This window comes from Strongylocentrotus purpuratus, unplaced genomic scaffold (genome assembly GCF_000002235.5).
Source record: "Strongylocentrotus purpuratus isolate Spur 01 unplaced genomic scaffold, Spur_5.0 spur5_scaffold_14, whole genome shotgun sequence".
NCBI classification, from domain to species: Eukaryota; Metazoa; Echinodermata; class Echinoidea; order Camarodonta; family Strongylocentrotidae; genus Strongylocentrotus; species Strongylocentrotus purpuratus.
In genome coordinates, this window is record NW_022145599.1 from 22,035,902 (window position 1) to 22,107,990 (window position 72,089).

At 36.3% G+C, this 72,089-nt stretch overlaps 5 protein-coding genes across 5 annotated transcripts; 4 read left to right on the plus strand and 1 right to left on the minus strand.

The window, feature by feature from the left end:
• The first annotated feature begins 15,131 nt into the window (after nucleotides 1-15,131).
• LOC115923807 (melatonin receptor type 1A-like) lies at nucleotides 15,132-17,087 on the plus strand. The gene is made up of 2 exons (XM_030985147.1): nucleotides 15,132-16,175; nucleotides 17,052-17,087. The coding sequence occupies exons 1-2, from the start codon at nucleotides 15,132-15,134 to the stop codon at nucleotides 17,085-17,087; spliced, it is 1,080 nt and encodes a 359-aa protein (XP_030841007.1).
• A 7,447-nt stretch (nucleotides 17,088-24,534) lies between these two features.
• LOC115923808 (muscarinic acetylcholine receptor M1-like) lies at nucleotides 24,535-25,818 on the plus strand. The gene has a single exon (XM_030985148.1). It carries the CDS (start codon nucleotides 24,535-24,537, stop codon nucleotides 25,816-25,818), a length of 1,284 nt encoding a protein of 427 aa, XP_030841008.1.
• A 3,889-nt stretch (nucleotides 25,819-29,707) lies between these two features.
• Nucleotides 29,708-33,393, plus strand: LOC115923548 (5-hydroxytryptamine receptor 1A-alpha-like). The gene is made up of 2 exons (XM_030984476.1): nucleotides 29,708-29,924; nucleotides 31,556-33,393. Exon 2 carries the CDS (start codon nucleotides 31,592-31,594, stop codon nucleotides 32,870-32,872), a length of 1,281 nt encoding a protein of 426 aa, XP_030840336.1. The 5' UTR covers nucleotides 29,708-29,924; nucleotides 31,556-31,591; the 3' UTR covers nucleotides 32,873-33,393.
• Nucleotides 33,394-37,846: 4,453 nt separating this feature from the next.
• LOC575521 (alpha-2 adrenergic receptor) lies at nucleotides 37,847-40,116 on the plus strand. Its single transcript, XM_003730933.3, has 2 exons — nucleotides 37,847-38,141; nucleotides 38,918-40,116. Exon 2 carries the CDS (start codon nucleotides 38,956-38,958, stop codon nucleotides 40,114-40,116), a length of 1,161 nt encoding a protein of 386 aa, XP_003730981.1. The 5' UTR covers nucleotides 37,847-38,141; nucleotides 38,918-38,955.
• Nucleotides 40,117-48,756: 8,640 nt separating this feature from the next.
• Nucleotides 48,757-52,940, minus strand: LOC100887873 (transmembrane protein 179B). The gene is made up of 5 exons (XM_030984477.1): nucleotides 52,841-52,940; nucleotides 51,788-51,864; nucleotides 51,399-51,524; nucleotides 50,441-50,534; nucleotides 48,757-49,685 (listed from the first exon to the last, which is right to left on the minus strand). The coding sequence occupies exons 1-5, from the start codon at nucleotides 52,886-52,888 to the stop codon at nucleotides 49,569-49,571; spliced, it is 462 nt and encodes a 153-aa protein (XP_030840337.1). The 5' UTR covers nucleotides 52,889-52,940; the 3' UTR covers nucleotides 48,757-49,568.
• Nucleotides 52,941-72,089: the final 19,149 nt, after the last annotated feature.

Genomic DNA, 72,089 nt, shown 5'->3' on the forward strand with positions numbered 1-72,089 from the left:
AACCCGAAATTTATTATACATCCTTAAAAATGGCTCATTTTCATCAACCTAAATTTGATTTACTAAAAAAAAACAATAGAAGCTCATTTGGCTCCGCATTTTTTGTATTTTTTATAACTGTTTTGTTTTGTTCATGTGTTTGGTAATTGAATGAAAATTTATAGATACTTTCATGTCTTTGATTGTTCTTTATGATCCAAGTATTGTGGAACATTTCTTTTATTGTAAGTATGTTTATTAAAACTGATAATCAAACATGCTCTACACAAAGTCATGTCACAATTGTTAAATTGTTTTATTTCATGTTTGGAAATGAAACTAAATAAAATGAAGACAAAAATGATATGATAGATTATTATAAAAATTTAAAAAAATAACATTAGGCTTGACAATGCTACATTGCGTCATTGACCGCTTACAACTCTTTTTCCATTCAGCTTCCGGAAAGTACGATCTGGAACTTACCGCTATGACAAGTAACAACCATATCATGATCGCAAAGACTTTCGAAAAATCAAGTCTAAGGCAATTGTAATATCCTATTGTATATACAGAGATTATTTTCGGATAACGTAATATGTTTGCACATATCACTAGTTGATCATCATCCTCATGATCATCAAGTTTCATGTCTGTTACAGACATCGGCGGTCAAGGACCTCGATTTCTATCTGATATATGCTATTCTCAAAAAGCTTGTGTTGCTAATATCATTTGTGGTTGCCCATTAGTTACGACTTTGCAAATATGTAATGCGTTGCTTTCCAATTCTACGCTTTCCAGCAATCTTACCTGTCAATATTGTTTTTTGTAGATGATCTTTTCTGAATGATTAATGACATTTGCCTCTTTCTTATTGTTTAGAAGAGTGATAGTTTGACTTTTGCTTTTCTGAACACTTCCCCATTTGTTTAATTTTTTCCGTCAATGATGATATATTCACAATATTTCTCAAGAACCACGTCTATGTAGCCTCTAATCCTCTTTCTAGCTCTTTGTTTATGGACCAACACTCACATTCGTAGAGACGAGCTGACCAGATATATGATTTTAAGACAAGAATTATGGTTTCATGGTACTGTTCTTATTTTTCATTATTGATTTCATCTTATCAAATGTATCTTGTGTCATTGCAGTTGATTCCTTTATTTCATGAATAATTTTCCCATATAATCTATTGTGTACCAAGGATATGTAAAGGTGTGGACGTGGTTTATTTTCCCCCTTTATTTTTGAGATTGCATGAGGGTGTGTCAGTCTTTAAAAATATATTACCATACACATTGTCTTTGTGTTGTATAAATCCAAGCCTCTATTAATACTTTCTTTGAATTCTGCTGCTAAAATTGTATCATCTGCATAGCAAATTTGTTTATATTCTGGCCTCCAACCTTAACACCTAGGTGATAGACAAGGCCATTGTCTGCCTTTTTATTATTTATTAAAATAACAAGGGCAAATGGAGTATGAAAATAAAAATAATGGGTTATGTTCTTTTACAGATAATACTGACTTTTTGTTTGGAGAAATATGATAGCAGATTTTGGCTCCCCACTCAGCCATATGACAATACATAAACATCGTGTAGATATTTCGATAAAGTTTCCTTTAAATTTGAAATAAAATAAAATTCTACCATGCAGAACTATGAATATAATCGTGTATACTTAAAACTTTTAACGCACGTAGCCCCCCCCCCCCCAAAAAAAAAAAAAAAAAAAAAAACCATGAAAGATGAGCAGAAACAAGGAAATACTGGGTCTAAGATACTTTTCCTTTCACTTTCAATACTGGAACACAAAATAATCTATGATCTCAGCGGAAATAGTTCTAGGTCAATAACTCTCATGGAAAATAATGAGACCATTTCCTTAAAGGTTACATGAACTATTCGCATTACCCGAAAGAAGTGCTTGAAGACTTTGACATTTTGATTTTATTTTCCATTTAATTTCAGTTATTCTAAAACAATGTGAACATATATAAGTGCAAGGGTAAGATAATAATAGTATTAAACTCATAGTAATCTTTATTATCTTGTTGGATACCTTAACAAGCGTAATGCTTATTGGCAGGGTGCAAGTGTTTACAGAATAAAAGTATTGAAGATTTACACATCATTGACCGCTTACAGCTCTTTTTCCATTCAGCTTCCGGAAAGTACGATCTGGAACTTACCACTATGACAGTAACAACCATATCATGATCGCAAAGACTTTCGAAAAATGAAGTCTAAGGCAACTGTAATACCCTATTGTATATACAGAGATCATTTTCGGATAACGTAATATATTTGCACATATCACTAGTTGATCATCATCCTCATGATCATCAAGTTTCTGTTACAGACATTACCGGTCAAGGACCTCGATTTCTATCTGTTATATGCTATTCTAAAACAGCTTGTATTGCTAATATCATTTGTGGTTGCCCATTAGTTACGACTTTGCAAATATGTAATGCGTTGCTTTCCAATTCTACGCTTTCCAGCAATCTTACCTGTCAATATTGTTTTTTGTAGATGATCTTTTCTGAATGATTAATGACATTTGCCTCTTTCTTATTGTTTAGAAGAGTGATAGTTTGACTTTTGCTTTTCTGAACACTTCCCCATTTGTTTAATTTTTTCCGTCAATGATGATATATTCACAATATTTCTCAAGAACCACGTCTATGTAGCCTCTAATCCTCTTTCTAGCTCTTTGTTTATGGACCAACACTCACATTCGTAGAGACGAGCTGACCAGATATATGATTTTAAGACAAGAATTATGGTTTCATGGTACTGTTCTTATTTTTCATTATTGATTTCATCTTATCAAATGTATCTTGTGTCATTGCAGTTGATTCCTTTATTTCATGAATAATTTTCCCATATAATCTATTGTGTACCAAGGATATGTAAAGGTGTGGACGTGGTTTATTTTCCCCCTTTATTTTTGAGATTGCATGAGGGTGTGTCAGTCTTTAAAAATATATTACCATACACATTGTCTTTGTGTTGTATAAATCCAAGCCTCTATTAATACTTTCTTTGAATTCTGCTGCTAAAATTGTATCATCTGCATAGCAAATTTGTTTATATTCTGGCCTCCAACCTTAACACCTAGGTGATAGACAAGGCCATTGTCTGCCTTTTTATTATTTATTAAAATAACAAGGGCAAATGGAGTATGAAAATAAAAATAATGGGTTATGTTCTTTTACAGATAATACTGACTTTTTGTTTGGAGAAATATGATAGCAGATTTTGGCTCCCCACTCAGCCATATGACAATACATAAACATCGTGTAGATATTTCGATAAAGTTTCCTTTAAATTTGAAATAAAATAAAATTCTACCATGCAAGAACTATGAATATAATCGTGTATACTTAAAACTTTTAACGCACGTAGCCCCCCCCCCCCCAAAAAAAAAAAAAAAAAAAAAAAACCATGAAAGATGAGCAGAAACAAGGAAATACTGGGTCTAAGATACTTTTCCTTTCACTTTCAATACTGGAACACAAAATAATCTATGATCTCAGCGGAAATAGTTCTAGGTCAATAACTCTCATGGAAAATAATGAGACCATTTCCTTAAAGGTTACATGAACTATTCGCATTACCCGAAAGAAGTGCTTGAAGACTTTGACATTTTGATTTTATTTTCCATTTAATTTCAGTTATTCTAAAACAATGTGAACATATATAAGTGCAAGGGTAAGATAATAATAGTATTAAACTCATAGTAATCTTTATTATCTTGTTGGATACCTTAACAAGCGTAATGCTTATTGGCAGGGTGCAAGTGTTTACAGAATAAAAGTATTGAAGATTTACACATCATTGACCGCTTACAGCTCTTTTTCCATTCAGCTTCCGGAAAGTACGATCTGGAACTTACCACTATGACAGTAACAACCATATCATGATCGCAAAGACTTTCGAAAAATGAAGTCTAAGGCAACTGTAATACCCTATTGTATATACAGAGATCATTTTCGGATAACGTAATATATTTGCACATATCACTAGTTGATCATCATCCTCATGATCATCAAGTTTCTGTTACAGACATTACCGGTCAAGGACCTCGATTTCTATCTGTTATATGCTATTCTAAAACAGCTTGTATTGCTAATATCATTTGTGGTTGCCCTTTTGTTAAGACTTTGCAAATATGTTATGCGTTTCCTTCCCATTCTACGCTTTCCAGCAATCTTACCTGTCAATATTGTTTTTTGTAGATGATCTTTTCTGAATGATTATGTGACCAAGAAATTACATTTGCCTCTTTCTTATTGTTTAGAAGAGTGATAGTTTGACTTTTGCTTTTCTGAACACTTCTCCATTTGTTTAATTCTTTCCGTCAATGATGATATATTCACAATATTTCTCAAGAACCACATCTATGTAGCCTCTAATCCTCTTTCTAGCTCTTTGTTTATGGACCAACACTCACATTCGTAGAGACGAGCTGACCAGATATATGATTTTAAGACAAGAATTATGGTTTCATGGTACTGTTCTTATTTTTCATTACTGATTTCATCTTATCAAATGTATCTTGTGTCATTGCAGTTGATTCCTTTATTTCATGAATAATTTTCCCATGTAATCTATTGTGTACCAAGGATATGTAAAGGTGTGGACGTGGTTTATTTTCCCCCTTTATTTTTGAGATTGCATGAGGGTGTGTCAGTCTTTAAAAATATATTACCATACACATTGTCTTTGTGTTGTATAAATCCAAGCCTCTATTAATACTTTCTTTGAATTCTGCTGCTAAAATTGTATCATCTGCATAGCAAATTTGGTTATATTCTGGCCTCCAACCTTAACACCTAGGTGATAGACAAGGCCATTGTCTGCCTTTTTATTATTTATTAAAATAACAAGGGCAAATGGAGTATGAAAATAAAAATAATGGGTTATGTTCTTTTACAGATAATACTGACTTTTTGTTTGGAGAAATATGATAGCAGATTTTGGCTCCCCACTCAGCCATATGACAATACATAAACATCGTGTAGATATTTCGATAAAGTTTCCTTTAAATTTGAAATAAAATAAAATTCTACCATGCAGAACTATGAATATAATCGTGTATACTTAAAACTTTTAACGCACGTAGCCCCCCCCCCCCCCAAAAAAAAAAAAAAAAAAAAAAAAACCATGAAAGATGAGCAGAAACAAGGAAATACTGGGTCTAAGATACTTTTCCTTTCACTTTCAATACTGGAACACAAAATAATCTATGATCTCAGCGGAAATAGTTCTAGGTCAATAACTCTCATGGAAAATAATGAGACCATTTCCTTAAAGGTTACATGAACTATTTGCATTACCCGAAAGAAGTGCTTGAAGACTTTGACATTTTGATTTTATTTTCCATTTAATTTCAGTTATTCTAAAACAATGTGAACATATATAAGTGCAAGGGTAAGATAATAATAGTATTAAACTCATAGTAATCTTTATTATCTTGTTGGATACCTTAACAAGCGTAATGCTTATTGGCAGGGTGCAAGTGTTTACAGAATAAAAGTATTGAAGATTTACACATCATTGACCGCTTACAGCTCTTTTTCCATTCAGCTTCCGGAAAGTACGATCTGGAACTTACCACTATGACAGTAACAACCATATCATGATCGCAAAGACTTTCGAAAAATGAAGTCTAAGGCAACTGTAATACCCTATTGTATATACAGAGATCATTTTCGGATAACGTAATATATTTGCACATATCACTAGTTGATCATCATCCTCATAATCATCAAGTTTCTGTTACAGACATTACCGGTCAAGGACCTCGATTTCTATCTGTTATATGCTATTCTAAAACAGCTTGTATTGCTAATATCATTTGTGGTTGCCCTTTTGTTAAGACTTTGCAAATATGTTATGCGTTTCCTTCCCATTCTACGCTTTCCAGCAATCTTACCTGTCAATATTGTTTTTTGTAGATGATCTTTTCTGAATGATTATGTGACCAAGAAATTACATTTGCCTCTTTCTTATTGTTTAGAAGAGTGATAGTTTGACTTTTGCTTTTCTGAACACTTCTCCATTTGTTTAATTCTTTCCGTCAATGATGATATATTCACAATATTTCTCAAGAACCACGTCTATGTAGCCTCTAATCCTCTTTCTAGCTCTTTGTTTATGGACCAACACTCACATTCGTAGAGACGAGCTGACCAGATATATGATTTTAAGACAAGAATTATGGTTTCATGGTACTGTTCTTATTTTTCATTACTGATTTCATCTTATCAAATGTATCTTGTGTCATTGCAGTTGATTCCTTTATTTCATGAATAATTTTCCCATGTAATCTATTGTGTACCAAGGATATGTAAAGGTGTGGACGTGGTTTATTTTCCCCCTTTATTTTTGAGATTGCATGAGGGTGTGTCAGTCTTTAAAAATATATTACCATACACATTGTCTTTGTGTTGTATAAATCCAAGCCTCTATTAATACTTTCTTTGAATTCTGCTGCTAAAATTGTATCATCTGCATAGCAAATTTGTTTATATTCTGGCCTCCAACCTTAACACCTAGGTGATAGACAAGGCCATTGTCTGCCTTTTTATTATTTATTAAAATAACAAGGGCAAATGGAGTATGAAAATAAAAATAATGGGTTATGTTCTTTTACAGATAATACTGACTTTTTGTTTGGAGAAATATGATAGCAGATTTTGGCTCCACACTCAGCCATATGACAATACATAAACATCGTGTAGATATTTCGATAAAGTTTCCTTTAAATTTGAAATAAAATAAAATTCTACCATGCAGAACTATGAATATAATCGTGTATACTTAAAACTTTTAACGCACGTAGCCCCCCCCCCCCCCCCAAAAAAAAAAAAAACAAAAAACAAAACATGAAAGATGAGCAGAAACAAGGAAATACTGGGTCTAAGATACTTTTCCTTTCACTTTCAATACTGGAACACAAAATAATCTATGATCTCAGCGGAAATAGTTCTAGGTCAATAACTCTCATGGAAAATAATGAGACCATTTCCTTAAAGGTTACATGAACTATTTGCATTACCCGAAAGAAGTGCTTGAAGACTTTGACATTTTGATTTTATTTTCCATTTAATTTCAGTTATTCTAAAACAATGTGAACATATATAAGTGCAAGAGTAAGATAATAATAGTATTAAACTCATAGTAATCTTTATTATCTTGTTGGATACCTTAACAAGCGTAATGCTTATTGGCAGGGTGCAAGTGTTTACAGAATAAAAGTATTGAAGATTTACACATCATTGACCGCTTACAACTCTTTTTTCATTCAGCTTCCGGAAAGTACGATCTGGAACTTACCACTATGACAAGTAACAACCATATCATGATCGCAAAGACTTTCGAAAAATGAAGTCTAAGGCAACTGTAATACCCTATTGTATATACAGAGATCATTTTCGGATAACGTAATATATTTGCACATATCACTAGTTGATCATCATCCTCATGATCATCAAGTTTCTGTTACAGACATTACCGGTCAAGGACCTCGATTTCTATCTGTTATATGCTATTCTAAAACAGCTTGTATTGCTAATATCATTTGTGGTTGCCCTTTTGTTAAGACTTTGCAAATATGTTATGCGTTTCCTTCCCATTCTACGCTTTCCAGCAATCTTACCTGTCAATATTGTTTTTTGTAGATGATCTTTTCTGAATGATTATGTGACCAAGAAATTACATTTGCCTCTTTCTTATTGTTTAGAAGAGTGATAGTTTGACTTTTGCTTTTCTGAACACTTCTCCATTTGTTTAATTCTTTCCGTCAATGATGATATATTCACAATATTTCTCAAGAACCACGTCTATGTAGCCTCTAATCCTCCTTTTAGCTCTTTGTTTATGGACCAACACTCACATTCGTAGAGACGACCTGACCAGATATATGACTTTAAGACAAGAATTATGGTTTCATGGTACTGTTCTTATTTTTCATCTTATCAAATGTATCTTGTGTCATTGCAGTTGATTCCTTTATTTCATGAATAATTTTCCCATGTAATCTATTGTGTACCAAGGATATGTAAAGGTGTGGACGTGGTTTATTTTCCCCCTTTATTTTTGAGATTGCATGAGGGTGTGTCAGTCTTTAAAAATATATTACCATACACATTGTCTTTGTGTTGTATAAATCCAAGCCTCTATTAATACTTTCTTTGAATTCTGCTGCTAAAATTGTATCATCTGCATAGCAAGTGCAAGTATTAGCTAATAACAGCATTAAAATCATAATAATCTTTATTAGATGGTGGAATACATTACACAGCGTAATGCTTATTGGCAGGGTGCAAGTGTTTACAGAATAAAAGCAATGTACCGTATTACATAAATTCAAATATTGAAGATTTACACATCACTCACCAAAACACGTTGAGGTATATCGCGCGCACACACGCACACACATACACACACACACACACACACACACACACGCGCACACATCCACACACACAAACATACGAATACACACCTACACATACACGCACACACACGCACAACAAAAACATACACAGAGCTGGTACAGAGAAAAATATAAACAAAGAATAGATACCCAATAAACAAAATCACGTGAAAATCACGTCAATATCAAGGTATCGACTTGAGTAGAGTTACGTTCTTCAAACACCGGACATTTACGTAAATGTGTTAATACGTTTATTGCATTAGGTAACTTAAAACACACGTAGACTAAATCACGCAATTGTCACTACAATATCCTATTATAATAACGTGATTATCCCTACCTTGGAGACCATGGTTTGTAAACCTAATACTCCCGTGTTTGTTTGGTTATGAAATTACATCTTCATACACGAAATTATCGCGTCACAGAAACACGTGAAGCGTTAGTGATAGTTTTTGTCAAAATATCTGCGTGAAATTCACGTGAATATTACGAGGCTGACTTGAAATGAATCATGTTCTTCATTCACGTGAAATTTACGTCGAAGAGGAAGTATGTTACTGTAACCCGCGTTCAACCCAATAATTACGCAAATGTAACACAATAAATGAACCAAAATAATGACGTTCTCATCCCGTTTCTGAGCATCGTGTCTTGGATCCAAGCGCGCCGGAAGCAGTTTGGGATAGGAGGGGGTTGGGTGGGGGGGGGGGGTGCAAACATCCCAGAAGAGAAAGCTAGTTGCAACTGGTCCAGTTGATGAACCATTTAATGCCATCTGGTAACCCTGGAAATTGAAATGGGCTAAATGATCCAGTTGATCCAGGCCAGTTATAATTCAACTGGTCTAGCTGAGCCATTAGAACCATTTGGTAAAACTTCCAACCAGTTGAACAGCAACAATACTTCAATACTGGTACGTCTGTATTTCCAATGTAAGGGCATTGGTAATAAGTAGACTTACATAATTGAATTAATCGAAAAAATTTCGTATACTTGTACTTTAATGAAATTATTTTAGTTCACAGTTAATGTTTCCCTTATTCATGTTTAACTAAATGTAATTTATACGAAGTAGCGAAATGTCCTAATAACTGGTAATTTATATTTGTAGTATTTTCGAAATGAATTGCATATAACTAAATCATCAGTAATTAAGAAATATGCTGTAAATTCAGATAAATTGTTTAAAAAACATAGATCTGCACGCACCCCATATTCAATATGCAAATGAATTGGTGTCAGCTGGGTCAACTCGAAATATGCCAACGCTCAGTCGTCAACTGGTGCAACTGGAAATATGCACACTCCAGTAATCAACTGGTGCAATGAAAATATGCCAACAGTCAGTTATCAACTGGTGAACATAGAAATATGCCAACAGTCACGGGATTATCACCACGGAACTTAAACGGTAACTGTGAAACCATCAAGACACCCAAGAATAACTCATTTTCACACATGGAAAACATGGAATACCCAGCTTATATTAATAATCCGTTTGAGTCACGCGATCATCACCGCGGAACTGCTGGCAACTTTGACTACGATTTAAATAGGTGTTTTTAGACACCGATTTATGACTAATTTTTACACCTAAAAGTCACGTATGCCCAGCTTAGATTAATTATCCGTTTGAGTCACGAGATCATCACCGCGGAATTTATGGCAACTTTGACTTCCATTTAAATAGGTGTTTTAAGACACCTAATAATGACTAATTTTTCACACCTAAAAGTCACGTATGCCCTGCTTAGATTAATATTCCGTTTGAGTCAAGAGATCATCACCGCGGAATTTATGGCAACTTTGACTTCCATTTAAATAGGTGTTTTAAGACACCTAATAATGACTAATTTTTCACACCTAAAAGTCACGTATGCCCTGCTTAGATTAATATTCCGTTTGAGTCACGGGATCATCACCGCGGAACTGCTGGCAACTTTGACTACCATTCAAATAGGTGTTTTAAGACACCTAATAACTACTACTTTTTCACACCTAAATATCACGGATTCACAGCTTAGATTAGTAATCAGTTTTAACTACTTGATCATCACCAAGACAGTTATGGTACCTTTGAAACTATTTAAATAGGTGTTTTAAGACACCTAATAATGACTAATTTTTCACACCTAAAAGTCACGTATGACCAGCTTAGATCAATAATCCGTTTGAGTCACGAGATCATCACCGCGGAACTTATGGCAACTTTGACTACCATTTAAAAAGGTGTTTTAAAACACTTAATAATTACTAATTTTCACACCTACATATCACGTTTTTACAGCTTAGATTAGTATTCAGCTTGAGCCACGTGATCATAACCAAGAAATTTATGGTAACTTTGAAACCTTTTAAAGAGGTGTGTAAGACACCTCAGAATTACTAGTTGAATATAACCAGAGATTCACGGACAGAACAATAAGACGATTAGCCGGTGTAAGTAACGTGATTATAACTATCAACCTTTGGATAACCTGTGAAACCAATCGATAAAGGTGCTTACAAGACCAAATAATTACGTATTTATCGCCACCATCGGTTAACTGACAAAAAACTCGTTGCTTGGTCAAGTGGTTATTTGGTCATAAACACTTGATTTACAGAGGTAAGTGGAATCACGTTACTCCAGTCGCGTGATAAACTGGTGGTTTTTAGGTTAGATGAAAACGTGAACAGGAGTACCTTTTTTGTTTAAATGAAGGCACGTGTCGATAACGTTTAAATCTAGTTCAAAAGGCACTATACTTTAAAATCACTTAAAATACACTCCCAAAAGAGGTTACTTTTTAGTGTTCTGTTTATTGGGATGATTGGTATCAAAAATAAGGAACTCAGCAATGAGAACTACTGTAGATATTTAATGCTATCGTTTTACAAATTTTAAGACCAATAATATATTGCTTTAATAAGACATCTTGGTTTGACAACGTCAACCATTGTATATAGGTAAATGTAAAGACAGAAGCAGATCATGGGCAATTGTAGAACGTATAATGGCATCGAATAACTTTGCTTTTATACAAAACTAGCATTCTGGTAATGTAAGAAGGTGTATATTGATTTTTTTTGGTTTTTGTTTAAAAGCAAAGTTATCGCCTAGTATCCGGGCTAGTTTACATGTTTCATTTGAAATTATCAAATACATTTAAATTAACATGGGCACAGAAATACTAAAGCAAAGAAAATACATGCTAACATATTTTGCAAAGGCAAGTCGTGATGTAACGTGAATTTCAGTAGAAATAAATGGACTTAAACAGAATTTGAAAAAATATGTCTACCTTTGTTTTTGTTATTCGATATGATTACAAAACATCTAACATTTAAGTTAATGCAATGAAAAAAAAAGTAAAACATTACAGGATAGACCTGCATTTCATTTCCTTGTCCTTTATTCTTTATTCAACTAAAATTGTCCCTCTTACAAAGGCGACTACAGAATTTGTATTGGGTCCAATTCCAATATACAATGATGACAAGCAAAAATAAATGAATATACAAACACAATCAAAGGAGTCGTGTCAGTCATAAATAGAAAGCGAGGAGGGGGGGGGGGGGGGAGGTTCATCCAATACAAAACAAACTTTGGTAATCAAAAGAGGGGAATCTGACCCCATCGACCCCCTAATTCGGTCCCTCCTTTACCAGATAGAGGTACCACATGAAGACCATTTTTCGATTACTTTTACTTCCTTCACTTGGTTGTATAATTACTGATTACTGAAATTTTCATAGATTTCCATTCTCTTGGCTGTTGATAAAGGATTAAATCTATTTCATCAAACGGCTGTGTAAACAAGGAATGTGCAACTATCAGTTGTTTTAAGGGTACATGTATGAATAAATATGATTTTGTTTAGATCACATGGAAATTCATGAATTATTTAGTAAAGAACAAATAGATTAGGTCCTTGGGATGTAGAATTTTCGCGGATTTGCCAATTTACGTCTGATTGATCACAACTTTTAAAAATCATAATTGTCTTAGTTGCAAAGATGTTCATAGCTTTCTTCTTTCTAAGGATTTTCCTAAAGCATTCCGTTCCTTTAATTTTCCGCTTTTTGTAAAATTTCAAGTTTCAAGTACCTCGAAATCCGGTTGCATTTTGTGTTACAGGATATTATCATATTTTTCATGGAATACATGTTAAGTTTGGTTTCCAGCTTATGACACATAAGTATTCCTATGGAGCATCTCAACTTTCAGCAATATCACTTTCACTTCGTAATTAGCGTGTTTTCCTGACTGACAACATTGCGAAGTTGGAAATCATTCATGAAAGATCAACCAATCAGATATCGCGAAGAAATGGGTTGATGTTTCATATATTGCTATGTAGTACCACCATTTATTAATTTTCAACAAAGTTGCAATTGGATGAATACAAGACGACTGATCAGAAAGTTGCTGATGAAATCACGTTTTATCTATATTCCCTTGTCCGGCTTCTTGGCTCAGTGATTGTTGGTTTTGTGGATCATTTTCGTCTCAAGTATTATCACCAAATCTAGACTTCTCCTTCACGATCGACTTTCTCGGATTACGTGACTCCTTTAATCAATGGTGAGCTTCATTTTGACATTAAGACCATCAATGCATTTGATATGCACTAATTATCCGTATGTACTCCAGTGTATGGTTGTAATAACTTGTTCCACTTTTAGCTATATCGTTATATAACACAGCACAGATATCAAATTGAATTGAATTTGTCTTCTGCAAAACATACGCACCGAATTTCATTTCAACGGTACCTCAAACACAAAATCTAACATTCTCTTGAACGTATACACAATATCATAAAACTGATAAAAATGTTGACATCAAAACAAAATGTAACCGATAACACACTATTAAAAAATAATCATCAATAAATCACAATAAGCGTTCACTTGATAGCTTCATAGCCCGGGGGGGGGGGGGAGTGGATGATTACAAGAATAAAAAGGAACGATGATGGTGATGATGATGTTGATGATAATGATGATGAGAATAAAATGAACACATGTTGATGTGAGTACGTCTAACACATAAAAACGTATTGTATAAAAGAGTTATACAATAAAGCGATTGGTGTTTATAGAAACCTGGAAAGAACATTTCATTTCATTTTCTTTTCATTTCATTTCATTTTTATTTCATTTCATTTCATTTATTTTCATTTCATTTCATTTATTTTCATATTTCTCATGTGACATATACATCTCAAAACAAAGTACAAATTGTTTTGTGTGTGATAGAATAACAATCAATAATACATGATAAATAACATAAAGATAAGTGGTCGATATAGAGTACTGATTTAACTGAGAGAAATATGATGGGACCTACATGAAAGCAAGCTTGTAAAGCTGTAAGCCCCAGTGAAATAATTTGTGGTTATGAATGGAAGACGGATATAAATTGTGACCAATCCAAATAAATCAAACAATAAAAAGGGAGAAAACATGCGGTGATGCTGTTTATATTTAATCAGCACCGGAAAAAGATCAAACAATGTACCCTGACATAAATGCTTTCTTCGTACTGAATTTGAATGAATTTAAGGTTTTACATGTTTCAATTGAGTCTGGGAGTACATTCCATAGATCTGGACCATGAAGTCTTATTTTTCACCTTTTCACCTCTATGATTAAAACCGACAGCAAGCAAAATGTGTACTCTTTATTCATTATGGGATGAAAATGTAGACTAACATGTTCATTTGAGTGTATTGTATATGTGGTTAGTAAGGATGACAAATTTCAAGTGTGACAATCAACAGTTTGTTCAAATGGTCGATGAAAGGGAGAAAGGGTCTATACCCCCCCCCCCCAAAAAAAAGTGGACACTATTTATAATAGGATTTTTTTTTAATGAGTCTCTGAGAGACGATTTAAACAAAATTGGGGCATCTGGTAATTCAATTGTTTATGACCGTTTCCATCCTGTATAGTCAAATCAAACTATAAGAAAAACAATTATCAAAGAAGACGAAAGACTTGATGCATGGCTGATCGTCAACGAAACGGAGTTAAGTCTTTTGTCAACTCTGTTTGTTGCTACGGTAGGCAGCCAGTGAAAACGAACTCGTCTAATCAAGTTATGGAATTGTACGCATTACTTAAAAAAAACAGAACTTTGTTATTCCTGGCTCATCTTTCCTGATTGAGGTGTCATATGGCGGATTCATCAAGAGGACACCCATGACTTTTTTAAGCTTTCCTACCAACTGCGTATTTCGAATTAAGGAAAGAAGGCTGCTTCTGAATCTTTGGGAAATAGTCCATCATTCGTAATACAGATATGATTTATCGTTTCCAACTCTTTATAATAAAATAAATCGAGCCACGAAGGCGCTAGACTCTAAATTGTTGTTTAAGTTAGGTGAGAAGATAATTATGATACTTTAAAAAAACTTTCTTGAACAATTCTTTAATTTGTCCTAGCTTGAAAATATGCGTTCACCATGTGCATTACATTTGCAATTGATGATTCATAAGTGAAAAAAAATCAGTCACAGGCAACTGTCCACAACGTTAAACGAAGTAATTTTCAAATATTGCATGGAAACATGTGGTTCACCTAAATACCATGACAATTTGACAGAAAGTAAATTGATATCCTTTAAGCTCTGTGTAACTGGTATTCGTTCTTTCCTTTGTAAATTCATTTCAGAAAACCTTTTAGCTGATCACAGGTTAAATATGACAGATGAAAGCACCCTTCCTACGTCGGCATTTGATCCAACAAACGGCAGTCTTACAGGCGGTTATTATGATAATCAGTCTTTAGGCGTCGCCCAAGGTGTTGCTCTCTTCATCATCTTTCTTATGATATGCATCACAGGAATCATCGGAAACTCCATCGTGATCCTCGCCATTGTTCTCTCTCGCAAGCTCAGATCGACCCTCAACTGGTTTATCCTGAACCTTGCATGTGCCGATCTGTTGACGTCGATCTGCATTCCCTTTCAAAACAGTCCGAATGACTGGACCTTTTACTTGTCGTTACATTTCATGTGGGCCTGTGTTGGCGTAAGCCTTACAACCCATGCTTTCCTTGGCTTCACCAGTTGGTATCGCGTCACGAGAAACCAAGAAAAATTCAAGAAACTTTACAAGGCTCGAAACTTATGCCTTATGATTGCTTTCACGTGGTTGATTAACTTCTCCCTTTCCTTCTCAAGTGGCGTATTAGACAATGAAAAAGTTCGCTTTGTCGGAGCCTTTTGGGTCTTCGGGCATTGTGCAATTGTTGTCACTGTGTACCTAAAACTATGGAGGTTCATTGCACACCTAGCAGAGAAGACGAAGCCAACGAAGAAAGTCGACGAAAAGATACAAAATGCAATATGCATGGACACATTATGCCCCGATGAAAACCAAGTTACCCAACAAGGCGGTTTGGTCATTGAGAATACTGTTTTGAGGGCATCTCATTCGTCCGAGCATTTAGGAAGCCAGACCTGCGACAAATCAAAAGGTGAAAGACTCAAATCTGGTCAGCCGGAGAACCACATGCAGGATGCGAAGGCTTTGACGGTATCCCCATCTCTGGAAGAGATAAAAAGCACAGTTGGCGAATATGACAGAGGAGCGAAAGAAGTACCAGTACGTGTCGATGGATTGGAAACCAAATTACCTCTCAAGAAACAGACACAACCTAAAATTGACAAGAAGCTTCTTGCTGTTACCAAGAATCTGTTGGTCATTCTCGTTGCTTTTGTCATCTGCTTCATTCCTTACGCTGTAACCATATGTTTACCGATATCTTCCAGCGCACATTCCTGGCTTTTTTTCCTTCTATTGTCGAATAGCTGTATTAATCCCATCATCTACGCCAGAAGGATTCGTGCCTTTAGGGAGGTGATGGTATGCATCATAAGATGTAGGCTAGGAAGCATTCCCATGCCCATCGACTTGGTACGGAAAATGAGAACCACTGGCTAAAAAAATAACTTGCAATCACCCAGTGAAACTTCTTCTTCTTCTTCTTCTTCTTCTTATCGAGTCACTACACAAGTCCCGTCCAGTGGTCCACACAGGCTTTAGCACGGCAATTAACGGCTTCCAGGTCATTTTGGGTGCATGGCTCTGGCAGGAGTGGGCAGACTAGCAGGTGTTCCATTGTCTGTTCCTGGCCGCATTCACATGCCGTTTGTTCGTCTCCTAGACCCCACCTCTGCATTAGGACTCTGCATCGACCGTAGCCAGTTCTTAGGCGGTTGAGGCTAAGCCAGGTAGGCCAAGTCTCACTGGAGCCGGTTGCGAGGGATTCCTTCGGGCTGAGGGAGAGTTTATGTGGAGTGGTCTGAAGGTGGTTAGACCACAAAGTCATCCTTTGGTTGTGAGGGCTAGTATTAAGAGGCTCTACCGAGTGCAGAAAGCTGTGTCTGGATTTGAGCCGCTTGCCCACTGGCTGTTGTTCGAAGAGTGGGTGGAGTGGATTGTTTTCTTGTTTGTCCTTTCGATTATATTCTTTTTATGTCATACGTCTTTATCCTTTTTTTGTTTTTCTTTAAATATTTTTTATAGTTTACATGTACTCTACCTTGCTGATACCTCCTCAAAATATATACGATAGACTATCATTAATTCTGCTGCATTACCATATAGCTTACTTAGAGGTTACTGCAGATCAATCACCTGTACTGTATCTAGAGTATAGTTAATTAGTGTAGGAGAACAGTAAAAACAGTGGGGCCATTGAAGGAGCGTTCACGTCGCGGTCCGTCAGATGAAAATCTGCGAATCCTTCAACCACACTACTCAAGTTTCTTTTAGTAACTACCACAACCAACCCAGTGAAACTTAAAGCAAGGACAAAAGCACAGTGGAGACAAGTTCCACACAAATTATCGGCAGCCCATTGAGACCAGGAACATTTAACCATAGAAATAATGTAAGGCGGATAAGTTTCCTAGAATTTCCTCGCGGACAATTGAAAACTGGAAGCTTTAACCATGGATAAAAACATCCGGTAAACAAGTTCCCCCAATCACGAGTAACTATTCTAGATTTTGCCTGTCTTGAAGAAATTGCACGGAATAATGCGATAAATTACAATAAAAGTCACTAAGTATTAACCGATTACTTGGAAAATCTCATCAATCCCATGGAAAAACTTATAATTTTAATTCTGTATAATAATATGTTGATAAATATGAGAGTTGTTTTTCTTAAAGTTTTCAGTTTTATTCTGCAAAAAAAAGAAAAAAAATTGTTCTAGTTTTTTTTTATGACTAATAATAATATGTAGTGCCGTAATATTTTCCTAATATGTAATTATGATATATTTTAGTCTTATACATTGTGAAATTATGAACAATGAATTATGTTGTATTTATGTTCGTTTATCAAATGATGAAAAGCTTTGTTATAATTATGTTGCAGTTTGTATAAACTAGGATTATAGAAAATGCTTTGCTTGTATGTTATGTAAGAAAAGGAATTGGAGTTTTTAGAAATAAATTCAATGAATACAAAAAAAAATCCTTCAGTGTGTACCGAAGCGTGTCAATTGGAGGTGCCGTGGTATGGTGATTCATTCACTAGACTCTCAGTCCCAAGGCTCAGGGTTCGAATCTCAGCGCTACATATGACACTCTCCATCCCAGTGTTAAAGGGTACCTGGTAATTGCTGAGAGTAATAATAGCTTTAGGGAAAGAGCGGTATTAATACTGTATTACTAATCAGTATTCATTATTTCCTTAAGATCCTTTGATATATTATATTCAGTGGAGTATCCAGCATTATACATTTAAATGGAGCAAGTGTTTCCCCTCTAAAAGATGAATTAAATTGGAATATACCTTTTTATAACACGGGGTGTCGGTTAGAATTCAGAAAGAAAAAAAAGAAGTTTCAATTTGGGCGATCACACTTCCTATGGTTAGGGTTGCCTAAGGCACATTAGGCTGCCATTGTCAGTGAAGGTACAATAAGTATCAACCAATGTTCTGAATATGCCAATATTTGTATTTGTATGATATCTTAATCTTAGAATTTGATATTAGTGTTTTGTATAGATATAAGTAAATATGTACACGTCAATAATGTCAATGAACACAAATGAGTGCATGTATGAATGTATATTTGATTTATTCACGGTTAAAAACAAAATACAATAATTGTGCCCGCATTTAGCAAATACTGTTTTTCAGCGAGGCCGCGATTACATAAAATTCGAACAATAGAATATAAGACAATGAAAATACAATTTACAAACAAATATTATTAATTACCAATGATTTATGTGTGTATTTACAATTTGAATTTTGTATGTTATCTTAAATGTATAAGGTATCTTATAGTTAGACATAATTTATTTGGTATAGATATAAGTAAATATTTACACGTCAATAATGTCAATTGACAAAAATGATTGTAATCGTGTACTGTATAACAATGTATTTTGCACAACTTCAATCTCATGTTATCATATACAAAAAAGATGACATATCATACCACATAAGTATACTAAGTCTAGTGAATAATTTGCGGGATGAGATTTTGATGAGAAGTGGAAACACCACTGCAGATTGATAATTGTGTATTTGTGTATATATATATATATATACTAAAGTATTATAGTCGGTTGTCATTTTCTTTGTATTACTTCACTGTTAATAAAGAAAGCATGGGCTTGATTGTAAATAAGCTCCACATGACCGATGTTGCGGCTGTAAGTCCCTTTAGAGGGTATTGGTAATGATTGCTGCCCTACCGAAGGGCACTGGGACATCGACTTGGTATTGAACCTGGGACCTTCCGGTTTCGACACCTCTGCTCACCCCTTAATGCTCTTACCAAGTCCCTCATTGATGACTTAAAGGTCATCTGTACTAGTGAACTGGAGGGATAAGACCACCTTGCAAGGTCACTGGACAGGTGATTATCTCATCAAATCAGCTCTCAATTGACATAAGAAAAAGAGGATCATGGGGGACCAATGGTCACCGATTAGGCATTGTTTCTTATACAGAGGGCGCAAGTAGCTGTAAGTAGTGCAGTGGGCCTTTGAAGCCATCGGGCCCCTATTTGCTTACTTAGAAGCCTACAATATTTTCTTAGCAGTCTGGTAAGACAAAACAAACAACATTTTTGGAAGGGTGGAAGGGGAAAAACTTGCATACTATCACATAAGTGTGGAAACTTTAGGGAATCAAATTATTTAAAGAGTAATAGCCTGGTGATGATTACTTATGTTCGACGTATGAAATGACAAATGTAAGCAATTCATACTTGAAGCAGACATCTTAGAAAAAAAATGAAGTGAATGAAATATTTGTAATTTGTATTCGAGCTTAAATGTAAGATTATACTTATCAAATTCTAAAATTTTTAGTAGTTTCTTGGTAGTATCTTTGTAATCTCTGTAGTAGTCTGCTTTTGTTCATTCTTTTTTCACCCCGCATTAAAAAAATATTCATGTGTATGAATAGACCTGTATACTAATTTTGTGAATACTTTTTGTACCAAAGTTTCTCTTGACGACTTAAAAACCTTATCAGGTTTTTCCGACAAAGCAACGTTGAGTGCATGCAAAGTGAATGCCATCCATAGAGATGCCATTTTGCATAGCTGGTTAATCAAATAGTTGGTAACCAAGGATTCAGATAGGGGGCGGGGAGAAACATTCATTTATTGAAATACATTATTAAAGATCTTAAGATTAAGGTACAGGAAGGAAAAACCTCGCAAAGTAAGAATTCGTGTTGGGGATTCCTGAACAATGTGCATATTAAACACATGTACATAATGGGGGCGATAACGAAATGTTGGAATAGAGAAGAGAAGAGAGGGATAAGGAAGAGCAAGAAAGAGAATGAGACAGGGTAGAGAGAGAGAGAGAGAGAGAGGGAAGGCGATGTGGTAAGTGGGAGAGGAAGCGAGAGAGGAAGAGAGAAAGAGAGAAATAGATAGAGAGAAAGAGAGATAGAGTGTAGGGGTGATGGTATTGGTACTGAAGAAATAGACCAGTTTACCACCATATTCAAATTTCATGCATACTGTTTAAGTAGAAGTTCACAATGTCGAAAGAGATGAACGTGGAATTGGGTCTGGTTTCAATACCCTTGAACCAATCTATAACTACGATGGAATTTTTTCATTGGTTGACAAACGTAGCTGCTATCACCTCGGTGTTGATTCTTTCTAGTATTTTCTTGGAGATGATGCCGATTTCACTTTTACTTGGATTGATGAGTCTACATTTCGGGAGGCTTCGGAAGTTTTGCTTGTGATTTTTTAACGTTACATATGCGGGCTTCGGCATCCTATCTGAGAGATCAAAGTTGTCGGCGATCTTTATTGCTTCTATGTTGGTGGTCTTTTCTGATCGCTGATCTGATCTCTTGTATGCAGCTGTGTTTTTCATCACCTTTTCGTACTGCTGCGGGTGACATTATATTGTAGTAGTTACTCGTCTTGTCAGCTGGTACAAGGATGTTCTTTTCATTTCGGATTCTGTTCACATCTTTCTTATATATATATATATATGTATGTTTAATACTGTTTCCCGTAAACATGAGAGTAATTTTAATAGTTTCATACTTTTAATTAAATATAATGTAAATTGTTATTGTATAATTGTTTTAAATGGGGAGGGGGGCAGCTACAAGAGTCCTATCTCGCCCCCAGGGACAACGTGTCTGACACGGCCGATTTTAGCAACTATTTCGAAGATCAAGATACATTGGTCTTGCTCTAAGAAGACAAGAACACCCACAACAAAAAGTGAGTCACCCTTACTCAAATTGATGAGTCACTGGTTTGTCCGTACAGCGAAACACTTGAAGGATCATGTGAGTCATTATGACTCGATACAAGTGAGTCTTAGATAAATAAGACTCATTTGTATCGAGTCATAGTGACTCACATGATCCTTCAAGTGTTTCGCTGTACGGACAAACCAGTGACTCATCAATTTGAGTAAGGGTGACTCACTTTTTGTTGTGGGTGCATCATGACATAGACCCCCCTACTCCCTAGGCCTATCACACACATACCATACCATGCCAGAGTCACTGTCCACATTTGCAATGGAAAATATATCCTAAAATATCACATTTTAGCGATGTAATCGGTGGTCCCGCTACCCGAATCTGAAAAATCTACTTTGTACGCACTAAATTAAGCCTTTACTTGGGATTTATTTGTCACCCATACTGTCACGAAACAATCTTGAATTAATTCGTTTTACATCAAATAACAAGGATCTAGGAGTTTCGTTGTATAAAACAATGATGCAAGATCATGCATGTTTTCATTCGACACGGCTTCGTGCGATACAGTAGACACTATGAACATGACAGACAATGAAAGCGGACAAAATATACAGTTCCTCAGGTAGACAAAGGGACATCCCTTCACTGCTATTATGTAAAAATGTGTAGAACAGGTGTCACATGCATATTCACCCGTTCTACACATTTTTACATAATAGCAGTGAAGGGATGTTCCTTTGTTTTCCTGAGGAACTGTATATTTTGTCCGCTTTCATTGTCTGTCATGATCATAGTGAGAATCTATAGTTAAGTTACACACAGCCTCATCAACTCGAGTGCGGATATCGTAAAATGAACGCATGCATCATTTGTATAATAATCAGAAGATTCAGCCAACGAATCCAGTCATAAAAATCATCGTTTAAAACCATATGAATAATTATGCGTACCAATTTTTCACTAGCTGCAGTCAAAACTCTTCTAAATCCAAGATATAAGATGGCGACGTCGCGTCGTCGATCGGGAATTCAAATATGGCTCGAGAATGAGCATTTTGGATGACGTCACGAAAGCATGCGCGCGCATGCATACAGCCTCACTTTCAAGTTGACTCACTTTTTTCTTCTAACATGCTCTTATGTCGATCTTGACTCATTTTTTACGACCATGTGAGTCAGTCGAAGCATTTTGCAAATGCGTCAGCTCATGATTGACACACTGGTGAAATATAAATGAGTCAATAGAGACTCATTGGTTGTTACTAATGAGTCAATTTACACCTGACTCACGAAAATTATGCTTAAATGTGTCAAATGACTCACTTTTTGTTGTGGGTGAACGAACGAACTATATCCAACCGTCACTCCATGATGGTTCTGCTTTAATTTTTGCAGCGCCATCTCGTGTTTCCATTCAATTAAGGGTTTTGTTGCAAGTTGCATTTTCTTTTTCTCACTCTCTTCCGTCTTCCCCGCCTTTTGTTCTTGAGGGAATTTAGTTAATTCGTTAGAACAAGGCTTGACTAGCATTTGTGCTAACTTCTAGTTCTCATTCACAATTACTTCCCCTAATACACATATGTATGTGTATAACTTGTACATTGAATAGTATGCAGATCTATGTCTAAAATTGTTTTAAAACCATTACTGTTCAATCAAAATTAGGTATCGAGGATGCCTCCGGATATGTAATTTCGTTGGCGTTCAAGGCGTGCGGGGAGGGGGAGGGGGAGGGGGGGCGGGTGGGGGATAGGGAATATGGGCATGATTGGTGGTAGGGGTAGTTACGATATTCGGGCAACCCATCGAATTCGGGCAGCGAGTTGAACGAATTTATAATTTCTGTAATTTTCACTACAAAATGTAGAAAACTAGGATGCTGAAGAGTTGATATTCAGACAAAAGGCGTCAGCTCCCTTTTATGCATCTACGTGTAAATTATATATCTTATTTAGTCTATTTCTGTGATGAAACGAAGATGTCTCTTCAGAAATGAAAAGTTGAAATTAAACAAAAATGAGCAAGCCCACCCCCCCCCCACCCTCCCCCGTCCCTGTCGAAGATGTGCCCGTTCGCTGAGGTTTTTTATGAAATAATTTAGAATAATATATATCCACTGTCCCAATACTTTCATATTCTGAGAATAAGTATAAGGAAATAGAATTATTTGCAGTCGTCACGGCTTGTTGTATTTCAGGAAGTTTACGGAGGTCAGCTCTCTCTTTCTATGTAATACAGGAGTTATATGCTGGTACTCTTAATGCTGGTTTCTCGATTGATTGCAATATTTATATTAAATTTACAGTCGTTGAGGAAAGTCTTTCTGTTTTAGGGACCACTTTATGGTTGAATCTTAAAAGTCACCTAGCAAAATATTTTCAGACAAAATAAGGTAAGTTGGAACTCCTTTGTTGCTTTAATGTTGAAAATGTTTAAGGATTCGGAAATACTTTGCTATACTTTTCAATACTTTAGGCCAATAGTGAGAGGTAAAAATTATCATAACAAACTGTTTTATTTAAATGTGTTATGAAATTTAAAAACTCCACTCTAGCATAAGAGAATAACACTTCATATTTTCACAACAAACTTCCTTGTGTTGCCTTTGTTCAATAAATGTTGCCGTTCTGTATTCGATGTTCTTGAAAAATCCGAATTAAGTCATGTGGAAATTTCACAAAATTAACTACATCATATATCATTATTACAGTGGCGCAAGTCATTTAATTGCTTTAATAATGATGAAATAATAATGATATGTAATCATTATAAGTCTTGATGCGTTTAAGTTTTGGGTAGGTCGTACATAATAAAAGCTATGTAGGTCCAGGTTTTCCGTACTTCTTTTATTAATGCTCTGCCTTGTTCTTTTACAAGTATAAATATTGGGTGGTTCTGCTGCTTAATTTTTTAGTTTTTCTATCAAATATTATCTTATCTTAGTAACTGAATGTGTGTACGAATTCTCTGCAAAGCAATTCATGAAAGTTATCGTTGCATGTTTTTTTTGTGTGTGTTAGTAGTCTAAAACGGAACTAAACGAAAAAATAAGACTCACTAAAATGATAAAGAACAAATGATGGTAGTTACCAACAAGACGAAAGGCTCATATAAACCCGAAATTGATTATACATCCTTAAAAATGGCTCATTTTCATCAACCTAAATTTGATTTACTAAAACAAAACCTACGTAATAAAGTAACCTTAGCATCAGTTTGTTAAACCGATGTTATTAACGTCTACGTTCTGAAAACGGAAGTTTGGACCGCAGTGCAAATGTGCTTAAATAACATGATAATTGGGAACACTCATGGGTTCTTGCTTTTGTTTTTATATAAATTATTCCCCCAGAAACGGCCTTTTAGATTTAAAAAGAAAAATGGCAGCTGAGGGTACCCTTGAAACAATGACAGCTGATCCGTCAAGCGTATTTTACGACTATGAGCTGTATAAAGAAATGGACTATCAAAGTGTCGTTTTTGTTGTCATCTTCATCATTATCGGCATCACAGGAACTGTGGGTAACCTTCTCGTGATCCTTGCCATCGTCCTCTCTCGCAAGCTTAGATCGACCACCAACTGGTTTGTCATGAATCTTGCGTGTACAGATCTTCTGACATCATTCTTCGTTGTTTTGTATGCCGTAGCTTTATTAAGTCTGGATTTTGGTTCGCACTCGGATGGATTGTTTGCTGTTGCTGCTAGTGGTTCTCTGGTATGCGTTGGCGTAAGCCTTACGACCCATGCTTTCATTGGTTTCACCAGTTGGTACCTTATCACCAAGAATCATGTCGAATCCAAGAAGCTCTTCTCCAATCGGAACATCAGCATCATGATTGTGTTTTGTTGGCTGTTTACTTTCATAGGTGCCCCGGTAATCTACCTCACTGGAAGTCTCCATGAATATGCGGGCAGGTGTGTTTTGGGTTTGTTGATAATCGGACATTTTGGAGTTATTATAACCGTTTACACAAACATATGGAGATTTGTTGTGCAACGGGACAAGACCATGCGACAAAAAAGGAAATCTTCGGCGAAACCACAGAGTGAGAGCGAAACGTCTACCAGAACCAGTGAAAGAATCAACGTCAATCCAATAGAGAAACGCGCAGAAGATACTTTGCTGGCATCTCCATCTCTGGCCCATCCAGCTCACGATGAATGCCGAAGTTCTGACGGAACCAGCGAAAGAGCAGATGTCTGTCCACCAGAGACCCGTGGTAATGGCCCGTCTGCTCTGCGGACATCCCAATTACTGGAGGTGATAGGGAGTGAGGAAGACGAACGACCCTCCAGTGCGAGTCCAGCGGAAGTTGAGATACCCATACCTAGAAGTGATCGTGTGATGAATGATATATTCAAGAGCCGGACAAAACCTAAAGTTAGCCGAAAGACCATTGTTGTAACTAAAAATCTCTTGATAGTACTGGTGGCTTTCGTCATTTGCTTCATTCCCTATTCGGTCTGCTTGTATATCCCGACAGGGTCAAATGCAGAACCCTGGCTCATGCTCCTGCTTTTTTCGAACAGTTGCATAAATCCCATCATCTACGCCAGAAGGATCCGTGCATTTAGGGAGGTGATGGTGTGCATCTTACGATGTAGGATAGGAAGTATTCCCATGCCCATCGACTTGGTACGGCGAATGACGCAAAGGAACTAAAGCAACTTTCCTGAAAGATCTACATTGGTTGCCAGTACCGTTTCGTTTCTACCAGACAGTCTCTATCCCCGTCTTCAAAGCTCAAGAATACATCTCAGAATATTACATCCAAAGGGGCGTCTACGGTCATCTTCACAATGCCTACTCACCAGATGGGGCGTAAGAAACCTTTGGTTACAGAAAACCGGCTTGTGGAGGTCGCTAGAAACAGTCATTGTAAACCTTTTCAATCAATGTAAAAAGTAAAAATGCACTTGGAGGGTCTATACGACCATGGACGCGCAATAGAAGCTCATTTGGCTCTGCATTTTTTGCATTTTTGTATAACTGTTTTGTTTTGTTCATGTGTTTGGTAATTGGATGGAAATTTATAGATACTTTCACGTCTTTGATTGTTCTTTATAATCCAATTATTGTGGAACATTTCTTTTATTGTAAGTATGTTTAAACTGAAAATCAAACATGCTCTACACAAAGTCATGTCACAATTTTAAATTGTTTTATATCATGTTCGGAAATTAAACTATATATGAGGACAAAAATGAAATGATAGATTATTATAATCATTATATAAAAATAACATTAGGCTAGACAATGTCACATTGCATCATTGACCGCTGGCAACTCTTTTTCCATTCAGCTTCCGGAATGTACGATCTGGAACTTACCACTATGGCAAGTAACAACCATATCATGATCGCAAAGACTTTCGAAAAATCAAGTCTAAGGCAATTGTAATACCCTATTGTATATACAGAGATCATTTTAGGATAACGTTATATGTTTGCACATATCACTAGTTGATCATCATCCTCATGATCATCAAGTTTCATGTCTGTTACAGACATCGGCGGTCAAGGACCTCGATTGCTATCTTTTATATGCTATTCTCAAACGCTTGTATTGCTAAATATCATTTGTGGTTGCCCATTTGTTAAGACTTTGCAAATATATAATGTGTTGCTTTCCTACTCTACGCTTTCCAGCAATCCTACCGGTTAATATTGTTTTTACTAGATGATGTTTTCTTTATGATTATCTGACCAAGAATTATTAGCCTCTTTCTTACTGTTGAGAAGAGTGATAGTTTTACTTTTGCTTTTCAGAACACTTCTCCATTTTGTTTAATTCTTTCTGTCAATGATGATATATTCACAATATTTCTCAAGAAACAGGTCTATGTAGCCTTTAATCTTTCTAGCTCTTTGCTTATTTATTGTCCAACACTCACACTCGTAGAGACGAACTGACCAGATATATGACTTTAAGACAAGGATTTTGGTTTCATGGTACTGTTCTTATTTTTCATTACTGATTTCATGTTATTAACTGTATCCTGTGCCATTGCCATTGATTTCTTTATTTCATGAATAATTTTCCCATATAATCTTTTATACCTAGGATATGTAAAGGTGTGGACTTGCTTTTATTACCCCTTTATATTTGAGATTGCATGGGGGTGCGTCAGTCTTTATAAATATATTATCATACACGTTGGCTTTTTTGTTGTATAAATCCGAGCCTCTATTAATACTTTCATTTTAATTCTGCTGCTAAAATGGTATCATTTGCACAGCAAAGGTTGTTCATATTCTGACCTCCAACCTAAACACCTAAGTGATAGACAAGGCCATTACACCTTGTGTTAATTTGTTGAAAGTCTTTTGCGATCGATCGTACGTGGTTCATGTATCATGTGTAAAATACAAAGGTCTCTTGCCCGCTCTCAAGATGTCTGCCTTTTTATTATTTATTAAAATAACAAGGGCACATGAAATATGCAAATATAAATAATGGATTATGTTCTTTTACAGATAATACCGACTTTTTGTTTGGAGAAATATGTTAACAGATTTTGGCTCCACACTCAGCCACAGGACAATACATAAACATCGTGTAGATATTTCGATAAATTTCCTTTAAACTTGAAATAAAATAGAATTCTACCATTCAGAACTATGAATATAATCGTGTATACTTAAATACTTTTAACGCACGTAGGCCAAACAAACACAACAAAAACAAAGGAGTAGAAACAAGGAAGTACTGGCTCTAAGATACTTTTCCTTTCACTTTCAATACTGGAACACAAAATAATCTATGATCTCAGCGGAAATAGTTCTAGGTCAATAACTCTCGTGGAAAATAATGAGACCATTTCCTATTAAGGTTAACCTATTCGCACAACCCGAAAGAAGTGCTTGAAGACTTTGACATTTTGATTTGTTTTCCATTTAATTTCAGTTATTGTAAAACAATGTGAACATATATAAGCGCAAGTATTAGCTAATAACAACATTAGAATTATAATTATCTTTATTAGATGGTGGGATACATTACACAGCGTAATGCTTATTGGCAGGGTGCAAGTGTTTACAGAATAAAAGCAATGTACCGTATTACATAAATTCAAATATTGAAGATTTACACATCACTCACCAAAACACGTTGAGGTATATCGCGCACGTACACACACACACACACACACACGCACGCACACAAACACACGAATACACACCCACATATACACGCACACACACGCACACACACGCACAACTTACTCACACAGAATAGATGAATCGGTATCAGAAATAAGGAACTCAGCAATGAGAACTACTGTAGATATTTAATGCTATCGTTTTACAAATTTTAAGAGCAATAATATATTACTTTAACAAGAAATCTTAGTTTGACAACGTCAACCATTATGTGAAGACAAAAGCAGATCATGGGCAATTGTAGAACGTATAACGACATCGGAGAACTTTGCTTTCATACTAAACTAGCATTCTGGTAATGTAAGAAGGTGTAAATTGATTTTTGTTTTATTTACAAGCTAAGTTATAGCCTAGTATCCAGGCTAGTTTACCTGTTTAATTTGAAATTATCAAATACATTAAAATTAACATGAGCACAAAAATAATAAAGTAAAGAAAATGTATGCTATACATATTTTGCAAAGGCAAGTCGTGATGTAAATTTGAATTTCAGTAGAAATAAATGGACTTAAACAGAATTGGAAAAATGTGTCTACCTGTGTTTTTGTTATTCGATATAATTGCAAGACATCTAACATTTAAGTTAATGCAAAGAACAAAAGAGTAAAACATTACAGGATAGACCTGCATTTCATTTCCTTGTCCCACATTCTTTATTCAACTGAACATTGTCCCTCTTACAAAGGCGGCTCCAGAATTTGGATTTGGTCCAATTCCAATATACGATGATGACAAGCAAAAAGAAATGAATATACACACACAATCAAAGGAGTAGTGTCAGTCATAAAAAGAAGGCGAGGAGGGGGGGGGGGGGGAGGTCCATCCAATACAAAACAAACTTTGGTAATCAAAAGAGAGGAGTCGGACCCCATTGACCCCCTAATTCGACCCCCTGAATCAACCACCTGAAGACCATTTTTCGATTACTTTTACTTCCTTCACTTGGTTGTATAATGACTGATTACTGAAATTTTCATAGATTTCCATTCTCTTGGCTGTTGATAGAGGATTAAATCTATTTCATAAAACGGCTGTGTAAACAAGGAATGTGTAACTGTCAGTTGTTTTCAGGGTACATGTATAAATAAATATGATTTTGTTTAGATCACATGGAAATTCATGAATTATTTAGTAAAGAACAAATAGATTAGATCCTTGGGATGTAGAATTGTCGCGGATTTGCCAATTTACGTCTGATTGATCACAACTTTTAAAAATCATAATTGTCTTAGTTGCAAAGATGTTCATAGCTTTCTTCTTTCTAACGGATTTTCCTAAAGCATTCCGTTCCTTTAATTTTCCGCTTTTTGTAAAATTTCAAGATTCAAGTACCTCGACATCCGGTTGCATTTTACAGGATATTATCATATTTTCCATGGAAAACATGTTAAGTATGGTTTCCAGCTAATAACACATTAGTATTCTTATGGAGCATCTTAGCTTTCAGCAGTATCACTTTCACTTCGTAATTTGACTGACAACATTGCGAAGTTGGAAATCATTCATGAAAGATTGAGGACTGTGGCTGCTGGCAATTAGGGCATCTCGAGTCATTTGAGTTGGGTTGAACAACGAAAGAGTTAGATGTGACGATTATTATTTAAAAGGGTAAGTTCAATCTCTGTAGGGTACTTTGCAGCTTGGTTTATATATTAAGGAAATACCACCTTGTCTGTTTAATTTCAAGGATCCACTTAAGTTTTATTCACACCTGATAATTATTGGCTGCTTTCACTTAGAGAATGAGAAACAAGTGTAAACGCAGTGACCAACACTACTACTAGTCTAAACGCAGTAACCAACAACTGATGCAAGTCTAAACGCAGTAACCAACAACTGATACAAGTCTATTGTCACACCTTGACGATTTAGGCAGCGTATGCCCACATGTGAACAATGTTGCGAATACGCTGGCGTACGTCGAAGAAGTTATGGGTAATAGGGTTTCACACCGGGCCATACTAGAGTTGCGTAGTGTTGCGTACCGACAACGCCGAGCATACGCTGCCCTACGCTGAGGGACGCAAAGGGGTACGCAAAATTGCGCGTACTTTCGGCGTAGACACTAGACGCAGAAAGTACGCATTTTAACGCAACACTTCGCATCACTACGCAAACCTATTGCATTTTTGCACGGCGCTTAATCAGACATTAGTAGGCAACCGTATGCAACCGTAAGCAAACCAACGTACCATTTACGTTAGGGCTATGTAAATATACGCAACCCTTCGCCTGTTATACGCAATCTTAGGCGTAGTTATGCCAACTGCATACGCCGTAAATTCGTGGTGCCTATGCACAGGGTACGAAAACATTTTTTTTCATGAATACGCAGCCTAATTTCGGCGTACTCGGTACGCCACACTACGCAAACGTACGCAGATCCGGTGTGAAAGGGGCTACAATTTCTTGTATAAGTTTAGAGCACGCTGAAGCAAGCATATATACGTTGGTGTACGGCGAGGTCGTCGAAAAGTTTCGACGCATGCCAGCGAATGGCTCATACGTCCCGCATACGCGGGCTATAAGTTGTAGGTACGTAAGTTATGCGATCGTTGACAAACGTTCACATACGTTACATGTAAGTTAATAATAAGTGTATGTATGTAGAGGTATTTTACGTGTTCAGGACGACCACAGAACTTTTGCACAGTGTGAATGAGCCTATATTGATCATGCAACAAATCGTCCTTGTTTTCACGAAGTGACGGTAGTAAGGAAAATCGTAACGCAAAGTGAATGCAATTTTTTTTCACTACCGTCACTTCGTGAAAACAGCGACGAAATATAACAAAGAAATGGTTCCTCTCATGTTCTATACGGGAAAGAGTTTGCAGGCTTCAATATGATTTTAGTTAACGATGTGTTCAGATGTTATTTCTATAGTTGAAATGTATATTCGCTAACATAATCTATTTTTTGAGGTATCGTGGTCTAGTGGATTCGTCATCGGACTGTGGATCACATTATTCACGGTTCGAGTCTAGCTGGGGCACTCAAGTTCTTTGGCAAATTATTTGGCACGATAATAGCCACTCTCCACCCAGGTGTAGTAAATAAATAGCTGTTCTGAATGAATATATTCCATGAAAGCGTTCAGAGCCTTGGGGCAGCTGGGCTTACGCCAGGGTAATGACAGTACTTTGTAAGTGCCTTGGGCATTCCTTGAGATGGATACGGGCTTAATATAAATGTAACTATCATTATTAACGATGTGTTTTTTTTTTTTGCTTTTGTAGATTCCTTCAGACACGTTTACTACCTGAGATCTAGAGATGGCAGAATTGAGCACCATTTCCATTTTCACATCGACTCCACCAAGTGGCAGTTCTTCCAACTATTACCTTTATAAAGACTTGGACCTGCCACAGCGTGTCATTCTAGCAATAATGCTCCTTATCACAAGCTTCACCGGAATCATCGGAAACTCCATCGTGATCCTCGCCATTGTTCTCTCTCGCAAGCTCAGGTCAACCCTCAACTGGTTTGTCCTGAACCTTGCATGTGCCGATCTGTTGACGTCTCTCTACTTGCCCTTCCATGTCGTAGACTTGCTCGGACGGATGGGATGGGTCCAACTGAACTGGTTTCAGCTAGGCTGGCCATACGTGGCCTGGTTTTACGTCAATAAGACCTGCGTTGGGGTTAGCCTTACAACCCACGCCTTAATCGGCTTCACCAGTTGGTATCGAATCACAAGAAACCAAGAAAAATTCAAGAAACTTTACCAGGCTCGAAATTTATGCCTCATGATTGCATTCACGTGGGTGTTTAACTTCTCCTCGCTCTGCTTAATTGCCAGACTAGACGAGGAAAAAATTGTCTTTGCCATAGCCTTTTGGGTCTTCGGGCATTTTGCAATTGTTGTCACTGTGTACTTAAAACTATGGAGATTCATTGCACACCAAGCGGAAAAGATAAAGCCAACGAAGAAAGTCGACGGAAAGATACAGAATGAAATGTGCATGGACACCATATGCCCCAATGGAAACAAAGATATCCAACAAGGTGGTTTGGTCATTGAGAATACTGTTTTGAGGGCATCTCATTCGTCCGAGCATTTAGAAAGCCAGGACTGCGACATATCAAAAGGTGAAAGACTAAAATCAGGTCAGCCTGAGACCCATATGCATGATGCGGAGACTTTGACCGTATCCTCATCTCTAGAAGAGATAGAAAGCACAGTTGGCGGATCTGATCTAAAAGCGAAAGTACCACGACGTGTCGAGGGATCGGAAACCAAATTGCATGTCAAGAAACAGTCAGAACCTAAAATTGACAAGAAGCTTCTTGCTGTCACCAAGATTCTGTTGGTAATTCTCGTTGCCTTTGTCATCTGCTTCATTCCTTATGCTGTAAGCCTATGTTTACCGAAATCTTATAGTGCACTTCCCTGGCTTTTGGCCCTTCTATTGTCAAATAGCTGTATTAATCCCATCATCTACGCCAGAAGGATTCGTGCCTTTAGAGAGGTGATGATATGCATCATAAGATGTAGGCTCGGAAGCATTCCCATGCCCATCGACTTGGTAAGGAAAATGAGAACCACTCGCTGAAACTTGCAACCCCCCAGTGAAACTTAAAGCAATGACTATCATAGCGTGGACAAATTCCTTAAAATTATCCGCGGACAATTAAGACTCGGATCATTTAACCATATACAAATATAAGGCGGACAAGTTTCCTAAAATTTCCTCGCGGACAATTGAAAACTGGAGGCTTTGACCATGGACAAAAAAAAAATCCGATGCAAGGACAGTTAAATATCATGAGCAGCTATTCCAGATTGCTGACTGTCTTGAAGCAATTGTAATTAATCGATTGCTTGGAACATCCCGCAGTGTGTACCAAAGCATGTAAATTGAAGGTGTCGTAGTATGGTGATTCATTCAGCAGTCCAAAGGTTCAGGGTCCGAATCTCAGCGCTACCAATTACACTCTCCACCCGGGTGTTATTGGGTACCTTGTAATTAATATTAATAATAATAATAGGCATTTGTATTGCGCCGTCTACCTAGACAATACTATTCCGTGGCGCACAAGAAAAATAGAAAGAATGAGAAAGTTAGGACGAAAAAGTTCGGATGAGTGTCATAGTGCCAAGTACATGTATTGTTAAAAAAAGATAAGATTTCAGCTTGGTCACTAAGGAAGTTATGATTCTCAAGTAAATTGGTAAATTATTCCAAAGACAAAGTGCTGCAGATGAAAAGCTCTTTCACCACAGGCCCCTCGTGTCTTTGGGATCTTAAGAAGATGATGGTGTGATGATCTTAGACTACGAGCTGGTGTATAAGGCCTTACAAGGTTTTGTAAATAGTTTGGTGCTAATCCGTTAACAGCCTTCCATGTGAGGAAAAGGATTTTGAATTCTTTGCGCTTGCGGATTGGCAATCAGTGCAGCTTTTGCTTGGGTTAATAGTAGCGGTAGGAAAAAAGCGGTATTACTAATAATGTGCCTCTGTACTATCAATTTGAATTAGTATGTTATCTTAATTTTATTTGTGATCTTAGAACTAGACATTAATGTTTTGTACAGATACTGTATAAGTAAATATGTACGCATCAACAATGTCAATGAACAAAAATGATTGTAGTTCGTGTGCTGAATAATAATTCATTTTCACAAACTTTCATCTCATATTATCGAATGCAAAAAGAGATGATAAAACATATAATACTATATAACTGTAAAAGGGCTAATGAACAATTTGCGAAATGAGATTGTGATAAGAAGTTGAAACACCACTACAGAGAGATAGTTGTGTATTTGAGTATATACTATAGTATAATGGTTGGTTATCAGTTTGTTTTTTAAATTGACTTATAGGAAAGCATAGACATGCTTGTAAGTAGGCTACCAGAGACCGATGCATCGGCTGTAAGTCATACGAGGGCGCCGTATAGCTGTCGCCAGTTGAGTCTTGTGGTGTGAACAACCTTACCTTATTTTCACTATTTCCTGCAAATCTCTTCTGAAGATTTTTGGACTATTTATTATTTAACCTCTTCGGACAATTTATAGCAAGTTATGGATCTATTTCGAAACATCGTTTTCGTGCATTTTTAGAGTTTGTATTTATTCAACTGTTATATTCTTCCAATCATACCATAAAACTTTTATTTTCCACCTCCATTACCAACTTCCGTTATCCCACCATCAATATTCTTTGACCTAAGGTGTACCTATAATTGTTTGTTATAAATGTACTATTTTTAATGACTTTTTAAAACTATTGTATTTTGTGCAGTATCCTTGTGTTATTACTAATGTAAATTGCACTCAATTCAGCCGAAAGGCTGCCATGTACAATGTTTTTTATACCACAATAAATATAAATAAATAAATGAAATATTATGGTTGGTTATCAGTTTTTTTGTTTAACTTGACTTCTAAGAAAGCATGGGCATGATTGTAAGTAAGCTCCCAGAGACCGATGCTGCGGCTGTAAGTCCTCTCAGAAGGCCTCGGTACTGATTGCTGCCCTTAAAATACATTAAATGCATACATTAAAATACGTTATTAAACGGGTTTAAAGATTAGGGTACAGGAAGGAAAGACCTCGCAAAGTAAGAAGTTTGTGTTGGGGATACTTGAACAATGTCCATAATACATATATATATATATATATATATATGGCAGTGATAACGAAATGTTGGAATAGAGGAATAAGAAAGAGCAAGAAAGAGAATGAGAGAGTGGTGGTGAGAGAGAAGGAGAGGGTACGAGAGGGGGAGAAAGCGAGATTGTATACCTGTATATATATATATAGAGAGAGAGAGAGAGAGAGAGAGAAAGAGGTGATGGTAGTGAAGAAAAAGAACATTTTACTACCATATTCAACTTCTATGCATACTGTTTAAAGAAAAATTGTTCCGAAAGCCTTACCAAGGCTTGTCCGACATAGCAACAAGTAACGTGTGTAGAATGGATTCCAAGTAATGTAGGTCAATGAACGGTAAATTGAATACCTCGTCACTAGGTCCCCAGTAACGAAATATCCATACATTTGAATATGTTAATACACCGGTCTTTCGAACTACTACAAGGATTGGGAAGGGGCAGTCAACCTGCCTGTTGAGAAGCATAGTATTATGAAGTACAAATACATATGAAAACCCTAACACATAGCCCTATGTTGAGGGGGGGGCATAATATACGCATTTAGTGTAATACTAAATGTCATCCAGTTAAGTGTTTAGGATAATTTATTTTGTCTATCTCGGTTCTACATATTCGGAAATTGACGTGTGAAACAAATTAAGACAGAAAAGCTCATTCCCTTTGTACCATCTTCGATGCCGCCAGAAGAAAATATGTCAGGCATGTGCTTAACTGGATCTGTCTTGCAGATATGTAGACAAAATGTTCCTGCCTAGCTGCAAACTACCGGGCCACTTATAAAGGTAAATATGGTTTTGTAATGATAATTATTTTTCGCTACCCCTCGTCTGTAGTACACAGTGCTTTACCTTTACAAGAGGCAAGCGAAAGGAAATGGAGCAATTTTTCCTGAAACATTAATCAAAATTACTCGATTGGGCATGTGTGGGCACTAATCGGACATATAACATCATAAAGAACTGTATAAGAACGCATTCACTCTTTATTTTCGTGAGCCGGAAGTAACCGTAAAAGTGTCAAATTGCAGGTTTTAGTTTTTTTTTAAACTGAGATAATATAACAAGATGACACGGAATAATAGAAATGTGTCTCAATAATACATCTGTGCAATGAGTCCAAGCAATCGCCGTCTACAACCATACAATTTCAGCAAGCCTGGAGATTATAAGTAGTGTGTATTTGTTTAATTGGGATTTGTACAGTCGTGTATCAATTAGATATGATTATTTACGTCTGTGGACCGACTTTTATCCATCCGAAAAACGTGACTCAGTTTCTAACCGGGTCGCCTGAGCCAGTTTGTCGTCGAAGACTAGAGATCTGTCCAAGTAAACGTGCCGCTAGAACAACTCACGTTTCCCTTTCACGTTTAACGTTACTAGAGTTTGTAGCAGACCAAATATGAATTTAAGAAAAAAGACCTGATGTAATTATGTTCATAACTCTGATGAACATACTGATGCATGAGGAACCGAAGGACCAAATACCCTCTTTACTTGCTCATCTCTAAAGGGGGTTTCCTTAATCATTCTAAGAGGAATTATATAAGTCTAATATCTGCGCAGTTCTCGAAAGGAAATACAAAGGAAATTGAATTCACTTTTGAAACAAAGGTGCCCTGAGTGAAATGTGAACCACAACTGAAGAAGGAAATATAATTACAATTAATACAACAAATGACTTGCTAGAAAACTAAAGAATTTGTTAAAGCTACAATGACTACATGATATCAGAATTAAAGTGGAAGTTTTAGCTCTAGATATTTCTGATTCTAAATCTCAACAATTTTGGGCTACCCCCCTCCCCCCCCCCCCCAAAAAAAGAAGAAGATATATATATATATTTAAACTTATTTTTGTCTTCAAATTTAAAACTATTGGGAGAATTGAAAATAACAAACTTCCGCCTAAACCCTCCTTCAAAGTGAGGTCCCGACAATGCTCTGTACCATTTACACCTTAACCTTTCTTTCTGCGTACTACCCTTTTGTTGAAATGTGCTTATTTGAACTTTTATGAACTGAGGATGCTGCACCCTGTCTCTCTCTCTCTCTCTCTCTCTTTCTCTTTCTTTTTTGTAATACTTTTTTCTCCTTCTTTTTATTCCTTGTAGATCTTATGCTCTTCCTTTTCTCCTCTAGCTCGCTCTGTCTTTCTTACTCTCTCTTTCTCATCATCATTCCTGTTCTTTCACTTTTCCCCTTCTCCTTCTTTTTTTTCTATCATATTCTCTTTCCATTTCACTCTCTGTCCTTCCACTATTAACGAGTTTAAAACTCGTTATTTTTGGTCCGTTTTTCATTCTTGAAAACAAGTTTGATTTGTTTCCTAAAAGGGGACGGCTATGGCTTCACAAGCTTTGCTTCTCAAATTTTTCTCAAACTAATAATAATAATAATATAATAATAATAATAGCCTAATAGTCCACTCCAAATTTTATTAAACCGAAACGGAAATTCTTTTTGCCCAATTGATCGTGAGCCCGGCAGCCACTGAGCAGCGCCAGATCGACGTTGCTCTATCCCTTATTGTTGAACGCCAAACAAGGTAGCAACAACTCCCATTATTTAACGTCTTTTGGTATGACGCGGCCGGGGTTCGAACCCAAGACCTCCCGGTTGTGAGGCGGACGCTCCACTGACTGAGCCAACACTCCGGTGTGGTTAAGAATGATTATATTTTTTCCAATTCTTTGATAATGATGCAACGTACAATGTCCACTAAAAAAGTATGTACATCATTTAACAATTGCAACATTATTGTTGTACAGATTTTGGAAATGCACTGCTTTTTTTTTTTTTTTTTTTTTATTGTATGTAATTTTATATATGTAATATGAGAAAGTGGCAATAAATTTGGCCCAATGAACCATAAACCACATATTTCGGTCAAATAACCCGGATCTTGTATCAATTTCCGAAATGATAACCTGAAAGATATCCTTTTCCCCCGGATATCATGATAGCGCATTCTCGATTCAAGGTGTGTTAGCTTTCCGGATATTTGTAATGGCAAGGAGAGAATTGTGTCGGACCATTATTGAGCATAATTTTCCTTCCTCCACAAGTTGAGTTGGCAGATCCTCGTGAAACATCAATTTCAAGGTTTACCGCGTCGCTCTGTTGCAGGTTTAGATTGGCTGAACCGACTACTAGGTCTGCAAGGCGGCAAGGAATATTTCTTTAGTTTTAATAATCAACGGTAAGTAAGAGATATAAGATGAGACGAGGCTACTTTGATAATAGACTTATTATTTGTTGTCAGTGACGTATCTATGGATTATTGCGACTGAAACTGACTACATTAAGCCCCCCTCTACAAGTACAAGCTTTATACATTTTCCGTATTGAACCCCTCCAAAAAAGTATAGTTTTATTAATGCACTTTATGGTGTGTATGTGGGGCGCATAAGTATAAACCTTGAGATTCATGATTTCTACCCCTTCCCCCTTCCTTTGCTTTTCAGGCGCCTCCTCTTTATTTGCGTTTGCGCCCCTTCAAGTGTCGCCCCGCCGGAGGACTAATTTTTTTCCCACTTGAGTTCCGGACCTTAGTATGTACTCATTTGTATACGGCCAATCAGAGCTCTTCTCTGTCCCTGCTTCCGATCGATGCACCACTGACAGTTGTGCAATTTATCATTCTATCGTTAAATTTTCCCCTTTTTTTCTTGGAATGGTAATGAAGAGAATGACATTTCGCCTGTGAATGGACATTTAAGGAAATGTAATTGATTCTTTTAACTTTAAAACCGAATTAATATGCAATGAAATTAGTTTTATACATTTTTTCTTCAAAAAAGAAAAGTTTCGAATAATTAATGTTAGAAATAACGTAAGGAAAATGAATTATAACTCTACCATCTACACGGAATTGCTAAACGTACAGCTCAGAGTTTTACTGCTGATGATTTCCAAAATTAAAATATGGTTTCATGTTGATGATTAAATTTTGAATGACATTTACTGTCCTTGCAGATATATACCTTCAACGATTCATCTTATCAAGAAAAGAAATGGCGGACAAAAGCACCCTTATGATGTTAACCTATACCCAACCAACCGTCAGTCTTCCCGATGATGATTTTAATGACAACACGGACTACTCCGAAAGAATCATCTTTTCAATCGTCTTCATCGTCATCAGCATCACTGGAATCGTTGGAAATACTCTCGTGATCCTAGCCATCGTTCTCTCTCGCAAACTGAGATCGACCACCAACTGGTTCGTCTTGAATCTCGCATGCGTTGACTTGTTGACTTGTGTCTTCTTGATCTTCTACGTCGTTGCTGTGCTAAGGCTGGAAGTCCTGTCCTACACGGGTTGGTTGTTAGCTTGGGCAGTCGGTATCACTTTTACCTCCATGTTGAGCCTTACCACCCATGCACTCATTGGCTTCACTAGTTGGTACCTCATCATCAAGAACTATGCAAAAGCTAAGAAGCTCTTCACAACTCGGAATATCTCCATCATGGTTGCCTTTTCATGGCTTATCACCATCATCCTTTGCATCGTTCTTTTCCTGACTGGAGCATTCTCTGAATACGCGGCCCATTTTGTCACAGGCATTTGGATCGTTGGGCATTTCGCGTTTATTTTGACTGTCTACATACAGATTTGGAGATTTGTAGCGCAGCAAGAGAAGGAAATGGCGTCCAAAAGAGGATTTGGTGCAAAGGCGCAGAGTGAAACTGAGATGACTACCACCAACGCCTGCGAAAAATCCGTTGCCAGTGATCCAGATCGTACGATCAGGGATGCTACCCTCAAACCAACACCCCTTTCAGCAGAGTGTGTATCAGTTGAGGAATGCGGGCAATCTTCCTCTCATCCTACAAGTCCAGCTGATGTGTCACCACGAGAAGGAAAGGCGACAACATTCCAAAAACAGACAGCGCCTAAGCTTAATCGTAAGACGATAACTGTTACCAAGAATCTCTTAGTGATTCTCATTGCTTTCACCGTCTGCTTCATTCCTTATTCCATTTGTATGTTCATTCCGGACGACTCTCTGGTGGAGCATTGGCTCTTGGTCCTACTGTTTTCTAACAGCTGCATCAATCCCATCATTTATGCGAGAAGGATTCGTATTTTTAGGGAGGTGATGGTATGCATCATACGATGTAGGCTTGGAACCATCCCCATGCCAATCACGTTTCTTCGGAGAATGAGATAGACATGATAGAGTGTTTAATAAACGGATTGGATTCCCCAAGACTGACCACTTGAACCTGATACTTTTCCCCATGCCTCTCCCCAGGAACTTTGCCGACCATATTAATTAATTCACATCAACGTTTAACCTAAGGATAGCAGAAGATATCTGGACGCCGTTTAATAAAACTTATGATAAGTTACAATAGCATCCACTCATCTTCATGTAAATTATATGCATGCATTTTTTTATAACTTGCAACCAATAAAATACAATGATCTCTTAATTTCAGTAAATGTTATAGTTTTTATAAATACGTGTACTATCAGAGGCGTAATCATCCTTTGAATTTTCCTGGAGGAAAGTTGTAAGAGTATCCTGTTCAGGGCTTGGAAGAAACCGTATATCATCCAGATTTATATGCATCTGTCGGAAGTTGGAAATTTGTGAAAGTCTTTATTTTATGTTTAAGTTTAAGGCAAATTTATATTCTGCTTCCAATTAAGTGTTAAGGATCGAGGTTAGATCTGATGTTTTTTCACTTGGAAAATTCCTTTTCCATAGGATAATGTGACCTGCATAGCTGAGTCAGGTGTTTATTTCAGTCGTACGCTAGATTGCGTAATGACATTAGGCCAAGTGGCAGTGACATTCCTTTTTTATTGTATGCATGAATTAGTCCGTATGTTAACGTACGTACGTACGCGGCATGGGCGAGTAGCTCTATCTTGGGTGTGGTTAGCTCAGACACCAATTGAGCATCCACATGCAGGGACGTGTTCTAAGTCGGGCAAGACTCTTGTTTTGGAGACCCTTCGGGTATGTGAATTTATACTTGTAAATGCATTTTAATCTTAATTGAGACATTAAGAAGTTACTTAGGATTCGGAACAGAGTTTGTATAGTAGTTTGCATTCGGTTAATTGGAGTGCATGGATGAATTTTTGCCACAATTTCTATGTCATGTGTAAACGTTTATGAAACGTCTTTCGATGTAACGAGTTCGAAGCTATCAGTGAAATTGCAAATGATATTTGTTGAGATTGAAAATAGACAGTAAAATCACTGTTGTATTTGCTTTGTTAATTATTGCATGTTTAATAATAACAAGTGCAGAAACTTGCTTGTTTTTAGTAGTTGAACAGAATTATCAACTCAGCTAATTTTTGTAGTTATGAACGTAGAGGGCAGCATTTTGTATCCAAAGATGGCGGCGCCCATGATTCGTAGATACCGACTTATGGTATGAGATAATGCTTTACCATATTTTGTAAATGCTTTCAAATAATATTATAAAGGATGATTTATCCAGTGAATGAATTGATTCTTTATCAGAGGGTTTGATAAGATAATGCATTTCATGGAGTGTAACTTTATTGTCTTATATCTGGTTGATGATTAAGATGCTCTGATGATTAAGATGTTTTGATGATTAAGATGCTTTGAATATTTACATAAACATTATTTGAATATGAGGAATCTCTAACTAAAGTATTAGACACACATATATTGTTTGTAACAATTATGATTATTCGATGACTAGAAGTCTGTTTGGTTTTTATACAATACATGCATATTGAATATGTATGTGAACGATGACATTGAACTATTTGAATCTGTAATGTGGTACAAGTGATTTATCACTGGCTTTTTCTGTATCTTTACAGGGTTTTTTGTTTACGGCACAGAATAAACTTCAATGCCCTTATATCTGCTGTCCTGTCTCATCATTGATACTACCGGTCCCTAGCAAGGTCCAACCCCCACCCACGACACATCCATACAACGACTACATATCCACTTTCGGATTACCTTTATCAATATGCTTTGAAAAGTAGTAGCAGGTACAATGTAAACATGGTATTTTTTTATCTTTCACTGTATGTCAAGATTTAGTTATTATTACTATTAACATTAACATGTAGAAAGAGGTCATGGACTGAAATTATATGTTTAATGATGGCGATACAATGTGTCATCATTAATTGGTACACAAATATTTTTTCCCTATCTGTATTAGTAGCATGTTCAGCCTTTAAAAGATCAGACTCTCATTGTCGCACTCGAAATGCACGTTTGCGTGTGTTCGTGTGTATGTTTGTGTGTGCATGAACATGTGTCGTTTGTTTGTTATGAAGAAATATTATTATCATGGATAATTTCTTAGCTGCATGATGTACACAATCATGACTGATCTTCGTCAATGTTTTCCTGAAAACATCTTCAGTGGCATATCCAAACCTTGGCCTCAGGAGGGGCAACACATTTCCAACTGTCATCCATATACCTTCAGTAAGGAAGGTCCTGGTCTGCGTTACCGGGGGGCGGGGCATCACCCCCAAATGACTTAACTGAGGAAGAAATAGTTACTCTGTATCATGCCTACACCTCATGCGTATTTTGGCTTAATAAAGTAAATCATAACCTATTTGCTACCAGGCTTTTTCTTGGTCGGAAACCTGTCAGGAGGGGCGAATCGCCCCCTTGCCCCTCCTTCATACATACGCTAGTGAACAACTCCAACTCCTGCTGGTCCCGGATATGAGTAGGATATGAGTGTATCAGAAATGAAAATGAAGAATTTTTTAGCTTTGTTAGTTTGTTGTCAGATCTGAAGAGATATTTGTTATGAGGAAGGATGTCGATCACAAACGAAAAGGAACTGTAAGGTTCCAATTACTAATACTTCACCTGATGTAAAGAGGATTTGTATATTAAAAATTCTTATTTCTTTTATAGCTAAATCCTTTTTCTTTTTATCCTGGGGCGGAGGGGGTGCATTTTCATTTTTTTGTGTAAAAAAGGTAAAATAAACGTTACTATCAATTTTTTACCCGTTCTTTTGCCAGAGGGGTCCCCCCATGGATCTGCCCCTGGGTAGATGGAATACTTGCATTAAAGAAGTAGGCAGCGAGATTGATTCAGGATAATCAAAGCAATAAAATAAAAATTAAAGTAGCAACAAATACATGAGAGAGAGAGAGAGAGAGAGCGAACAGGAGGTAGAGGGAATACTTGTTGAGTTTATCATTGAAGAAGTAGGCTGCAAGATTGATTCTGGAAATGAAGTAGAACGATTAAATAAATAGATTTTTTCGTTTTTTATCAGACAATCTGACAAAGGGGAAGACAAGATTGGATGTGTGTGTGTTTGTGTGTGTGCTTGTGAGTGCGTGTGTGTTTGTGTGAGGATGTGTGTCAGAAAGAAACAGAGAGGGATATGTAGAAAGGGATCAGATTGAGAGATTGCTTCGGTATGTGAATCTGAGATATAAAGCGATCCTCAAAAAGGGGGCATGCTTGGAAAGTCTCAAAACAATTATATTACAAAAGCATCTCATCGTTTGGTGTCAGTTAAAAGACGACACTCTCTGCTACCCGTAGAAACCAATAAATCAAATTAAATCAAATCAAAAGGGCATGGTAAAATCGAATGTAAATTTGAAGAAAGAAAAAAAAAGCGAAAAAGGCTGTATCATTGTCGTTCTCGTTGTCATAATTCAGATCTTTCCCTAAAGCATAGTTTAAACAAAAATGCCTTTAAGAATGCTAAATAAATGACAGATGCGACGTCGAAATGTACTCTCCATATGCATCATTGAGTATCAACAAAGCCTCAACGAATAATGGTAGGGCGTCCTCTCTAGTTGGGTCCAGCTCCATTCCGAGCCAATCCAATGTTATTCAGGATGGTCACCACTCTTGGTTTCCCCAGCCCCGTAGTGCGTTGAGCCTCTATGGTAGGGACTTTTAGATTGAGTGGACGAGAACGGCGTGAACGTCTACTGATCATGCGTGTCCATGTCATTTCGTTATAATATGTATTCCTATTTCTTGATATCGATAATTGGATTCTTGATATTAAGAAATGATTTTCTGTTGTAAAGCAATGGTAATGCGGATTTTTTGTTGGTCCTGCTTAGTCGATACTTCACGTCTGCCCCCCCCCCCTATTGAATGATCCTGGCTACGCCTGTGATCTGGAGGAAACTTCTAAAATTACGAATGAAGACATGTGTTAATAAATTAAATTGCCACCGCTTTATAGACTACAAAGTAGGTATTTATTTTTCACTTGTTTACAAACAAAGGTCAAAATATTTCCGTGTGTCAGTAATTAATTGAGAACAAAACAGTAGCCCTGTGAGTCGCATCTGACTTCGAGAGCCCCTCTTGCAACAATTAGAGAGATGAATTATTCATGACACTAAATAATGGCAAAAAGGTTTTCAGACGGAAATGACCCGTATGATGAAAGATGATTGTTCTGAATTATTTACTGATTTATTATATTTATGGTTTGTTCAAAAATGAAAATCTGATATAATTTTTAAGTGTGCAGTTCAGCACACTGCTAGGATTTTCAGCAATTTATTTACTGCATCAGATGAAGTTTTTACAATCAGCGGCTATTTCATCAACTAAAATAGCTTGAATTAAAATGTCAAGCTCTACAAAATAGCTTTCCTTGTTTATTAGCTTCAAATACAAAAATCATATCTCCAAACATTCATTTATTTAAATCATATAACACCGATTTAAAAAATTTAGGGTTATGTCATATCCATTACTTTAGCATCATGTCTTAGATGTTATGCTAAATCACACGACGGGTCTGATACTACACCGGAAATAGATCATAGAATGTCATTATTTGGATAGCCGGTACAATTGGAATACGTCCAATTCAGCTCGCACTTTAAGATGTTTTCCTTTTCATTCGGTAGTGATAAACTCTCAAACCGGATTTAAAATCCAGTGCTTAACAAAAAACCTTCCTCTGCACCTTTCACAATATTATACACAGTGACGTAGCTACATGGGGCGGGGGGGGGGGGGGGTTGATACGCACCTTCCACTTCATCGATCGGTGTAAATAAATACAAACATGGGGGGGGGGAGAGAAATGGAAAAAGATATGGGAGAAAAGGCCGATTAAAGAATATGATAAGACACCCTCCGGCACCCATCATCAGTATCTTTTTAATTCCCAGTTCTATGTTTGAGTTTGACCAGTGCCTCCATTTTATGTTGTCGGTTTTCCGCTGCTATCATATTACAGGCAGAGGGAGACAGACACACACACACACACACACACACACACACACACACACATAGATATATAGTGCATGTACGCACCAAGTGCATGCTACTATAAAACTTTAAATGAAGAACGTTATCACTAATTTAACGTTTTCAAAAACATACGTATATAAACCCAGAATGTGAGATTTGTTGAAATAGGTTCTAGGACAATTTTCCCTGGACAATTACCCCGGCCAATTACTAGTGGGACAATCACCCCCTGGAAAATTGCCCCTGGAAACACCCCTCCCCCGAATACAATAACCCCATTGGACAATCACCCTCCCCCCCCCCCCCCTTTGGAAAATCAACCCCCCGCCCCAAAATAATTGCCCCCCCCCCCCCCCCGAAAATTGAAACCCAACTTATTATCAGGGAGGGTAATTTTCCGGTGTTTGTCCTTGGGAGTAATTTTGCGGGGGCCCTTTGCGGGGGTGTTTGTCCAGGGGGTAATTGTCCTGATACGGTTGAAATGACATAGCAATGATGTTGTTGACAAAACATTCATATTTGATTTTTAAAAAAGTTTAATTTCCTCCCAACTGCTCCAACTCGAACGGACGCCCCAAGCGACCGTACACGCGTCACGGTAATAATGACAACACCAAATACAAAACACTAAATATATAGACCATATTGCAAAAAGTACAGGAAAGCAAAATTATCAACTATACAAAACACACTAATTTTTAATTTGTAGACATTGGTTGTAAATTCTGTTTTTCTATACGTACCGGTTTATTCGATTTCAGATTTCTTTGAAATATATCATGCTATCATGACATGCATGTCTAGCCCTGTACTTTCATGGTCCTTTTTGAAGATGGGAATAATTATAAGAATATGACCTTCAAAACCTCAATGTTAACTGTATGGTGCATTGCTATTCAACAAGTGAAAGGCGAATTTCTGGTTCTTGTACAATTACCCCGTGGGAAATTGCCCCCCCCCCCCCCAAAAAAAAAAAAAAAAAAAAAAACATTAAAAAAGAAAAAAAAACATTACCCTTATAATCAGGGCGGACTTTCCCTTTGATGATCAAGTTGGGTAATTTTCCAGGGGAGGTAGTTGTCCTCGGAGTAGGTTGCCCTTGCTTGTTCTCGCGAGAGGGGGGGGGGCGGTATTTATCCTAGGGAATGATTTTCCGGGGGAGGGTATTGTCCTTGAGGGGAGGGGTTTGTTTTCCGGGGGTAGTTTTCAGGGGGTGATTGTCCAAGGGGTATTTGTCGTGATCCGCTAATATTTAAATAATTTTTTATACAAGTAAGTTGTGCAGTGTTTACACAAATCCAATGTATTATCTGTTTGTGTGTGTTTCAAAGTTTTTACTTCATCAGATGTTTGTACAAGCTCCATGACCAAGACTTTCATGTTCTTGACAAACAACACGACACAATGTCTGAAATATTGATAATGATGAGTTATTGAAAGCACCTTCTACACGGTCAAGAAACGACGACATCTTTCATTTCAAGGGAAATACTTCATAGATTACCTTTTTGCGACCTTGCAATCAAAATGTGACCATGGCGAAGTAGTAGCGAGTAAAAATGGTCTAAATAATACAAATTTATATTTAATAAATATGTAATAGCGCACTCACCTCGCAACATACTCAAGGCGCCCCGACCACAATCATGACTCTAGCTAGTTTACCGATTTCGGTACTCAATGCATTTAGGGAATTTATTCCCACTGGTACCCAACATATCGCAAAGGCCAGAAACATCCGTTTGTAAAAATCTTACCTGATTGTGAATGAGCATGCCAAGAACTTGTACAAAAATGCTAAGTTAAAGATAAACTCCAGTACTGGTAAAAAAAAAAAAAATTCTCACAGAATCAAACGAAACTTACACTGAATGTTCAAGATTACAAATAAATGACATGTGCCAAACAATTTTGAAAGAAAATGTATACTGGCTGAGTAATGAGCATAGAAAGACAAGGAAATCAAGGTAGTACTAGCCCCGACACCATGTGTGTTGTCCCATATATAGCTTTCTATGTGAGTTCTTGTTACTTTACCAAGACTCGGTCAAATTTATTATGATTTTGATGACTCCAGAACCTTGCAGTGCACACCAATACTTACATGCTACATGATCAACTGTTTCTGATCCTTTCCACACCTTTTCTTTCACAATGCAATCGCATTACCAGTACTAAAGTTTATCTTTAATTCTAAACAAAGATTTACAAATACACCTCAAAATATTAGAACATATGACTTACCCTCCGGAAATTAAAATTGTCACAAGATTCATCAAAATAATTGCATGATAATCAGCAATATCAACAATAGGCGGAAATGAAGATTTACTCATACATTACTCTCAACTTTTGTTTTACTTTATATAAAGAATGAAATGATAACCTGGACATTTGTTTTAGAAGTAAAACGTGTTTTTACAATACAAATTCATTACATTTAAATGATTTCCTTTTTATCATTCATCCATTCAATAATCAAATAGTATAATACAATAATGTAAAATGATGTAAAAAGTTATACACCTGTAATATACAGTTTTGGACATATAAATGATTTTCGATTTCTAAATAGCGAACAATAGTCCTGCAATAAACCATGTGCCATATTCTGAAAAAAGATAGCATATGTCATATAAGGAAAACAGATGTTAATTTTCGTAACAAACTCAAATTTCATGGGACTAAGATTTACCATTGGTGCTTGCAGATATATATTTTAAGTTTACGCGAACACAGCCAGCTTTGCGCAAATATTAACCGATGACTAGTCCTAATTTAGTTTTGTTATGATAATTAACATCGTTTTACAAAAATAACATATAACATCGTTTTCAGAATACCAACCCAGACTATCAAACATGACGCCTTGGTGGATATCTTAAACTTTATTATCTTTAGCGTATGTGAAGGAGGAACAATGGGAATAATTTACCTTTCCTGAAAGATTTCCCATGAAGAATGAAATAACAGGAGAGCAAATTATTTATTTGCTATGGTAAGCATTGCTTTTGGAAAGAGCATGAAAGATAGACACGTTAGAAAATATTAACACCTCAATGCTCATAACTTAAAAAGTAATATTTAGCATTTCTTTGGGAGGGAGGCACCCCGATCTGTCTGTAAGCTCTGGTGGTTTGTCATCCCCGGAGACAGAGTGTGGATACGCCACTGTTAATTTTCACTTGCAATCATGCCCATAAATAAATAAAATAGAATGAAAAGAATAGCCCGAATCTAAAAAAAAAATCAACAAGTCAACTTCAGGGAAACTTTGAGTGGCCTATTGACAGGTGTGAATATACAAATGACATAATCCAAATGTGATTTTCATGGGTGATAACATCGATTGATTGGTGAAAATCATTGCACTCGTGCAAATAACGTTTTGTAAAAAATACTTAGTAATTGTTTGTGTTTACATATTCCATCGATTCCATGGGCAGGGAAATTCACAAAGCAGAGATGACATGATAAAGAGAGAAGTGAAAAATCTGCCTGTTATGACCACAGTTTCTGTCTCCCCCCCCCCCCCCCCCCCCATCCACCAGTAAGTGTTATTTAGGGGACGCGTATGCATGTCCCCTCCCTTGAAAGCACCCCTATATCTCCGGTGATTAAAGTCAATAGCTAATACGGGCCGGGCTTCGTTGACGGAAAAGCACCACTCTAATGGAAATTTTGGGAACATGAATTCGAGGGAGGGGGGGGGGGGAACCAGGCCACAGTTAAGGTTCATTCAGATATCAAGTAGTATGAAAAGCAACTGCGCGCAACAGATGTCGTACGCGTATATTGACCGAGCTCTGTGTTATATATTTACGTCATCCTAAAATAAAATACACTGCGGTTGGTCGCGTCGTATCCAAACGAGACTGTACTTTTGGAGACGTGATGTTTTCAAGGAATAACAAAAGTAAATCGTTTCTTAGAAAAGAATGGTTTGCATCTTTCAGTGTTGAACATTCTGATTTCCTCTTGAATGCCTTTAAACTCTTCACCAACCGCCATTAGAACACGGCATTTGAAGACTTTTATTTCCCCAAAATGACTATCGGCCAAATACACAAAACTAGCGAAAACATCACAGTTAGTTTTGTTTGCATCTCCGCATGCATCATGTATACCAGGATGAAAACATTACCTGTAAAAGCTCATTGCCTACCGGAACCTGATGGCTCCTGCGTTAAAGCCTACGGGAATGATCGAATTCAGTGATGAATGGGTTAAAGACATCATATAATCGTCCAAATGTCGGCAATACAGTTGACCAACGTGCACATATCCAACTTCAAGTGCGATCGAAAAAACACAATATATAAAGTCCTTGACTCCCCGATTCGAGGGCGGGCGCACTCCACATTAAACACTTGAAGCTGATTGGCTGAGACATTGGATCACGTGGGTATGTCCGATGTTGGTTCTTGATGGCGTCGATTCGTTACAAAACGTACCCCGGCCCATGCAACCAGAGGCAACATCATCCACACTGAAAACGATATCCACGTTGCTGTCTATCAAAACACAAAACGAAGAACACGAGAAAAAGTACAGTTTTAAGAAAAGGTGAGAGCTGGTAAAGATGAAAAATATATCGTGAGCTTTCTCATTCTCATTTTTTCTTCATGGCGGTTAAAAGATTATTCAGTGATAATTGAAACGCAACAGACTAAATATACCCTATTTGGTTTGTTTCACACTTTATTTGCACATGTTGAAAAAGCATAGTAATATGATATATTTAGAGAAATAATTTGTTTTCATAATTCATTTATTAATGTATGTATTTATTTCGAATATTTCAACAGGGTAGCACATTTTCACTAATAGTGGTAGTCTTCCATCAGACCCTGTTTGGTAACAAGAAAAAATGCACTTACAACCATGAAAAACTCACAACAGTAACAGAACGAATCACAGAAGAAAATAAATATTTATAAATACAGGTATACAAAGTATTTATGATCCTCGTAATAAATAATGCAATGCTGTGTTAAGCGCTAAAGGAGTTTGTATATTAATTATTATGTGCTATATTTTTATTATTATTATTATCATTATCATTATTATCGTTATTACTATTATCATCATTACTATTATTGTTGCTATTATCGTTATATTACCATTATTGTTTATATCATAACTACTACTACTACTACTACTACTACTACTACTACTACTACTACTACTACTACTACTACTATTGTTATAGTTATTAGTATTACTATTATTACTTGTATTATTACAAATTGCAGACCTCATATAATACCTGTGCCGTCGATAGTACGTCGTAAAATCTGTCCCCTTTAATAGATGAAGCCTTACTCCATTGAATTCGCTGAACAGCTCTGCAGTTGAGATCTCTAAAGATACACCAAAAATATTGAAGAAGAAGGAGGAGGAGGAGAAGGAAAAAGAAAAGGAAAAACGAGGTGTGAGAAAGAGATTAAGTGAGAGAGAAAAAGAGGGAGAGAAAGATAGAGAGAAAGCGGAGGAGGTGTATAGGAGAAATAAAGTCAGAAAAGGAGATAATCTTTGGGGTGCGAAAATGTGAAGTTAATTCTGGAATAGAACACGGATGCAATTTTTTCCTAAATTTTCATCAATAATACCGTTCAATATTTTGTAGCATACAGGTCGTTTATCACTTGATTATGGTTATCTTAACAATCATCGGTATATATATATATATATATATATATATATGTATTTCATATAAAATGGTGATACTGTCCCCAGAATAACATTCAAGGCAATGATATCTCGAATTCCTTGCTTTGCTGGTTTTATTACATTTACTTCACGTCACTTTCACTAACAAAGAGACCTTCAAGTATTTCCAATAGAATTGTTCCAGAAATATCCCCTTATCAAATAGTAGAGTCTAAATATCACAAATTTCCCTAACATCGCGATGTTATGGTACAAGGTGCTTAACCATATGTCCTCTTTACATGTTGGGGCCCGACATGACGAGATCTTGAAGAAGGGAGCTAAGTATTTGAGCTTTAGAAAATATTCTCATTTTGCACTTCACCCTGGGTTAGGGGCACACACAATAAATCCTTAAGGATTGTGACTTTTCTTCCCTTTCTCTTCCATCTCTTTCTTTTTTTTGTGATTTTGGCACCCCTTAATTTGACACTCTGTCCCCTTCACTTATAGATACACCACTGTAATAGTCGATACGCCACTTTTGAGAAGTATTATACTCGACCATGACTTACCTTTCTCCTAATGACTGTAGCCAAGAATCGCAGTACTCTTTGAATCCCGCGGATAGGATGCAAGATGAAACGAGGATAAAGGTAAAGGAGACTGTGTAGAGACCGGTAAACAGAAGGGGCACAGAACTGCAGCAGAAAAATTAAAAAGTATTCCAACATTTGTATTACAGTGCTATGACTGCTTAGTGCCTATCCGCAAGAGAGAGAGAGAGGGGGATGGCTAATAAGAAACAGAAAGTCGCCTTTTATCACAGTAATATTGAAGAAAAAAAAGATTCATGATATGGAAAATCCACAGTAATTATAACGATAACAAATAATGATTGTATTGATAACAACGGCAACAACAATAATTATACATATAATATGATGCCAATGATCAAACTCACGTTCCATGTGATTTGCGTTTTAGTAAAAAGTAACCCTGGACAGCAATGGTGATCAGAGCAAACATAGCTGCAACAACCTGCATGAGAGCGGTATAGAAAAAGAGAAAGTTAAGAAAATATCTTAAACAAAATTTAAAACTTATATGTCGTACGCTTAAATATTTGTTTACATAAATAAAATAAAATAAAAAGAACATACATATATATATATATATATATATATAGAGTCTTTCTCTGTTCTCAATTCACTGGTAAAATGAATATTAACTCTATTAAATACATTAATTCATTTTACGGTTTGAGTTTTACATTATTTTGAACAGTTCATAGTATTTATACTTCGTTCGCTTAAATATTTATTTATGTAACTATTAAACGAATATTTAAAAAAAAATCAAAATAAATTTTGATTGAAAAAAAATGATTGCTGATGGGGGATGTTGGTTGTTAGTATTTTGAATTATACATGTTCTTTTTTCTTCTTTATACTTTTGTTCAACGTTTGTTTTTAAGATTTGTATGTTGTGATATGTTTTATCTTATAATTATAAATGTGCGCGGATCTGCGGAAGAACAGGCTTTGGCTGAATTTGGTGCCGTGCAAATATGAAATAAACTTAACTGGAACTGAACTGATCCACAAGTTAATTTTAAAGAAATGAACCCTTAAATTTAATATTTTAGAGAGTCAGTTCCCTGTCTACCTACGACATAGCTGGGATATGATTTGTCCAATCAGAGCTTGATAGCATGATCAGACCACCCCCTCCCCCTAACCTTCCCCGCGGGAAGAAAAAAAAAGATGATACACTATGAACATGACGGACAAAAAAGCGGACAAAATATACAGTTCCTCAGGTAGGGAAAGGAACATCCATTCACAGCTAATATGTAAAAATGTGTAGAACAGGTGAATATGCATGTGACACCTGTTCTACACATTTTTACATAATAGCAGTAAAGGGATGTTCCTTTGTCTACCTGAGGAACTGTATATTTTGTCCGCTTTCTTTGTCCGTCATATTCATAATGATAATATAATTAGTTCCTTACCTGTACTATTATAATAAACCGACAGTTTGCAGAGCCTTTCCACGTCATTTTTGTTTTTGAGTCGGATACGTAGCTATATAGTAAACATTTATCATCGAAGTCACCCTGCAAGAAGAAAAAAGGTTCAAACGATAAGATATTAACCTAACAAGTTTTCGTTTGATGGACTGATTGTTTGATTTTTTTTTAAATAGTTTATTCTCGAACGGATCTACCTGATTTCTTTTTCACAAATGATTGCAATCTTTGATCGATTGATTGATTGACTGATAAATAGTTATTGGTTAATAGTATGAGAATGTGAGGATTATAAAGACAAAGAGAAAAGGGGTAGAGAGAGTGAGAGAGAGTGAGAGAGAGAGAGAGAGAGAGAGAGAGAGAGAGAGAGAGGGAGACAGACAGAGAGCGATCAAGAGACAGTTACTATCTTCAATACCACTAGTAAACAAACATACCGCATTTATGAATAATATACGCAAAATAAGAAATAAGTTTAGGTCGGGATTATCCGCAGCAAATTCTTTACAGGAATAATTAGCACCACACGTGACATCACACTTAGTTTAGTTTAGTTTAGCACACAATAATCAATAATTTACTCAGGAATATAATATACCTGTAACGAAATAGAAGTGAAAACAGTTAGACGTTTTGGAGCATACAATTCATTTTATGTATGTGTTGGAACAAATGGATTAAAAATAGCTGGAATATAATCAGGCATTGTTGTCAATTAATTTTCTTGCAAACAAACAATGCAGAAGATGAGCACTTGCTGTTTGCGTTCATAGCCATTTCAGTTTATTGATAGCTTTAAAAAAAAAAGTATGAGTCATGGTAGGTAAGAACATAATATTCACTCTTGAGCTGAAATCATTCATATGTTTCTAGAGATTCAAATGAAGGTACATAATACAAACTTCCCATTTGTCTTTAACAGCGCCATGATACCATATATTTTACCAGGTTCGAATATCAAAAGGATGAACAGTACATTACAATGTATTATCGTGATAACAATTTCAGTATGTTTATATTCGGCCTCAGGATGAAGAGTGTATTGGGTATTGTAGATTGACAAGTTAAGTGCAAACACATTGGACCAGAATGCAACAGCGTGTGTCTCTCAGGGCGCCTTAAAGGGACTTGGTTACATTGTTTAGATGAGAGAAAATGGTGCTAAGGTAGTGACTTCAATACCAGATGCACAATTGAAGATAATCTGCAAATTTGAGTGAAAACAGACCAGTAATATATGATAAAAATTGGGTGGGGAAAATTGATCTGATCGATTCCTTAATTCTCCCAACTATATTATATATTACAATTTAATTACATTTATGTAAATCATCACAAAGCAATAAAAAGGTTCTATATGCCTTCCAGACATTTAGGTGGTTTTTAAAAGCCTGTATTATTTCTTATGTTCATGGTTTAAGAATGTTTTCAGGATTGTTGGCACGTTAGAGGGTTAGTACAGTAGAAGGAATATAATAAGTAAACATTTCGTACAAAACTACGCAGGGTTTCTTCATCAAACTTCTACAATGTTACCGAGTCATTTTAACTATTATAGTTACTAACGAAAGTAGCCAGTTAGTTGTAGTAAGATGCTTTTCGTGTTTTAACTCGTTACCTACGGGAACCGGGTGGTCCTTGTATTAAGCCTATGGGAATTAGATAATTCAGTAGTCAAGGGGTTAATTAAACCATGTAATATTAAAACTGTATATCCTTACGGTTGCTATAACACATATTCACATGCCTTTTATTCATAATTTTTCGGGCCTACAAGCTTATTATACGTGAGAATTAGATTTCAATAATTAATTTTCGTCGTAATTATTGTGTTCATTGCACTGAAACTCGAATCGCTGCCTCTCAGGTTCTGCAGACATTCAAAACTTCTCCACCACTCACTTTGATAAAATGTGACTCTAAAGGCAGGAAGGAAACAAAATCAGCTTCAAATGGAGCACGATGTGCCCATGCCCTCGGGAGGCTCTGGTACACCTAATTCGACTCATTCAGAACATGATTTGCTTGAGAGAATAGGGTTCGGCGTTCGACCCATTTTCCTATAATGCGGCTGTCAAGTTGCAAGGCTCACAACATGGAAGAGGCGACACCGTCCCTTTTCCCATTTAGCATTTCTATTTGCTATTTCGTTTCATCCTCAGGTCTCTCTTACTCTCTGTCTCTAGGTCTTTACTTTGAGTGATACATCGGGGGGAATAAGATAACGTTATGCCTCCGTGACACCTTTGCGCATTTGGCTTGCACATTGCTGCGTATTTATGGCAAGCCAGTTTAACTTTTTTTTCTCCTATTTCTTGATATCATGGAATTATTTTCTGATGTAAAGCAATAGTAATTCTTGATATCAAGAATTCGATTACTTGATATCAAGAATTGCCATAAATATGCAGCAATACGTAAGCCAAATACGCAAAGGTATGACTGAGGCATTATGCCCGATATTCAGAGGAAAATATGGTGACCTTTTTAGTAAAACATCAATATTTGAGTCTCATTATTTCATCCTATATTGGTACCTTAGATTTGATTCTTGGGTAGTAAATTATTATACATGTATCAAATATTACTGGTAAGGGGTACTGATAAGGCGTAACTCGTATTTGTAAAGTTTGTGTCATGTCCTGGGCTTGTACTAATCACTTATCTACGAAAGGTAGGGTTGAGAATTTGTGTGATCTTTTTACAGGCCGTTAAATTGAGAATACTCACGCTTTTGCGTGTACGCGACTCTTTTCCTACTTATCCCTACATTTTTACAGTCTTAATTTTTTTAAATTTAATCTAGTCATGACGTTTGTTTATGTACATGTATGTACTCTCTTTTTTTTAAACTTCTTTCTTTATTTTGTTAACTCTTGGTTATCGTTCCTTTTGTAGATGAGGGAGGACCTTTCGCCTGATCCCCTTCCCCAAGAGAGAGGGGGGGGGGGTGCGACAACAAGCTTTCAGATAGAATCATAGGCGGAGAATCATGCATATTGATACGTTGTTGTTAGTCCCTTCTCATTGACCATTTACAATTATTACATATGCGTCAAGTTTCACGGCTGTTAGTTTTTTACAAATGATATTTCAACGAAATGTTGGGTCACGTAACCCAACACTTCGTAGATCAGATAGTGTGTTCTCCGCAAGTACTCAAAACGTGATAACGTCAATACGTGAGTGATCGTTGCAAGCCCATGTTCGTTATAATTACAAAGGGTCCACTTTCTCTTCAACTATACAGTGAAATACTGTTAAATTTGCCACGTAAGCCCTGCTAGTCAAATGTATATAATTCACTGAAAATTGTCTTTAAGTAACCAACAACAAAAAATATTCTTATTGCATCTCTATCTCTCTATCTCTATCTTTCTCTGTCTATCTATCTAATATATCTTCCTCTCTCTCTCTCTCTCTCTCATTCTTTCATTGTCACTGGTAACCCCCTCCCCCATCCTCTACCCCCTATCCTCCTACACCTTTCTTCCTCGCCGATTAAACACACCGGACCTAAAATATGATACATGGCAGAAGCTATCTTTAAAGTGACTCGGTAACATTGGTAACATTGTTAAAGTTTGATTTAAAAAAACTGCGTAGTTTTTCACTGAAATGTTACTCACTATCTTCCTTTTACTGTACTAACTCTCTTACATGCAACAAATTCTTTAACAATTCTCTAACCACAAAGATATTTACTTTTTTTAAGGAGTCACTGTGCGACACCCTCTCCTAAATTCTCCCAACCATTTTTTAATTTACCCAACCGTATTTTCTTGAAAATAACACAGGCTTTTAAAAATCTGTAAACACTTAAATGTCTACAGAACCCTTTTATGGCTTTGTGATGATTTTCATTCATCTAAATCGTAATTAAATTGTAATAATATAGTTGAGAGAATTAAGGAACAAGATAGAATAATTGTTTTGCGTTAAACAGAACTTTTAAAGAAACATAAAAAAAATAACTATTTTGCATAGAAATTGTTTTTCTTTCTCTTTAGAAAATGTTCAATGAAGTTGCAGTAGGATCTGGTGAGACTATACAGAGTCAAGTCAAATTCTCTCTCTAAGATACGGATGTTATTGTTAGGAATGCTTTTAGCGTGCTTGACAGACGGCTTACCTATATTAGGGGGATGTCTTTTCACCGCGACTAGACTAAACCAAGTTGTGATTGAAAAATGGAGGCGGAGGAGAATGGGATGAAATGTATCTCGTACCTCACGTCTGAAACGGCCGAGCTTAATGCGGAACATGCATCATGCCAATGTTTACACAATGACTGGATGTACCACCAATTGCGGGTTTAAGGTGGCACAGCCGACATTTTCCCCATTTTGTTTGTATTGATTCCAAATATACAAATCATTCTTAGAAATGCAGTTGTTTTTCATCTTGACATAATTCAATATATTTGTCAATACATTGATTATACGATTGATAAAAACAAATGAAATCAGTTGTAATATAAAACAATAACCCCATCCAACCAAACACACTACTACCCCCCCCCCCCCCACCATGCGACACACGACACTTTTCCTCCATATTTTTTATTGGAGATTTCATTCAAAATAAATCATTACATAAAAAATCAATGTAAATAATTACATACAAATACAAATCTTCATTTTGATTTCTTAACGCAAATGAATTGTTCAAAAAACAGTAGGCAAAGCAGGAGAATAATAGAATGAAATTACTAAATTTTTCTTATAATAATAATAACATCCTGAAAATAACATAATAAATATTTGTATACAATGCCCCTCCGTTACCCCTCAAACCCCTTCTGTTACTTAACCCCCCCCCCCGTAAACATTCACATTCACACTCACCAGCTCGCACATCACAAACATACACAGATTCAAACGCGCACAACACTAGACACACATACCCACCACGCACAACGCACACATATAAACATGAACACACAAATTGTACCACCCTAAAGTTGTGCCCCCCCCCCTTCAAATGTGCGACCCGAAAAATATAATATTTGTTTCCTCTATTTTACATCGTTTGTTTGCTAATTTTGTTTTGTTTATGCTTTATTACTTGTCAGATCATTTTTATGTTAATTGTTATTGGATTTGAACCTTTCCCTTCACAAATCCTGGAGCCTCCCCTATGCAACACGGGATAAGCCCAGTGAAAACGTAGGGCTAACCATTGAATCTAAAGGAAATAAAGGAACATAAATGAAAGAGGTTATCCCAATTCAAACGAAAGATACAATCATTCTGAATGTGCAATATACATTTTCAACCATTCAATATTCTTTTGAACTTGTACCCCCAACTTGTACCCCGACATATGCAGCTGGTTTTTAATTATATATATATATATATTACCCTTGCTTCAGAGGATCAATTTGGAATAATTATTCAGTACATGCAAATTTTTTTTCTTCAGTTTATACCCATACGTTGACTTTTTTAATAATTATATTATATATTTTTATATTTGGATGTATAGTTTACTTGATTGATCATTGCAGTTTTTTCACTTCTTCACTTTCTTTCTTTTTCCCTCTCTTGCTCCCTGTTCTTGTCTATTCAAGTTTATGTTGTTTCCCCCTTTTTCTTGTAATGATTTATTTGTAATATGATATACCTGAATGATTTGTAATGTTTTTTGTATTAATGATCTTCATGTATTTCTATTCATAATTTATCAATTTCATTGTACTGAATTTAATAATGTTCATAATTATGTTGAAAATGTATGTATTATTATCAATCCAACCCTTGGTTGCTATGAATGAATAAAATAAATAAAAAATGTGGACGACAAATCGAATAAGCTACGTGGGCGTGTGAGGTAAAGGCCACCTTCCCCAAAGGGGTTGGCAGGTGACTAGACGTTTAGATGTGATAATCATCAGCCTGTTATGCTTCTCTCTCCCCCCCCCCTTGGGCTCTCTATTCATATCTCATGCATGATAACCAAGGAACTGAACATGCCTAAGGCGATGATGTATGTTTATCACCGGCATTTAAGAATTCGTTTCAGACCAGAAAAGTGCAATGGGACATGCTTAAAGGTAATAAAAAGTTTTGGTATGGGGTCATGAATTTGGTTCAAATTAACATATTGGACGCATATGCGGTCCTACAATATTCAGTGATCGGTGTCGCGAATGAAATTGAGTCTAAAGTTATGAAATTGTAAATAATAAACTCCTTATGTTGTATAGCTCCCTCTCAAGGTCAAGATATAAATTAAGCTATGAAACAATGTTTCTTGACTAAAATCTACGGATTAGTTGTTCCCGTTCGGAAATTATATATCACAACTACATATTCTAAGATTGTCATGGTCGCAGCTACGGCCGAAGGCGCTATTTGAAATTTATCAAAATTAACCGGGAGCACCGGTAAATTTTTATATTCAATTTTTCTCGAAAAGTGAAGTAGTTAAGGGACTAAATTTTCTAGTGCTTATAATACGTCCACAGGGGCATCTAAATATATCAAAATTGTAAAGAATCACTATCCACCCAATTTTCAAAATTTCCCAAAACTTTGTATTACCTTTAAAGCGTCTCAAGATAGGCTGAAGACACTTATTTCACCTTAACAAAGGTTCATATGCTTTTCCCCTTTTTATATTTCTTTCTATCTGTCTCTGCCCCTCTAAGCTTTCCTATTGTGGTCCTTCTATTGCTTAGTCAATGCCACATGTTGACCACATTGTCACCGTATTTTCTTCTTTCTCGTTGCTATTTTTTAGACCGTCGACATTGGGAAATTATGCGGCTGCCTTCACGAGGGATTCATTGTTTTTTTTAAATAAAGCACATTTGATAACTAAAAGTAATCACAAAATACCTTTTTACTAAACCTTATTAATATTTACATAGGGTTGCTAGTTAAGGGCTTGGATGAAAAGATTTTTACCAGTTGCATATCTTTTAAATAAGTTTGATCATTGATTAAAACTCCCATGATTTGTTTGATGTTGTTTTGTTTCATCTTTATAGTCAACGTATGTCACTTCTGACTTTTAATTTTAACTTCTCTGTTGCTATTGAGATTTAATGATTAAAATGAAATCTAATGTCGAAACAAGAACGGAGAGAAGAAAAAAAAACCATAGGCGCCTTTTCGACGAATACATTTTTAGACCTCGTAAGCTGTATTACATAATCCAAATCCTGCCGTCTTTTTACTGATTTTGAAAAAGCGTGAATCTCTTTTAAGTTTTAAGAATAACAAAGAACATTAGAAGGGTTGCTGTTATTAAATCTGATATTCTTGAGTCTGTAAGTAAGAGAATTGTTTTCATTTTTGTGTTTGTTTCCCTGCTGTTAATTTGATAGCCAGACATGCTACACACAGCGAATTCATGATATCGCGTCCTTCTCCTGTCCCTCCCCCCTCTCGCTCTCGCTCTCTCTCTCTCTCTCTTCTCTCCCACTCTCTTTTTCTCTCTCCCTCTCCCTCTCTCTCCCAATCTCTATTATCTTTCTTCCTCTCTCCCCCATCTATCTCTCCCCTCTCCCTATTCTCATTATCCCCCTCTATTTCTCCTTCCCCTCTCTTTTCCTCCCACTCTCTTTGTGTATTAGCCAAGTGGAATAGCTCTCGATTGCAAATTTCTCGTGGCGCTTGTCAGCAAAAACCATGGACGTTGCATTACTTTGCACTGAAGGGCATCATATACTACAAAGCAAAGAAATGTTACATCATTAAAATCTGTGAAGGGTTTTCTACTGAGCGGATAAGACTCTTTCTAGGTTATAATTAGTTTGCCAAATGATAGCAAGAGTGAGGCGAAACATCTAAACTAAACAGAAAATATAATGACATGTAGTGCAAAGAAGGGACGAAGTATTTATTACACCAAACGGAGCTTGAATCTCAACCGGATTATGGAATCATTATTGCCAAAAAGGGGGAGGGGGAGGGGGTACTCAAAACGTGCATGTCACGAGGGCGCATGCTTCTACCACTTTAGAATACTGGACTTATTACGGATGATAGGGCTTTAAGACGGCTCTGCATATAGCTTCGGAAAGACTGGAAAGTAATATTATCTCTGCCTAGGAGTACAGTGATCCCTGTTGACTCTAGATGGTTGACCGTCAAAACTGCGGAAAGTAATTCCTGGATAATACCCGCAGTGATTATTGATTTCAAAATGTTATATTTAAAAATGAAGCATAAGCACAACGGTCATGATTGTGGCACCCTGATGAATTGTTTTATATGCCATGTAGTATTAAAAGTTCTTACATCATCGAGTTCCTATTTTTTTTCTTTTTTTTTCTGTTTCTTTCTTCTTCATTTTCTATACAAAATTGCGTTCTAATTATAAGCGTTTAAATTGAACATACAGATACTTATTGCACTTATTTATAAACGTTGCTTAATGCTGGAAACAAAATGACACTTTTGTAAATGGACTCTTGAAAATAGCTTACGTCATTGTGATATTACTATGGTTTCCAATAAACCCACGCATGGGTATACAATTAATTGGAGATGCTCAAACACTTCTTTATTATCTCAGAAATTCAATTTATATCATTTATCCATCGAAAACAATAATATCAAGCCATTTAGTAATTTTTCTTTGGAGATGTTAACAATATTTTGATACCGTCTTTAATATAGAAAGTAAGTTTAACAAAAATTTAATTAGATAAGGCAAAAGCTTTAATTAGTAAATTATGAAGCGAACGGACAGAAACATCAAATAATTTCCCGCTCACCGATTGAAGAAACAAAATTATAGGACTACCCGGAGTCATTCTTTTAGACAAAACTATACGTTTCAAATGGTTTTACGGGTGTCCATCAACGGCTAGTCAGTAACGTTGCGGCATGAAGATAGGACGGTGCCTTGAATTTAAAGTCGGGTAAATATTCGCTGCATGAAGATTGTGTATGATATCCAGATGATTGGACAGCTTCCAATTGGTATTATATCATATTATAGATGATGAATCCATCGGGCATAACTATTATGTATTAAAGTTCGTCATGTATTGCATCGGGCATACGTTGCTTTTTATTACAGAAAGTTGTCATTATGTTTGTGTGTCAAATATGCTTTGCCTCATCTTATTAAACCTTGTTTAATTCGCTTTCTAAGATGATAAAGACATTTCTTAGCGTACCCAAAATATATCAATTAGAGACGATGCTGAATGAAGGGGTTGGAACAAGGAACTAAGTAGAGACGATGCTGAAGGGGTCGGAGGAAGGAACTAACTAGAGACGATGCTGCGGAGGTCAGTAGAAGGAACCCATTACAGACGATACTGAAGGGGTCAGAGAAAAGAACCAGCAAGAGACGATGCTGAAGGGGTCAATAGAAGGAACCCATTACAGACGATGCTTAAACGGTTGAAGGAAGGAACTAAGTAGAGATAGTGCTGAAGGGGTAGGAGGAAGAAACCAACTAGAGACGATCCTGAAGGAGTCAGAGAAAAGAACCAACGAGAGACGATGCTAAAGGGATCGGAGAAAGGAACCAACTAGAGATGATGCCTTAAGGGGTCGGAGAAAGGAACCAACTAGATACGATACTGAAGGGGTCGCAGAAAGGAACCACGAGAGATGTTACTAAAGGGGTCGGAGGAATAAACCAACTAGATACGATACTGAAGGGGTCGGAGAAAGGAACCAACTAGAGACGATACTAAGGGGTCAGAAGAAGAAACCAATTAGAGACGATGCTGACACGGTTGAAGGACGGAACCAAGTAGAGACGATGCTGAAACGGTTGAAGGATGGAACCAAGTAGAGACGATGCTGAAACGGTTGAAGGACGGAGCCAAGTAGAGACGATGCTGAAACGGTTGAAGGACGGAGCCAAGTAGAGACGATGCTGAAACGGTTGAAGGACGGAACCAAGTAGAGACGATGCTGAAACTGTTAAAGGGAGGAACAAAGTAGAGACGATACTGAAGGGGTCGGGGAAAGGAACCAAGTTAAGGCGATGCTGTAGGGGTCAGAAGAAGGAACCAACTAGAGAAGGTCCTGAAGGGGTTAGAGAAAGGAACCAACTGGAAATCGACATTAGCATTTCGGTACCCTATTGAGAAACATCTTACTTGTCAGCTAGAAAAATACATGATTGCTGATTATGCATATTATTTAAAGAAATTTTTCCTTTCACAATATAAAGCTTGCCAATAGGCTTGCCTTTCATTGCAACACTAATAAGCAGAGCGAATTTTATCAATGGAGATGCCATTATGTATAGGAAATGAATTAAACTATTGGTAAACAAGGGTTTGAATGAAACATGCAAAGATTGAAATACATAAGTGAAGAGATTTAATGGCGCATAGAAACCCGTGACTTATTGATGGAAAGTCAGGTGAATGGACTGCTGCACAGCTTTACCTAAAACAACATCGGCAACAATTATAAATGTCTGCTTGGAATGGGACATTTCCTTAGTAGTGATTCGGAGTAGATAATGAAAGTGTACATTGTCAGTGGTCACGTGACACAACCCGATCTCCTGGATTTTGAGTTTATCTCCCATTAGTGCTTTGTTGTCTCGATCATTGCTGTGGATACAAAGTATATTCGTGATCACGCTGAAGATAATTGCCAGACTTGCAGATGGTAATGATTTCGAATCTCTTTTTCCATTAGTGCAAATTATTTCCAGGATATCTGATATTTGTGTGAATATATGACATACACACGGAGCAGAGAAGGAGAGGAAAAACGAGGTAGATAGAAAGAATGAGAGAGAGAGAGAGAGTGAGTGAGAGAGAGAGAGAAGGATGACGGAAAAAAAGATTTCCACAGAACAGGAAAATGGATGAAGATATAGCAAAATTGTTATGAATGATGATATTTACTTGTCTTCCTTTTATATATGTATACACTTGCTTGTTAACGATTATAGCTGCCTTAAGCTTTAACAGGATTTGTGCATGTAGGCACATCTGTATGATATTATATTTAATTAATACATCCTTTTCATTTTTATGAACACACATTGATGATTTTATTCGTCTTTCATTATAATGCTTTAACACTTGAACTTTTTTCCTTAACCTTTCCTTTTTTATTTTAGTAGTAAAAAGTTACATGATACTGTATTATTTCGTTGTATATATGTAAATACAAAACAAACAAGTTTTACATTCATATGTATAAACAAATTAACAGAAAAAAAATCTTGCCAAAGAATGGAACTAGGCTCGACTAGTACTTGTGCTAACTTCCAGTTCCCATCAACAACTTCACGTAAATATAGCAATACACATATTTACGTATATATCTTGTGTACATTTAATAGTATGCAGATTTAAAACCATTACTGTTCAATCGACATTACCCTTATAATATGTATATATGTATCAGTAATATTTTTTGCATTGTATGATTGTTCATATGCACTGTCATTATTGTGATGTTTTGTTGTTAATAAACTCAAATTCAAATTCAAATTAAGATATATCTTTAATTTCATTAGTGACGGTGTAGTAAGGTTCTGTTGACAGTTATGGACTTCATTTCTGCTTCCTTATTTTCGTTTTTATCTACCTTAATTGACTGCTTAATACCCTTGAGTAGTGTATTCAGCATAGGCTGAAGCAGGGAACCCTTACCAACTTTCCTTGTCTGCATACCCAGAAGGAAAATAATAATCAATGAACACTGAGGTGGGTCCTTATTACACGTAGGGTAGCCAAACAATCTTTGATGATAACGACGATAATAGTAATACATTTAATTGGTTTTATTCACCCTGAGTAGCCACTATTATAAGTTCATGCTGCTGTCCTATAATTATTATTACCCCCAGCTTTGCCAGGTACCCGTTTAATACACCTCTCTCTCTCTCTCTCTCTCTCTCTCTCTCCTTTCTCTCACACTCTCACCTCTTCTCTCTCTCTCTCTCTCTCTCTCACTCTTTTTAAATCTCTCTCTCTCTTTCAATCACTCTCACTGTCAATCTCTCAATCTCCCTCACGCCACCCATCTCCATTTTCCTCGGTCTCTTCAACAACAAAAATTATATTTTAACGGGGATGAATTATATTACACACATACATGTTTAATACATCATGAATAATGTATGCCATCAAAAGCATTTCGAGACTTTCCATTTTGTATAATATCGAAAGTAGATCCATAATTTGACCCGTAATCATGGCTCTTTTTCCCTAGAAATTATAGTTATTTTTTCAACGAAAAACGCTTAGAATATCAATGAATCAGTGCGTTTGAACAGTTCACAATGGAAAGTTTCCCCAAATTAATTTGTCATTTTTTTTCTTCATTTTTTTGTTCTTTATACCTGTTCATAAAGCTAAGCTTCTGACGGTATTTCATGTTTAAAGTTCAAGTTCAAGTTTATTTGTCTTTCAGAAATCACATGTAACAAAATATAATAGAGTATAAGCATAACAATTCGTCTGTACACTGTATTCCATGCACACAATGTAGACTAACGAAAGACGAGGAGACCTTGGTTGAAGCACAGCTCTGTCTAGTACCATGGCTTTGCATTTGATTATTTCTTCTTAAGATTTAAGCAAGGGCAAAAAAGAGGTCCCCAGAGTGAATACTAAACACGAGTATTCCAAGTTGCATTGAATAGAGATCTTCTACTTGTAGAATATTGTTTTCATATTTAAGTAGATTTGTATGTGCACGATAATTCGCTTTACAAATTATTACAATAACCCGCTTCTACACTAAAAAATGCCTATCAATTTGGTTTTGGGATGATTTGCCACATGCCAACAGTGCAAATACACACCTATTGTTTTATCAGAGACGCCCGGTACAGTAGGTATCTCGCGATAAAATAATGGGCATCTGAAAAAACATAATTTACTTGAACTTTATATGCCACATACAAAATTTTCTTTAGGATTTGTGTGTTGCGAGTCTGTGCGTAATGGCAGCAATGCCACAGGAAGGTTCAAGGGATGTTCAGCTTTATCCACATTTAAACAAATTACGGGGAAAGAAGACTTTTCATAGTAACAATAGTGAAGATGTGCAATGCGCTATCTATATCATAATTAACACTCCTGGGACCTGTCGCATAACATTTAGAATTGATGGTAACTTCCATGGACACCTTGATTGTATTGGTTGTTGGCGATGTTGGATATAGTAATGATGGCGAAATTACCATCAGTGGTAAAAATTTGTGTAACGGGGCCCTGGTTGGTTGGCATCGCGACAAATACGGTATAGAATTGCCGGCAAACAGTTACGAACATTCAATACAAAATGAAAAGCAGATATTAATAATTCGATAATAATTTCTGCGTATAATTCTTTGTATATATGGACATGCGTTCTTCTTGCTTAAACAATATGGATTTATTTTGGGTGCAATAAGCGGGCAAACATGATTATTATTTTATAATAGCGGAGTGGGCAGAAGACAAATCAATCAAATAGATAATTAATTCAACGAACCAATAGAAGGAGTCTTATATCGCAGTTAGATTTATCTGAAAGATGATCATCTCGAAGCAAACTAAAAGCTTTTCCATGAAAGGTAAAGTGAGAATCTTACGCTAAGAAGTAAATACTGTGGCTCTATACGTTTATCTTAAACTGCTACTGAATGATCTGGGGCGTAGTAAGAAAACGGAGAAGCCGATAAAGCTCCCTCTCCAATGTTATATGGCCCAGGGAAATAACCGATACAATATTAATAATAACAACAATAATAACAATAAAACAGTTTATAATGATAATAACAATAATAATCATACATTAATAATGATAATAATAAAAATAATAATAAGAATAAGAATGATAACAATACTACTAATACTACTACTACTATACTACTATAACTTACTTTTAAAGTAGAGTTCAACCTCATTAGAGAGTCTCAAGTTTATTAAGTTAAAGTCCTACCTTTTTTTAGCAATGCTTGACACGATAATATATGGCACTTATTTTCCTTGTGCGCCTCTGAATAGAAGTTCTATGGCGGAAAACAAATGCCTAATATTATCTGCATAGTTATTGGTCTACAGTAAGCGGTCATGCCTGCATACATAGATGGGGAGAATTCCGTCCCATGTGTATACATTTCTGATTACGCCCCTGACCATATTACGGGGGCACCGGTCTTACGATATTGTGTGTATTAATAAGTGCGAATTAACAAGGTCGTCGGTTAGGGGTGGGTTTTATATATAGGAAGGGTATGTAATTGTAATATGTGATATGTAATTTGATATTTAATCTATTCAAAAAAGAAATACAAATAGACCAAAAGATAATAGTTGCATTAGTAAGGATATTGGAAACACGAAATAATCACTTTTGAATATTATTTTAAATTATGCACAAAATGCAATTTATAATATTACGTTAAGAAGATTGTTAATGGTTCTGTTTACTACCCACATACTTTGTTTTTTTAATTCAAGTCGTTGGTAAGATTATTTTTAAGATATGAATGTGTTAGCAAAGAAAATAATACTAAGCTGGAAGAATTGTTGAGTCTACTTTAATTTTTAACCTATGGTATGTTTCACTAAATCATTGAGTTATTAATGTAAATATGTATTGCTATTATGGAAATAAAAACCTCGCTTGAGGATAAGAGAAAGAAATATATAGGAAGGGTCTTTTCAAGTTCCCTCTTATCTGTCAGTTTCTTTCCCGCCTCTCTCTCTCTCTCTCTCGCTCTCTTTCTTTCTCTCTTCTTCTTTTTTTTTCCCCCCGCGTAACTATGCCACTGTGCGTAACGATGGTGCGATCAGTGTATATTGATTTCAGAATTTGAGAAGGAGAAAATTTCTCCTTGACCGGTGATGGAATACGGATATAGGGTACATGTCACAAGTTTTAAATTTCCATCAGTTTCCTCTTTAACGTGATACTAGCGAGTATGGGCAGAATGTGATAGCGGGTAATATTTCATAGCGCAGTTTGTATTGGAACTGAGCACTCGAAATAGCCCTATTTTTCACGTTTGCATATTATCTGCAAAAACAATGTCCATGCTTTTTCGAGCGAGCTTCGCTACATTATTGATTGTGTATTTCAATCTAACATTCTGTATATGTTTAATGTGTATCCTTATAAGCTTTTCGTATATTGATATTGGCAGCAGGGCGGCAGTATTTCTTGTTTTGTGCTTGATGTGTGCGTGTGCGGGTGTGTGAGAGAGAGAGAGAGAGAGAGAGAGAGAGAAATGAAAAAGGGCAAGGGCTATATGATTTTTACGATATTTTTGCTCACATAATTCGTAAACAAAAATTTTCAACGTTTTAGCTTTTCATGTTCATTCGGCTTAGAAACTGAATCGTTGTAAAGTCCGTGACTATGGTCAATATAATCATAACAGATTCAAGAGAAAACGTTTTGTAGTCATGCTATACTGAACACAGTAAACCAAACCAAACCAAAAAATCTTTATTTTTGGGGATAATGGAAAATACACTCAAATATGGATACATGTCTATCACATGTCTCCCCTCCCCCCCCCCAAAAAAAGAGATTATTATCTCTAACTAATTAGCCGTTTATTATCTTTCCAGGCGGAAGATAATACACATGATTAAACGTTTAAGTTTACCCCCAAAACAAGCACAATTTGTCTGGTAAGTCTACTAAAAATAAATCCGATTATACATTCATTTACGTTAAACCATTGCAACTATATAGCCATTACATTTTAATTTAAACAAGGAGGAACATAACAATAATAGCAAAAGAAAGTTGGTCATTTGAAAACTAAACGAAAACAGAAACAGAGACTCCGCTTGATGGTCACCAATGCTCGTATTTACTACACCATCAATCCCTCTAAATAAATCCTAGATAGTTTCTTTCAAAATACAATTCAATGAATATAATAATCAGCACATTCGAATTTTAGCTTTGTTCTATTTCCCGTCCAATTGATTGAAATTTTTTTTCAACGAGGGTGCACGTCTAACCCCTCTCTCGTCCCCGTTTATTATCTTTATAGTGCAGAAGATTCTTTGGATCAGTAAGGATTTGAGATACAGCTAGGTTGCTTTTTTTGTTGTTCTTGGTGCTCAATAATTTTTCATATGAATGGTTTTCAAATTAAGAAATACAAATGATAAACGAAACAGCAGTGAAAATCAGAATAGCAATTTTAAGAAATCGTTTTTTGCTGCCTGGCACAGGTATCCTTGCCCTTGCCCTATTTGTGTACAACCATGTACATCATAACGATTGCATTTTTGGTCTATTTATAAAATTATTATTTTTCATAATGGGCATGGGTATGATATTAGGGATTCGAATTTGATATATTGTTTTAAAGAGAGGAATGACTCACAGACTAAAAATAAATGAACTTTGAAAGTACAATACTGTCCTGCAAATTGGCTTAGTTATAGCTGTACAAATATTATGTGTATAATTTATCTTCTATTATTTTTTTCTAAATAGTTTGTGAAATTATGTTATTGTTGAAAAATTGAATAAATACCTCATCAGAGGCGAAAAGAAGCAACACAAATGTAAAAATTGGGGAGGGTGGAGAGAGAAGAAAACAAATGCATTTATGGGAGAGAGAAAAAAATTAAAGCCTGAAAAATACCTATTGAGCGGTAGCGACCCCAGCACCATCGCCACTGAGTACAATAACAATCTCCTCTATCTGTCTCTCTCTCTGTCTCTGTCTCTCTCTGTTTCTCTTTCTCTGTCTCTCGTTATGATGTATTCAGATGCAGGAAATATCTACTGAATGGGGAATTAGATGATCGCCAAGCGATTTCCAATCACGCCGCGCGAATTGAAAGATATTCTCTAAAATTGGAACGGTTGTGCGCGGTTTCTATCTCAATCCTTTACAGATTGTAAGGTGTTCTCCGCTTTTCAATTAGATTCACATCAATAGGCGCCGCTGGGAAAAGAAGATATAGAATAATGAAGGAGAAGTAAAAACTAAAAAAAAAAAAAAAAAAAAAAAAAAAGAGGGGGGGGGGAAGAAGATAAGAACGAGAAGAGTTACAAGAAACAGAAGAAGAGATATAAGAAGAAGAATGAGGAGGAAGAGGAGGAGATGAAGGAGGAGTAGGATGAATTAGAAGTGAACAAAAACCTGTTTTGATTTTATTTTATTTTATTTCTGTATTTTTCCATATATAATTACTGAATAAAAAAGAACATATATATAAACGTAATGTATAATACAAAATATACAAACATCAATAACTTCATTTCAAAATAATAACTTCCATTCAAAATGTTATTTTTTACATATGTCCATATAATAACGAAACTTAATATTTATTTAACATATTATTATAAATTTAGAGTATTATCCAAACAATCTATTGAAAACGTGAAGGAGACCGCAATCATAAACGATGCTTGACTAGAATGGCGGCCTCAAAAGAAACGGGGAAAAAAGGGGGAAAAAAAAAGTACGTCTCGATGATTACAGAAAGGTACAGTAGCAACGATTCACAGAGAGAGAGAGAGAGGGAAAAAGACACAATAAACCTTTGTCACAGAAAGGATTTCAATAACTACAGTCTTGGCAACAGTAAAAAGAAGAAACACAATACGCTTGAAATTGTTTACGTCCTTTTCTATTCTACATAAGTTGAAAATATTCGTTGTCCATGGCAACTTCAAAATCGATTGCCTAGATTTAGTATTTTGGTGCGGAGGACAAACTGACAAATGGAATAATCTCCTGGCTCTAGACTGGATTTTACTCGTCTAATTATTAATTAACAAAACCTGCGAATAAAAAAAATAATGACGTCATTTAAGAAAATCCTTCAAGCGTTCTTTATCCTTGGTAAGTCACTGGTTAGGTTCTTTGGTGTGATTTATTTATGTTATGATAATACATTGAAATTCTTTTAGCAGACATACTTTAGTTAAGCCGATTAGTTAAGCCGATCACACAATTAATACCATCTATTTTTAGCAACTGAGTAGCATGTTCTCGGCCAAAATATCGAAATCACTATTTTTTTTCTAATTATTGTTATGCTTGGGAGGGAAAAAGAGATCATAATCATGGCTATCCCCGAGTTTCTCCTCCCGTTATCAATAGACGAGAGAGAGATGATTAGAGATCTTCGTGAAACTTCTCTGAAGATATTCAGAGTATCATGCTTTACTTCTTGGCTGCTTGCACTTACTTAATCAAGCCTTTTCGAGTTTCAGCTCATTTATTCTGCTTTTAAACGGCTGGTGTGGTTGTATATATATTTTTTTTCCACTTATGCATATTTTTTTCCTTTGCACAGTGAGTCTATGAGTATGGATGCATGACAGAACATCAGACAATCTTTACAAGACTGCCAGATCTCACTTGCGCAAAGTTACTGGGTGAGGAATAAACAGTGCATTAAACATAAACAGTCAGACAGGCACACACACACACACACAAAAAAAAAAAAAAACAAGCAAACACACACAAGCTCACACACACACACACACACACAACACAGACGGTGAAAATTGTTTCATAATTTCCCCTTTTCTGATTAAGCATTGCTTTTTGTATCAAGATCGCTGAGTGTTTAAGAGGCATAACCCTGACAGTCTTTCCCTTTAGTACACATTCACTACCACCATCATGCCATCATCATCATCATTGTCATCATCTTAATCTTCATCATCATCATCATCATTATCATCATCATCATCATGAAGCACAACATCCGCCAATACGAACCAAGCGTACAGCGGCCACTCAACTTTTCGTACGATAACAAGAATTCCCAACAAAAAGTAACAGTTTGGGTGGGCCTTATCGGGAATGGAACGCTCATTTGTGTGCATGTGCGTGTGCGTGTATGTGTGTGTGTGTGCGTGTGTGGTGTGTGGTGTGGTGTGTGTGGTGGCGTGTGCGTGTGTGTGTGTGTGTGTGTCCTCTCACCTCAGCATTCTTGTGGGGTTTTATGTGCGCTTCACATACCCCTTGTGAGGCATTTTTACTTTGTGGGGTATTTTTTCAGGACCCCACAGAGTAAAGTCTTTCAAATGACTGTATATTCGGTGTCCTATGCCCTGCGGGGCATTAGAAGTGGTACCCCATAAATGACTTTTTGTGAGCGTGTGCTAAAACTTGCACACTTTTTTATGGTAACATCGTAAGCACACCGCCGGGTTGTTATCGCCAGGTTGTACATACCCCACTAGTAGGGGACCACAAGGTATATCTGGAACGCACAGAAATACCCCACAATCAGGTGCCCCACAAAGGCCCTGATGTGAGAACGTGTGTGTGTGAGAGAGAGAGAGAGTGTGTGTGT

Bases quoted from the DNA above. Each gene is read 5' to 3' on its own strand.
- LOC115923548 (XM_030984476.1), top strand. From the start codon at position 31,592: ATGGCAGAATTGAGCACCATTTCCATTTTCACATCGACTCCACCAAGT.
- LOC100887873 (XM_030984477.1), bottom strand. From the start codon at position 52,888: ATGACGTGGAAAGGCTCTGCAAACTGTCGGTTTATTATAATAGTACAG. The intron at 50,535-51,398 runs GTAAGTCATGGT...GTGTATCTTTAG, and splicing joins CTACAGTCATTAGGAGAAAG to AGATCTCAACTGCAGAGCTG. The intron at 49,686-50,440 runs GTATTATATGAG...GTGTTTTGATAG, and splicing joins ACGTACTATCGACGGCACAG to ACAGCAACGTGGATATCGTT.
- LOC115923808 (XM_030985148.1), top strand. From the start codon at position 24,535: ATGGCAGCTGAGGGTACCCTTGAAACAATGACAGCTGATCCGTCAAGC.
- LOC575521 (XM_003730933.3), top strand. From the start codon at position 38,956: ATGGCGGACAAAAGCACCCTTATGATGTTAACCTATACCCAACCAACC.
- LOC115923807 (XM_030985147.1), top strand. From the start codon at position 15,132: ATGACAGATGAAAGCACCCTTCCTACGTCGGCATTTGATCCAACAAAC. The intron at 16,176-17,051 runs GTAACCATATGT...TAGCTTACTTAG, and splicing joins TCTGCTTCATTCCTTACGCT to AGGTTACTGCAGATCAATCA.